This window comes from Primulina tabacum, chromosome 11 (assembly GCF_025594145.1).
Source record: "Primulina tabacum isolate GXHZ01 chromosome 11, ASM2559414v2, whole genome shotgun sequence".
Lineage (NCBI taxonomy): Eukaryota > Viridiplantae > Streptophyta > Magnoliopsida > Lamiales > Gesneriaceae > Primulina > Primulina tabacum.
The window spans coordinates 12,155,596-12,227,684 of NC_134560.1; the positions used below are offsets into that span (position 1 = coordinate 12,155,596).

General features: G+C 35.1%; 1 protein-coding gene and 1 pseudogene across 2 annotated transcripts; both read right to left on the reverse strand.

Annotated features, from left to right (window-relative positions):
• Positions 1-11,366: 11,366 nt before the first annotated feature.
• On the reverse strand, positions 11,367-15,455 carry LOC142518630 (subtilisin-like protease SBT4.3; annotated as a pseudogene).
• Positions 15,456-18,691: 3,236 nt separating this feature from the next.
• Positions 18,692-38,993, reverse strand: LOC142517955 (DNA-directed RNA polymerase IV subunit 1). 2 transcript variants are annotated; one of them, XM_075620491.1, is made up of 19 exons: positions 38,614-38,993; positions 34,004-34,110; positions 33,490-33,613; positions 33,245-33,366; positions 32,427-32,480; positions 32,144-32,356; positions 30,641-30,778; positions 30,437-30,532; positions 28,413-30,338; positions 24,115-24,284; positions 23,935-24,001; positions 23,744-23,862; positions 22,461-22,639; positions 21,668-21,918; positions 21,420-21,593; positions 21,175-21,312; positions 20,597-20,835; positions 19,755-19,866; positions 18,692-18,996 (listed from the first exon to the last, which is right to left on the reverse strand). In XM_075620491.1, exons 2-19 carry the CDS (start codon positions 34,088-34,090, stop codon positions 18,829-18,831), a joined length of 4,377 nt encoding a protein of 1,458 aa, XP_075476606.1. In that variant the 5' UTR covers positions 34,091-34,110; positions 38,614-38,993; the 3' UTR covers positions 18,692-18,828. The 2 variants fall into 2 exon arrangements, with proteins under 2 accessions (XP_075476606.1, XP_075476607.1); XM_075620492.1 differs by lacking the exons at positions 33,490-33,613; positions 34,004-34,110; positions 38,614-38,993 and having other exon boundaries at positions 33,240-33,324.
• Positions 38,994-72,089: the final 33,096 nt, after the last annotated feature.

The window sequence follows — 72,089 nt, forward strand, 5'->3', positions numbered from 1 at the left end:
CAGATCAGTTAAGTAATGACACAATGTCATTAATTGTGAAGAATTTTGAGAAATTCATGAGAAGAAACAAAGGTTCATTCCAGAGGCAATATCAGAGAAACCACTCCAAGGAAGAACCAAATTCCCGATACAATTGTCGCAAGCCAGGACACTTTATTGCTGACTGTCCTAAACCAAAAAAGGACAGTAAACATTCAGCTGAAAAAGGGAAGAAATCAGTTGAATACAAAAGAAGACACAAGAATGATAAGTGATCATTCAAGAAGAAACACGTAGTCCTGGTAGCTGAAGAGATCAAATCAAAATGGGCAGAGACTGATAGTGGAAAGTCCGAATCATAGAGCTCAAGCAGCTCCAGTGATGATGAAAAAGAGGTTAAGTGCTTAATGGCAAACGATGCAGAACTGGAGTCAACAAGTGAACAGGTATTTGACTTCAGCTCTACTGATTTTACATAAGAAGAACTCATTACCACTCTTCATGACATGGTGAATGAGTATCACAAACTTGCTCGCTCATTTGAAAAAGCCAAAGCTGAGAAAACTGATCCCAAGGACAGTAAAACAGAAAATGATAAGTCAGTTGAAATATTGAGTCTAAAAAAAGAGATTGCAAAGCAAAAAACTGAAATGATCGAGAACCAATCCTTGATTCATCAGTTGAAAAATGAGATTTCAAAACAAACTAACTTGATTCAGGGTTGGAATAAGTCATCAGTCACTCTGACTGAAATGCAGAGTTTGCAAAAATCAGTTACTGATAAAACTGGTTTAGGCTTCAATAACATAGAAGAAACCTATGCAAATGATACAATGCCCAAGTTGAATGAGCACAAAGGAGAGTACATTACTTTTGTGAAATCAACTGTGGTACATGAAATCTTTGAACCAAGTAAACTCATTGTTCAACCGATTGAACATAAGAACAAGAATAAGCGGTTTGGAATTGGATATAGCCTTGAGAGTCCAACTGATTCACGAAGCTGGTTATCTAAACGGTCCAGCTACAAAAGTCAGCACTTCTAGGATTGGCTATTACAATTATTACAACTGTAAGCCAGTTCAACAGAGATATCGGGTGAACAAGAAGTTGAAGAAGGTTAATAATCATATTGTTTCATCCACGCATCACACACCTAACACACACAAGCCGGGAAAAATAATTTGGAACACAACAACTGGTAAGTCAGTTAGATTGATCCAAGTCTGGGTTCCTAAAGGACTAATCAGTTTAGGACCCAAATAAATATGGGTACCAAGATTTTATATTGTGTGTGATTGCAAGTGACAGGTACAACAAAAGAATCAATTTGGTACTTGGATAGTGGTTGCTCGCGACATATGACAGGGAATACAAATTTGCTATCCCAACTGATCAAATACACTGGTCCAAACATCAGTTTTGGAGACAACTCTAAAGGTAGAACTGTGGGTAAGGATAAGCTTATCCATTGTAACTTTATTGTTAAAGATATTTTACTAGTTGAGAATTTGAAGTATAAATTGATTAGCATTAGTCAGTTATGCGATAATAATTTCTCAGTTCAGTTCAACAAACACACATGCACAGTTAAAGACTCAACTGATGAGATCATTTTAACTGGAAATCGTTGTGGGAATACTTACAAAGTCAGTTGGACTGATCAACCTAATGCACCAGTTTGTTTTATAGCTTCAAAATCTTCTAAAAACTAGTTGTAGCATAAAAGGTTGAACCACTTAAATTTTAAGTATATAGCTCATCTGTGTAACCATGATTCTTGTAACTAGTCTGCCTAAAATAGATTTTTCAAAAGATAAATTTGTTCAACATGTCAGTTTGGTAAGCAAGTAAGATCTTCATTTAAAAATAAGGATAGTAAATCTTCCTCCAGATGCTTAGAATTGCTGCATATAGATATTTTTTGTTCAAATACCAGTCATAATTTTAGAGAGAAGAAAATACACATTGGTAAATGTTGATGATTTTTCAAGATTTATTCGGGTTATATTTCTTAAATCAAAAGACCAATTTACTGCACAACTGATTAAACTTTTCAAAAGATTATTAATGAAAAATCAGTTGGTATTGACAGAATAAGGTCTGATCGAGGAATTGAATTCATCAATCAAAATCTTTCACAATTTTTAGAAAATACTGGGATCAAGCATGAGCTCTCGGCAACAAGAACTCTTCAGCAAAATGGTGTAGCTGAGAGAAGAAATCGAACTCTTAAAGAAGCTGCTAGAACAATGCTTGTTGATTCTGTTATTTCTCAAAGGTTTTGGGCAGAAGCATTAAACACTACATGTTACACTCAGAACATATCAATGATTAACAAAAATCATTTAAAAATGCCATATGAGATCTGGCTATGGACATAAAAGTGTGATTCTTACTTTAGAATATTCGACAGCAGATGTTTATTCACGATAATGGCAAAAACCATTTGAAAGCATTTGATGCAAAATCTACATAAGGAATCTTTATGGGTTATTCATCAATTAGTAAAGCTTATAGAGTATTTAACAAATGCACTTTGAATGTAGAAGAGTCAATTCATGTTGTATTTGATGAATCTGTACTAACTGATAAGCCAAATGATCTATTTGAGCTAGTTGATCGCTTTACAGATATAAGTTTGGAGGATGATAGTGAAGAAGAAGTTCATATCAATCGAAATCTCTTTCAAACACCTAAATCAGGGATACTAGATCAATCAGTTGAAGAAGAAATTGTTCTTGGTCATCATTTGGTGGAGCAAAATGATGAAATTCAAATACCAACTGAAACAGCAGTAACTGAAACTGAAGAAAACATTCAGTTACAAACTGAACCATTTGCTGAGATCGATCCAACCTATGCTGAATACAGATGGAAGAAATCACACCCACTAAAATTGGTGATAAGTAATCCATCTGATTCGGTAAGAACTCGGAATCAAATTATCAATCTATTTATTCATTCAGCTTTTGTTTCCCAACTGGAACCAAAGAAAACTGATGAAGCTTCTTGCTGACTCTAACTGGATAAATGATATGCAAGAAGAGTTAAATCAATTTACCCATAACAATGTCTGGAACTTAGTTCCAAGACCCAATATCTAAAACCGTTATAGGTACAAAGTGGGTCTACAAGAACAAACTGAATGAAGATGGTTCAGTTGTGCGCAACAAAGTGAGGCTTGTAGCACAAGGATGTAGGCAAGAAAAAGGGATAGATTAGGACGAGACATATGCATCAGTTGCACGACTAGAAGCAATCAGAATATTCCTTGCATATGTCTCATTCAAAAACTTTAAATTCTACCTAATGGATGTCAAGAGTGTATTTCTAAATGGTCAGTTGCATGAAGAAGTATATGTTGAACAACCACCAGGTTTTGTTAATCACTCTCTTACTGATCATGTTTATCATTTGAACAAAGTTTTATATGGTCTTAAACAAGCTCCAAGAGCTTGGTATGAAACTCTTTCAATATTTCTAACTGATCATGATTTTACTGTCGGATCAGTTGATAAGACTTTGTTCAAATTTTCAAAAAATGGTCATATTTTACTTTTGCAAATATATGTTGATGGTATTATTTTTGGGTCAACTAACCCCAAATTATGTGATAAATTTGCCAGGTTAATGCAGGAAAAATTTGAGATGAGTATGAGGGGTAAACTGACGTTCTTTCTCAGTCTGCAAGTGAAGCAACTTGAAACTGGTACTTTTATCAGTCAGACCAAATACACGAAGGAACTGCTTAAGAAATTTGGCGTAGAGACATGTTCAGCTGCAAGTACTCCCATGAGCTCATCGATTAAATTAGATAAAGATGAATGGGGAATATTAGTTGAGAAGGCACTCTACAGAGGTTTAATAGGTTCTTTGTTATACCTAAATGCTAGTCGTCCTAATATTATATTTGTTGTTTGCATGCGTGCTAGATTTCAGGAAAATCCTAAGCAATTGCATTTTTCAGCTGCCAAACGCATATTGAAATATATTAAAGGCACACAAAATGAGGGCTTATGGTATGCTAAGGACTCATCTTTCAATTTAGTTGGCTATTCAGATGTAGATTATGCAGGATGTAAGCTTGATCGTAAAAGCACCAGTGGATCATGTCAGTTTCTAGGAGACATACTGATTTCATGGTTCAGCAAGAAGCAAACATCCATAGCAACTTCCACAAATGAAGCAGAATATCTAGCTGCTGGAAGCTGTTGCGCTCAACTGCTCTGGATTCAGCAACAACTGGAGGATTGTGGAGCCATTGCAGAAGAATCACCAATCTTCTGTGACAATACATGCACAATTGCAATTACCTATAATCCAGTTTTTCACTCCAGAACCAAACACATTGACGTCAGACATCATTTCATCAGAGATCGTGCTCTAAAGAAGGCAATCAGGCTGGAGTATATTTCAACTGAACAACAAGCAGCTGACATTTTCACCAAGCCATTATCCGAGACTAAGTTTTCTTACTTTCGTAATATTCTTGGTTTAATTGATTTGTCTTAATATTATTTGCATTGTTATGTCAGCTTGAGGTGTCAGTTAGTAGTTGTTTAACTGTCATTAATTATCTTTTAAGTTAGTATCAGTCAGTATGCAGAAAGAAAATAGCAATGAATCGGAATAGCAATTTTATTGATAATATCTTTCTATTAATACACGATTCAGTTCTCTTTCAACAGCGTCTAGCCAAAGGGACATCCAACTAGACATCTCATTGCAGGCAATTCTGTCGTAGCCTTCTGATGAAGCAATTCTTTCCAGCACCATCTGCTCCTTCATAAGCGTCAAGTAGTAAAACCCTCATCAGTTACAAGGTTTGAAGTGTGAATGACGTTGAGACGCTTCTTATATTTGATCTCAGTTGTCTTTTGTTTTTCAGTAGCAACTAATCTACCTTGCTGGATGGTCTGGAAGTCATGTATCTTAGTCCATGTGGACATGACTCTTTCAAAGACATAATCTTCAATGTCTCTTTTCCAACTCTCCATGCGTGTAAGTCTTTCTGCAGGATTAGGATTGTTGGAACTGCTTGGTCTATCCATCTGTACTTAATTGTTATTATTTGTATCTAATGAAGTTGATCTTATTTATAGACAGACTCTAACTGAAGAAACAAAAGAAGACGAAAAGACATCAGTCAACAGAATGCAATTAATTTATCCAGACTGAGATTCTCTTACTCTCTCTTATTTACACGCATTTATTTAGGGGGAACATCAATTAGTTAACTGATAAGACATTTGTCAGTTGGTCTTCAACTGAACTGATGCAGTTCTCAACTGATCACTCAATTATTGACCTAACTGATCTTATCATATAAGTTAACTGATTAATCGATAAGTAATCTATATTAAATGATGGGACTGTTAAAATTATGTATTTGATTCTATTTTTCATTGAATAGTCCAATCACGTGGCCCCATGTAATCCAAACGTTTTTCATTCATGATTATACACGAAGCACACACGTTTTTTTAATCAATTCATTTTGGACTGACGCGTGTCCAAATATTCGAACATACCAACATAAGAAATGACCCCACTTCATTTCAGTTTTTTTACAAGCATTTCACTCTCAGAGCAGATCAAATATACCGAACTTTTCTTACTCGCAGATATTCAAACTTTCAGCAATAGCAAACCAAGTTCGTGCATACATTCTTAATGCAATGGCTATTGACTTTGACTCAGTCCTATCTATCAAGGACGAAGCTATCAAGGATGTCTTTCTCAAGCTTGAAGCAGCTGGACTGAAGAAATTTCTGGGATTATCAAATCAAGAAATTTATCCCAAAGATATTCAGGATCTTTATGCAAATAGATTCATCTCTGCTGATGGCAAAATCACAACAACCATCAAAAGTCAATTGCTGATCATTGAAGAAGACTCCTTCAGCAATCTCTTCCAACTCCCTTCGGATGGCTTGACTCACTTCTCTAAAGTGAAGACTTCTGATGTTGAGGAGATGCAGATTCTTTTATCTGCTGATCGACGGAAAATCAAAGTTTTCGATCCAAAAAAAGAACCGAAGCCAGAGATTCAGTTACTGACTGATATTGTGGACAAGGGTTTACTCGCCAAGACAGGCTCGTTTGCTGCCATAACCCTCGAAAAGTTTCAAGTAATGACTTCTATCGTGGCTGGATAGAGACTGAAGTAATCAGCTATCATTTTCAATATCATCAAGAACATGCTTCAGTCACCTCAAACAGTCCAAAAGTTTTGCTTTGCCACTCAACTACCTTTTGAAGAACAAAATTTTGGTGGGTGATTCTTCAGAGAAGTCATCCAAATTCAAAGTCTTTACTGCCAAGAGTGTTCAGCTCCCAAATACAAAACTGGACATCACCTCTGAGCAATTTTTGAAAATAAAGAAGGAGATTGGGACGCAGGCAGCTCCCAAATCTTTAAAGAAGACAAAATACTTGGCTAAGTCAAAGAAAACAATCAAAAGAAAATTGATTGTAGATGAAACTAAAACTGAATCGGAGAAAACCCCTTCTCCGAAAATTTTGTAAAAGCCAAGAACTCAAAAAACCAAACCAGCAGCTATTTTGGAAACTATCCAAACTGAAAGATTGAGGCAAACTGGAGCTGAACAGCCAATCAATACAACACTAATCAGGGCAGTTCCAATTGCATCATCAACTGAAAGTCAGTTACTGCCTCCAACTGCTCCATCAAAGAAGATTATCACCAAATCTGGTGATAAACAAAAACAAGCTAGAGTTAAAGTACCAATAGTCACTATCACCGGCCCAACTACACTACCTTTTGCAAGACCCAAGGGAGTGGTGATACGTGAAATGGTGGATGCAACAATGTCAGGGCTGAGTATTTCTCATGTCCTCACTAACCCTAAAGGTAAAGGCAAGATGATAGAAGAGCCCCGACCGACCGACCCGATTCAAACTCATATCGATATAATATGGGAAGAGGTAAATGAGTTTTCTGAATCCAAATTGAAAACTTATAATGAATGTGTCAGATTTAGGACCGAAGTGTTTGCCAAGTGATTACATAAGATATCAATTTTGAATAAATTCATCGAATTAGAAACTATAGTCCTAAGGATAGTCAAAGCTGTCGCTATTGCTCAAGCGTTGGAGAGGAGGACGTACTTTTTTTTTATCTGATGCATGCCAAGAAGCTAGCGCAAGTCATCACTCAGCTACGCAAGAACTATGATCCTACCAGACCAACTGCCTTCAATGACAAAGCAGTTTATGAGCAGTTGGACATAGATCTATTATCTTCGCAAATGAAGATCAAAGATTGGGAATTGAGCCAGAGCCATCCCAGGAAGGAGTTGCTGAACTAACTGAGCAAGTAACTGTTTTTTCTTCAAAGGATGATCAACAGTCATCTTCTGCTCTTCGATCTCCTCCCGCAGGTCGTCAACTCTACACCGATGCTAAGTTATCGCTGGAAAATATCGATGAAGTGTAATACAATCAATTGCCGCTGATATACAGTCGAATGTTTTATCTAGAGAATCAGTTGAAGACCCGAGCAAAATTGAACAACCAGTCTCAGAGGCTATTTTACAAGAAATTGAAGAACCAGATCAGTCGCCTGCCATGACTGAACATATAGTTCAAGCTGAAACTGAAGTGGCTCAGTTGCACTCAAAACCAACCGAAGAAGTGTCAAATGAAGAGCCGACTGAAGTATCAGCTGATAAACCAACTGAAGAGCCTACCAGCTCAACTGATGTTCAGACTTCCACTCATCCTCCAGAACTTCAACAGGAAGTAGTTGCAAAAATTGTTCCAGAAATGGTTACCGTTGTGACTGAATCAACTGATAAGGCCTTGGTAATCTTTAATGAAGAAGACAAGGAGCACGAACCAGAATTCTCTGAAGATCTGTCTCCTCAGATACCAATGGCTACTGATTCCATGATAGAACACATTCAGTTTAACCTTCTCCATTTGATTTCATCTATTTCTGATATCAAGTCAACCCAACTGCTGCATACATTGAAGATTGATTCTATGAAGGAGAATACAATGAAGAACCTACATCAAGTTACAAAGGATATACCTTCCTTATTTCTCCAACTAGATCAATTAAAGAAAGACCGAGTGACTGTTCAAGCACATTTTCAGACTCAAGACATGTTCAAAAATCGCATTGAATTTTTGGAAACAGTGGTGACAAAGAGAATGGATCTGATGCAAGAACAAATAATGAATGCAATATCTAATGTCATCTCGAAAGTCCGTGCGTTATCCAGCAGGGTTGGTGAGTTTGACAAAAAGGGGGAAGAGGTAGAAGAACACCAGAAGCTACAGAAGCTATCTAAGAAAAGACCTAGTCAACCGACTGATCAAGGACCAACGGATAAAAGAGCAAAGAAATAAAGAAATCCAGATCAGTTAGAAGACAGTCTTTATATTCAGTTGAGAAATTTGGCAGATTTTTAGACAGTAGAAGATTTTTTTATTCTTTTATTCTTTGTATGAATCTGTACATTGAAAGAGTTGTCAATGAAAGATTATTTTATCTGAGAAGAGTTCAGTTTGATCAGTTCGTATATTCTAAATTTTGTCAAACACCTCAAAGGGGAAAATTGTTGCAAACTTAATTTCGGAGTTTGACAAATTGGGCGTGTGACAAGAAGACTGAAAGTAACTGAACGAAAAATTTGTAAACCGATTAGTTTCCCGAACTGAATTAAAAGCTACAGTGTACGATTGTCATGAGAATGTTGACGTGGCTATACTATGGATATAAAGATTCAAAATTCATTCAATGTTACCATTAGAAGAAAAGCCTATAAATAGCCGAGAAGATCAGCTGAAGAAAGGTAATCAAGCTACGGAAGTGTTTAAGTTATCAAAGCAGAACTCTGTGCATATTCTTTCAAGTTTAAAAGCTCTCAAAAGCTCACGCTTAGTATACACATTCATAACTTTCAGGCTATACTTTGAGCTTAAAAGCACAAACACTCATTGTTGTAGTATTCGATCTTGTAGAGATCAGTTGTGCTAAGAACTTACACATCAGTTGAGTACTGATAAATTGTATTGAAACTAAGAGTTTCAGTTTTGGCATTGTTAAGTCCAAACAAAAGTGGGTTTGTACAAATCTTTGTATAGATCAAATTTTTTTAGTAAATATCATATCTTCGAGATAGAAGGGGTGACGTAAGAGTGTTTGAAATCTCCGAACATCCACAAATCTTGAGTGCCTTAATTTAATTTTTATTCTATCTGTCATTCAGTTTATTTCCGTACTTTCATTAGTTAACTGATTGACATCGATAACAAGATATCTGAACTCAATTTATCACTAAACTGATTCATTATTCGAAAAGTTGTGAAAACTATCAAGTGTTTATTCATCCTCCCTTCTAAATAGTTTTTCACTCCCAACCAATCCTAACAAATTTTTTAGTTATACTATTTAATAAAATAATCATGCCTCTAACATATACATTTGTTATAGGTAAATTTTTTTTCAAATTTTCATATATTTTTTGAATTTTTACTATATTTTAAAATCAAAATCAAATTATATATATCACATTATAAATTTTCTTATGGATAGTTATTATCTCACTTGAAAAAAAATGCAAATATATAATTTTTTTAAAATAAAGTAATTTTCATATAAATTAACTAATGAAGAATTATAAAAAAATTAATTTATATTTTTCATCAAGCTTTCAGATATGAATCGTTATTTTATTTTTTTACGTATTTGTGTGTTCTTAGTTCTTATTTACGTATATACATTGGACATTTCAAACTATTTGTTTTCGATGATTTATTTTTTAATATCAAATATGTCGTATTATTAAATATTTGATATTGTTTTCTTTTTAAGTTTTAGAGTTATAGCATTGTCAAATTATATGCAATATTTCTGTCATTTACTTGAATGTGAATTTTTTCCCTTATTACTAATTTTTTATTTTCTTAAAATTTCATAAATAATTTAAAAATATGTTTAAAAATCGAAAAATTATAAATTAAAAGATCTCATAATACCAAATTTTGTGCATTAAATTTATAAATTTTTCTGATATATAATTTTTTTTAAAAAAAAGTGCTACTATGATCCATTTTTTAATATCAAATAAAATAGCTATACGACATATGAGACAGTGAAGCTAATTGTTTAACAATTATGCCTTAAAATTTATGTGTTATGAGAGTTGATTGTGAAAGTGACACCAAGAAAATATTTTAGTTTTGATTTTGGTTCCGTTTTTCTTGAGAATCATGGTCAGGTTTATAATTTGACACTTAATATCTAAATCTTAAATACTCTTGGTAGATGTTTCAAATAATACCAAATTTTGTGTATTCAATTTATAAATTTGTCTAATATATAATTTTTTTAAAAAAATGTTACTAAAATATTTAAATTCCTTATTATAGTTAAACTCTCCGAATTCTTCTAAGAAATTCATGTTTTATGAGATTATTAATATTTTAATATTTATAATTGTTTATACAAATTCTCTTAAATAATTTATTAAACTTTTTATTTTCAATCTTATTAAAAAATTTATAAAATATGTTAATATTCATATTATCATATTTATTATATCATTATCATGTTATTCTACTATTACATATATATATTTAATTTTTACCATATATCTTATTGTGATACAATAATTTATTACTTAATTAAAATTTGCATTAAAAATATAATTATAAAATTACACTGAAACTCTAAAAAAAACATGTAGAGAGAAAATTAATATGATAAAACATTTAAATGTAGTATAAAGATAGATTATTTCATAAAAATTAATATATGACTTACATTTTATTCTTGAAGTGATATAAATTACTACAATCAATATATATTGTAATGATAATTCATTAAATATTAATTATATATTATGTGGAATAAATACAAAATTTTAATGTTTCATTTTTGTCCTCGCAACAATTAAAATTTTACATAAATATCTTTACTGAGTTTTTGGATTTGTATTGATAAAGATGTCATTTTTATCTTTTTACAATTGGAAAACAAAGTTCATAATCCACGCTTTCATAAATACATAGATTCCACACTTTTAGACCGTGGTTTTGACTTTGTTATAGAATCAAATATTTATCATTTTGGCTTGAAAAGATCACATAGCATGGACAAAGTTCTCTATATCAAGAATCTTTGTACTTGCACAAGTGTAGAAATATGACATGGTTAGCCACATTTACACACACAGTTAAATTCATTGGACAAAAAACATAGTGATCATGGAAAAAAACAATCAACGAGATATTTAGATTGCCTGATCTTATTTTCAACTGCATTCATTCTAAGCATTCAAGCAACTGATTCCTTGGAATGGTATGGCCAGGACGTATTTCGGATAAACATATAATTATTAGCCTCATAAGTAAGAAGTGGTAGCAAAATCTTGATGCTACACTCTGATATATCAGTTCTTTAACTAAAGAAACTGTGGATGTAGCTCGGTTATGCATGTCCCATACCACTTTTCTGATACACAGTGGAATGCCTGAAAGCAAGGCTTTCCCTAGTCATGGAGTGTGCTTGTTCCAAGTCGAGGTTGTAAGGTGCACCCGGTAAGTAGTTGTAGACAACTAGTGGTGTCCGGACCACGTGAGTTCCATCCATCCACTTGATCGAACCTGACGTGATTGGCCTCTGGGAAATCACGGGACCTGTTACATTAACGGTGAAAGTCTTTGACTCTCCGATATCTGAGAAAACGAGGACTGATGGTTCCACTGTGACACTGAATAGTGGTGGCATGTCCAGTGTAGCAGTGTAACTGGAGTTTGCTGCACCAACATTTGTCACTGTTCTCGTGAAGGTGGCACTGATCTTCTCGCCATCTTTTACATACAGGGAGAATGATGGATAGTTGAGATCCCAGCCTCGTCCAGGTGCTATGTTGTTACAGGTGCTATTATCCCCAGTTACAAGGCTTAGAGTGGAGGCGTTGTAGCCTTGTTTACACAGGAAGTTGACGTAATCTCTCTCATATGCATCAAATACTAGTCCAGGATCCCTCGCAGCAACAGGGTTGATTTGGCCAGAGCCATAAGAAAATTCAAGATCTTCATGTTTGCTAGGGTCCATCACATGTGCTAATCATTGATGACGAGTGGTAAAGAAGATTATCAATATGATGAACAAAGTTATCATCAAAGTAATGATCTTTAAGTTCTTTTAAGGAAGTCTGGAAGTAATAGTAAGATGAGAAATATAGGTTATGCATGTTCACAAAGGCGGAGTCTCTGATAAGACCGAAATATTGAGCATTTGTCAATTTTATACCAAAAATATAATTGGTCAAAATGCAATATAAATCTTTTATATATCACAAGATGGCTGAAACTTTATTTTGTGATTGCTATGCCATAGAGGTAATCACATATGACAGAAGGGAGAATCTCGGCATTTTGAAGATTGGCAATGATCGTTATAAAACTCTAACTATTTTCACGTAGAGTGTTTTCAGGGACATTGAAAATCTATAGTATTTATTTTGCGAAGATATTCAAAGGCTAAGGAAGAGGATGTCTGCACCTGTTGTCATGAGTGCAGATTTAATTGCAGCTGGAGACCAGTTGGGGTGAGCAGCTTTAACAAATGCTGCAGCACCACTTGCATGAGGGCAAGACATGGATGTGCCTGAAATGATATTGAAGAGTGTGCTTCTGGTATCGCCATAGTAGACGGTGGATGGTGCCAATGGTGACCAACCAGCAAGAATATCTACACCAGGTGCGGTTATATCAGGCTGATTATAGAATTGAGCAAGTGTTAGAACAAAACCAGTCCCCACGTCGAAAAACCATGGGCCAAATGTAGGAGCTTAATAAATATTTCTGGTATCTGTATTCGACCAAGATTCTTTGGCTAAAGTTCTCAAGCAAAATTAGTGTTCAAACATGGTCGGGTACATGTGGGCAGAAAACCATCCCACTTCGAAAAACCAAAAAAAAAAAAGGAATAATGACAAATCCTTAATATACATGTATTACCATAACTTGATTGGAGATATTGGTTAAGGAAATTTAATTTGTTGATCACCTTGAGAATGTCTGGACTGATGGCACTCGGTCCTCTGGAAGAGAATGAAACAACCTTTGGAGCCATCACATCTTTCCAGGCATCACTGAAGAATATGGTTGCTGTTGGGATCCTGTAAGAAGAGATGCTTCATGAAGTCATTAGCTTCATCGATAATATAAAGAAATCAAAAACTGTAAATAACAACATTTTTATGACTTATTTATTGAGAAATATCCCATTCCGGATCTTGTGAAGAATTAAGAATCACTCACTCGGTGCTTCTTATGTAATCCAATACGGTTTTGCCATCTTCGGGGCTTATCAATGTGGCTGGTAACGGCCAGCTGAATGCAACATCAGGATTGACTACAAGTACATCCGACATAATGGTGCCAATACCATTAGCTGCAAGAATTGCAGAGCCATCCGCCAGTGCCTCACAAAAGACAATTTTTCCGGCTACTTTGTCAGTGCTCATGGCACCATTGATGCAATACCTTGCAATATCAGGACTCGATCCAATGGTATAGTTTGCACCATCTCCACCCCATATCAAAGGATAGGAAGTTCCATTGAGATCAAAAGCATTGATGATGATACCCTTCATTTATTTGAGTTCAAATGCAAAATGAGAATAAAAAGATAATAGTTGATGAATGATCTCAGCACAAGTTATCTTTGCTTACCGTTAAGATTTGGCCGTTTCCAAGTTCCATTCTGGCTACAAACTTTCTGTCAATGGAACTTGCAGCCACAGTGAGTGACCATGGTGCAAAGTTAGAGACAGTTACAGGATCTGGACCTGAATTTCCGGCTGAATTTGAGGTTAAGATTCCGTTTGTCATGGCATGGAATGATCCAATGGCGACAGGATCATCAAAATAGTCAGATGGCCAAGGTGATCCTAAGGAGACTGATATGATATCAACTCCATCAGCAATTGCATCGTCGAATGCTTTAAGAATGTCTGCATAACTGCATCCAGATGCCCAGCAGACTTTATACACTGCTATTCTAGAATTCGGTACACCACCTCTTGCAATACCTTCTGCCAGACCAAAGTAGCTAGTTCCGGCCACCTCAACGCCTCCGGCAGTTGATGCAGTGTGGGTACCATGCCCTTCTGAATCTCTTGGAGATTGAATATCTGAGATGTCAGAAGAATTATCACTGTTGTAGTATCGTGCTCCGATTATCTTGCTGCAACGATTAAAGTAAGAATTTTTTCAATATCAGGATTCATTAGAAACACATAAAAATGTTTATCCTCTTTTTCAATTATTTCAGATATGAATGTTATACTCACTTGTTGCAGGTAAAATTTTGTCCTGTGCAGGTTCCCTTCCATTTGGCTGGTGGAGAGCCAAAACCAGTGTCATTGAAACTCGGATGCTCAGGCCAAATTCCTATAGAAGCGAAAAACATAAGATATTAAAAATACATTGCACCACATCCTTCTTATAACATATAATTTTAGTTTTGAGGACTAATATTTACCAGTGTCGAGGAGTCCAATGATAACATCTGATTCTTTAGGACTTCCTACGTTCTTTAAAGTGAGATTCATGAAGTCCCACTGACCTCGTAGTATGAAGTTTGTACACATGGTTTGGGTTCACCGAAACAACTCCTTCCATCTCTGCACTCATATATTTATGTTGTTTTATATCAGAACCATAGTCATAGAAACACTTGTTAACCTTTTGTTATTTACTAACCTGAAATCCTCTTGGCTTCCGCATCTGTCAACTTGGCTGCAAATCCATCGAAGCTTCGCCCATAACTGTATACCAATGAGTCTTTGGCTAATGAAGCTCTGCATTAATGAATCAATATCAGGTACCTGCTGACTGTAGTTAATATTACATTCGGATGAGATGAAAACTTAGGCTGTTTTCACTCAACCTTTCTTTTGTTATATACCAATAGGGAGACACAGATGGTGTTTGCTACTGTTGTAGTAAAAGAATCTAACTAAGCGACTTTTGAGAGAGTTTTAGCTGTTATCCTGTGAAGGATGAGCTCTGATTTATCTATGTTACCATCTTTAGACATGCAGAATGAAGCCTCGCTCGTGTTGTTTTAGCTCACCCAAATCTAAAACTGTGTTCATATTTTCACGAGTAACTTATTAAGAATGATCATACTCCTGAATTTTGTTTATTTAGTGTCAACAATATTGTCATTTATATATCGACCTTCCAATCACTTTATGCAGCATGGCATGATGCTTTGAAGCAATCGATACATCCCCGTGAGGCCGATCTCCCATGTAGACGACATGAAGCTGCATAAATGACGCCATGCTTCAGGATTTCGGGAAAAAATAACCGAAAAAACGGACTAGTTCTTCACATACCTTTCTCTCTTGGCAGTGGCAGTTCAGTACTAGATATGAAAACAGAAAAGGATATAGCAAAGAAAATATAGCTATTCTGGCCATTTTGATTCAATTTGATCACCTCAAACTGATGTCTCATGTTTTGAGGATTCAAGTTTATATAGGACAGCTTTGCAAATTGTTTTCTCCGATGATTATTTGGTTGGCAGCTGGCAGCTTTGTGTCTTTCAGAATGTTGTTGCCTTGGTTTTCATAGTACTAACTGAAAGAACATCTTAGGTGACATTGACAGGCCAAATTTTAAAAAATAGAACAATGGTTTTTGAAAATTACGGTTTGTTTTCGAACCATAAAAAGAAATATGTTAAATTTATATTCTTCTCCTTCTCTGTATGCACTCATATAAATTTCATTAGCATGATGCACGTGTGTTGCACGTAATATCAATTATATTATAAAAATTAAAGAAATTTGATTTTCTAAAAAATAATTTGAATCATTTTGTTATTTATCTGGGCTTAATTTCTTATCATATTAGACGATTTATAAGAACTTATATAACTTATTTTCAAAATTGTTTCCCAAATTAAAATTCAAGCAAATGATTTTATGTTATATAATATATTGTAATGAACATAATATATATACAAAATGAACTGAAACAAATTTTTTAAAAAATCATATATTTAAACACCACGTATAAAGCATAATAACCTAAAAATCAACCAAATTATGAATTTTATCAATGTATAAATCATAATCTACAAAAGCGAAGCATACTAAAAATAAATAAATATCAATTTAAAATCACTATGACTAACTCATAAGAATAATATTAAAAGAAATGAACTAGTAATATTGATAGTAAAATATAACTCATAATATTAAATTTAACTTCTTAAAGAATTTTTTTACTTTTTATTTTTAGAATTCTATATCATGAATAATAAATTATATATATCGCGACTAATATTGATGAATATTAATTTCTTGTTAAATAAGTTTTAAAATAATAAGATATGTAAAGAAATGCACACTCAAATAAGATTATATGGTAAATATCAAATAAACTCATATAATAATTATTAAATATAGATTTTAAACTATTGATATGATTTTCAACATTAAAATTTGAAATATGACAAAAGAAATAAACTTTCATATATCATTTTGTGATACTATAATTTATTACTTAATTAGAATTTGCACTAAAAATATAATTACAAAATTACAGTAAAATCATTGGAAAAAATGTAGAGAGAAAATTAAAACAATAAACATTTAAATATAGTGTAAAGATGAGTTATTTGATAAAATTAATATGGAATTACATTCTATTCTTGAAGTGTGTATAGAAGGTTAATTTTGCCATTGTACAATTGGAAAACAATGCTCTTTATCCACACTTTTATAGATATATAGATTAAACTCTCTTTTTTCACGACAATCGAACTTATAGCCCGCTATTTTGGATATAATTTAGTAACATGTGAAAATCACAGTAGCTTGACTGGTTCGCCTGAGAAGTCCTAGTAGAGAGAATCAAAACCATGATCTTGGTTAAGTTCTCACCTATTCAATCAACTCGACACCTTCTCATTAATTAAATACTCAATATTTGGTTTTTTTTGTCATTTAACAACATAAGAAATGAATAATTGTTTTTTTTTTTACTGTATTATATAGTATTTTCATTGTTATCTTATATTAAGAAAATATTAATATTTATCTAATGCTATAAAATTTTAATTTAAATGGAAAATTAAAATAGACAAAAAGGGAAAAAATTATCCAAAACCAAAGAGGAGTAAAAAAATTCCATTTCCAAACTAGGACTTTAACACGCTTAGCTGTAATTTCGAATGAATCAAGAAGTAATTATTTCATTAAGTGATCGACTCGAGTTTTAGAATAATTGAAGTTAAAATTAATTATGTTATTTTTATTTTTCAATTTATTAATACATCATCTCATCGAACGAGTCTAGTAAAGATTAAAACCCAGTTGATGATACATGTATCATTTGATTATTAAAGGGTGATTTAGAAAATGATTAATAATTGCACCAAGTAAGCAAAAACCTAGAAATTTGAAAATATAGGTGTGGGTATTGGGATTTTTTCAAAACAATAAATCTTTGGATAATAAGTTCAAAATAGAGCACCCCTACTTTGTATATTTCGTAAAGAGTACTTCATAACAAGTATTATACTCTGGGATATTAGCATAACTTTTAAATTTATTTCCATGCAAAATTTATCAGATTAGAAATTTTCGAAATCAAAATTTTAAACTAATTTTCTAGAAAATACTCGAGTTTAGAATTTTTTTTCCAGATTATATAAGCTGGGTTTTTTTTAATAAAAAAAATAATGTAATATTTAAGCTAAATTTTAGCAGACAAATATCGTAGTAGCTATCAACCATCATTGTGGTATAAACCTTTTTTTATACCAGATGTTCTTTAATTCTTGTTTGAACAAGAACAAATATTCTATCCAACCATAGATTATATCATAATCCAAGTACTAATTTTTTTTAAAATATATATAATATGGTACTTGAGGCTTTTTAAAATTTATTACACATTGCTAAAATACAACATAATAATAGCAAATTTTCGAGAACGGAAAATAAAAATCGTGTCAAAAGATGTGAAATATATTTTTCAAACATAAAATAACTATGATGTCTTTGGTTTTAAAATAAGAAATTATTTTTGAATAGAAAACTCACATAAGACAGTGTGTTTAATGACCTTTACAACAAAACAAACGAACTTCTTTACTATTGCATACCGATACGATATTTGATTTGGACAGAAGGATTGTTATTTGAGAAGTGAACTGACACGCATCTCAACTTGTTGATCTCATGTCATATTGGGTATATTTGAAATCTATTTTACTTAAATTAATCTAAACACCATTACGCCAAAAAGATCTGGAAACTACAGGGATTTTACAGTCTATTCAAGAAAAGTAAAGCAAGATATTTCAAACACAACATCAAACCAAAACCATTCCTTCTTACGCTTAGCACGATTATAAGATCACAATTTCACCCCAAAAGGTCTCAGAACCTATGTATTATTGCAACGAGTTTAACAGATACAGATCAATGATTTAAAAAAAATGATGCAACGAAGAACCAGACGATACAACCTGAAGATGGATAGCCCTTAAAAGCTTTCCCGTTGCTACTTCCACTAAATCTCATTAGCCCAGCTATGGCTAACAAGCTTCAGTGGAAGCAGCAAAAAGAAGCTTGGGCTATCCAAGTTACAAAGGATATAAATGTTTATATATTAAAAAAAAGAGGCCAAGGGAAAAATAAGTTAAGTTGCTAGTAATGTGGTTCAATGGGACGCTTTTTGATACCGGCCTCTTGCGAAAAGAAAAATAAGTTATGTAGCAAGTAATGTGGTTCAATGGGGCGCTTTCTGATCATGCCCTCTAGCAAAAACAATTGTTGCTTACGTTTTTCCATTTAGCCATTTCGAGCTATAGGCCTTGGCCTTCTGAGGAGCAATTAGTTTCAGAGCATGGTGCACGCATTTGTGATACGAAAAATCCTCCACCGTACCATCTGTGCGGACCAGTACAAAGCAGCGGGATTCTTCATGTTTTGGATGACGACCAACCTGGAATATGAAAGAGAAGATGAACCAAGAATGGGTTATTTACAACAACCCCCACAAGGGTTGGTCAGATTACGCATACCTACAGTGGAATAATTATAACCGCAAAGCCTCGTTATGGAACTATTCAAATCTTAGGACTTCAATTTAAATTACTAACAATCTCAAAAGACATTATCAGGTTTGCGCCTGAGAGAGCATTAGTTTCTAATTGTTGGCTACTGCAACATCAGAGCTACTGGAATTGTGAGTTTAATTAAAAAATAAAGAAAAGAATAGCATCAACATCTAAATTTCTTTAAACAGTACTGCCACTCTATAAATAAAAAAGCAACTAAAAAATGCTCTTTTGGTTCCTCCCATGTTTGATATCCAGCTAAAATAAAAAAATTAAATTAAATTGATGGAGTTAAGTTTATATTTCTAAACAAAATAGCACAAGGCCTCCTGCAGATTCAATTCCCAAATATTCCAAAAGAAATATGTCAAGCTCTTGAACCCTTATGCGCCAATTCTAGAAGGGTCAACAAGAATTGCCGTATAACCAACATCCGCGGTCTTCAAAAGATTAAATTAATACATTTACTGTCAAGAGAATGGTCTATGAATAATTCTTTTAGCATACAGGAAATAACTACAGATGTAATCTCTCTATACGACGATCACCACCAACCAAGCATGAACAAATAACTGGTCAATTCATCAGAAGATGCGTCAGAGTGTGTATTTGCTCTCCTAAGATAAGTATCCAAAGGACATACCTTTATCTCCATAGCACCCGCTCCAATCTTCTCTTTCCATCGTGGATGAAACTGTAGAGCCCTCAGAGCTGTAAACTTGTCCTCCCCACTCAACTGGCAGTCCATACCATACCTGAAACACGGGAAAGCTTATATAAAACTTGGTGGGGAAATTTTGCAAAAAATAACACATTGAGACGATCTTAATGATAATAGATTCGGGAATTTGAAATTTTGAAGCAGCCATAGTATTTGGATTTTTTTATAATTCATGAATAATCCTTGACAAATGCATATATCTCTCTCGACTCTCATTGCATTATTTAAGCGCTTCTAGTCTTCTACATTTGGTACAAAAGTTGTGATGATGTACAATTTATTTTTAATTACCTCCAGCTGAGGATAAATTAGCCAGAGCCACCAAACTAGAAAGTTGAGATTCAGGGACATGTACTTAATCAAGATGTCATCATTTATTTTGGCTGGCTAATCATGAAATACTATGTAGTCTGGTTGAACATAAATTTTTTTATCTAAAAATATAGATGCACATTGTGTATCTATAGCAAACATCACCATTTACATTTTTATTTTTTGTACAACATACCGTACATCACAAATTAGTTTCTTGAGTTACCTTTTCCAACTATGCTCATACGAATCTCAGTTTAAGTATTGAATAGGTGAGAGTATTGGTGGGTAGACCATTAATGAACAATGTAGAACCGAAAATGGACGATATAGAAAGAGTAAAACGCATAAAAACTAAAGTTGTATTTGCAACCTCAGTACCATGGCATGAAAGGCATAAAGAAGAGTCTCAATCGTAAGAAAAAGAAATGGCTAGTAAAAGCTTCACATACTCCTGCAGCATACGCTTCAATGATCGCGAAATTTTCTGTATTTCATGCACAGAGAAATGTGCTGATAACTTTCCATTAGGCAAACTCCTATGCAGTTTTGTGCTAAAATACTGGCGCTGAACATTAGATTCCTCAGACACGTGCTTGACTGGCAGCTTGATTTTCTCATTTTTGTCGATGCTTTCAAGATTGGCCCTCAATAGACCGTAGACATCAGCAGGTTCTGAAAGTTCGTGTCCCTGATGCATGAAAACATAGAAACAATTAAATAAAGGGAGAGTATAACTTTCTACTACCATGAAAATGTCATCTGATTTGCAATTAGAAAAATGAATATGCTTTCAGACTGATAAGCTTCCAGAACTCTCGAGTCTTTTTCAACACACAGAAAAAAGCAATGCAAGGACACTTGAAATAAATGCAACATTTTGTGTGACTGTAGTACGATGATCTTCTTCGATCCAAATTCCTACATAAGATGTTCTTCACGTCCATTTTCGAACAATGCTATTACAAATAAAGTGATGGCTTCCAAAAATACATCCAGTTCACTCATAGTATCAAAATGTATTATCTACCTTGCCATTATATACAATATCAAATTGACAACCAGTCCCAATCAATGGAGTTTGTCCCCATGACAATGCATCAATGCTTCCTTGTAGCCGATCCACTTGTCCCATCTTGGCTGCTTTAATAAAGCATTCACTAGGATTCTGTACTTGATTCGAACATGCAAAAACAACACCATGTTAATTTAGTTGAACAAGAGAAATGATGACGGTTAATCCAGGTGGGAAATTTCAATTTAACAACAACAAACCGAGAAGCAGGCTTGGGTGAATGGTGAATAAACATTAGCTTCCTTCCTTTGCTGGGCTAACCCTTTCGCGTTTATGGGCAAAAAATTTCCAGTCGATGACAGGCAATTGGCAGTGACAATCAGATGCTCAGGAAGGATGGACTTGTCGGTATCACTGATGGCAGAATTCAAACTCTACATTTGATAAAGAGTTACTAGACACTGTGATATGAACTGCTGCATGGTATGAAAGAAAATTAAATACATACATTGACAAAATACTGCCATGCGATGTCTATGCCATAGGCGTCACTGTAATCAAGGAAGTCGTCCGGATGACTCCGGTCCCAGTCAATTATATTTCTTATCCGAAGGGAATGGTTCGTTAGGACGCTCCAGAATTTAGTTTTGTCACACTTTTCAGACATGGAAACTCGCAAAAAAATTTCTCCTGAAGAGCCTTTGGGATGATTCGATTCATCTTTCCATAAAATATCAACCTTCCTGATGTCGAGAAAACCTGCCAAAATTTTCGATAATTAAGGTAAGCTAGAATAACGAAAGGGATGCATTGATTTATCTTGTTTGAAATGGGCTACACTATTCTCCTTATAGATATGAACTGATGGAATTGTTTATTGAAATTATAAAAACTTAAATTTCCCCAAAATTTCATATCCAGTTCTATGTGTAGCATGGGGCCTCAACATCGCATTATCAATTTCTTTCAGCTCCAATTTCTACCTGTCAATCAATTTCCAACCCTTACCAGTTAACAGGACTGAAAGGTCAGGAAATCCAAAGTTCTCCAAGCATACCCAAATTAACAATCATCATCTAACTACAATGCCATAATTCTCTATGATATGGGCCTAATAACAGAGAAATATAAACTATATATAACAGATAAGGACAAACAAGCCATCGCATATCAACCTACCATACTACTTTGAAATAAAAAATAAATAATCATGATAAGACAATGAATAATGAATAAATATCTAAATAAACGAGAATACCAAGTCTAGATTCCTAAAATGAAGGAATAATATTTGTCGAAACCTTTTACAACTGTTTGAAGAAGCATTGGAACCAACAATTCACGAAGAATTTCCAAGTCCGATTTTTTCTTTTTTTTTTCATCTATTGCATGTGACTTTTTTTTGTTTCTTTCACTCAATGCAACTGAGATGCAGATTCTGGAGTTACTTTTTGAGTGAGCAACAGCATCAGAACACTCCCTGACAATTAGAAAGTAAGATTAGAAGGATTGAAGACAGAAAGAAAATGGTGAGCAAATACAAAGTTGAGTCCTTTCAGTAAGCATAATTGTCAGCATTAAGAATAACCACTTCAAAAAATTAAACAGGTCATTCGGCTAGACATTTTAATCAGTGCTTCCCTACAAATTGTTAGTAATACTCCTTGTCATGTGGGATTCAATATGAGAGTCCAGCTACTTTTGGCACTGAGACTTCTACAGATACAGCGGATACAAAGAATCTTATATATTCCTTTCGTTATCATATGTTAATTTACAATTTATAAATTAGAAAAAAAAGATGCCGTCAAAGGAAGGACATCAGAACTGCAAGTACAGAGTAAATATGAATGAGTGGATATGTAAATAAAAGGACTAAAGAGTCATAGAAACCTCCCAATGGAGCATAAGTTTGTTTCTTTTTTAAAAACACAGAGTGTTCTGCAGAGGTCGAGAAATGACTCATAGCAATTATAATATATTAGAAGCTCCTACAGCCACCCCTAATCTAATCACAGTAGTTGGAGTTTGCTCCAAGTTTAATATAACAGGTCATTTCAATCTATTTCAAAGTGTTGTATTTGGTGTTGAGTATTTTTAGTCTCTATTTTTCTGTGATTGTGAATTTTAATCTTGCTCGTTCTATCACAATAAAATTTATTTATTAAAACGAAGTCCCAAGACGTAGGGATGCATGTGTTGTTGAACTTGAGTTGAAAAACGATTGATTTTCTACTAATATCAAAGTTAACATCAAGTACAAATGGAAGTGAACGTTTTTGCAACCAAATATAACATCAGTTAAAAAGAAGTCAACTTTTTTTCAACCAAAAATTGAAGAAATCTGGATTTGTGAAATAATCTTCTCTTCCTGCAGCTTTTATTGAAATGCTGCTTTTAACCTTAACTGTATAAACACGTTAGATGAAATATTGGGGAGGATTAAGCCGTTTCACAATTGGAAGAAACACATGTAAGAACTACACAAATGGTGTGGATATAGATTTTTTCTCCACTCCTTCACACAATTTCGTTATTCAGTAAGCAGGACACATGGACAGTCAAGGTATGTAGCGAAACTTACTTACAAACTATCCGCAAGTTGGGTAGATTTGCTTTTGGTTTTGCTTCAACAGCGTAACATTGCATATAAAGAGCATCCATAACAGAATGCAATCTTACCCGTCTCTTTTCGACAATTTCCTGGAAGGATAGCAAGAGTCATAAACTAGATTAACAGATGTCCGAGAAGAAATAAATAAGTTGATGTATTACCTTATTTATAAGAAAATGGCAAACCCATGGACTAGCATTAGTGCTGCCATTTGTCTGCAGGGAGAAACTGGTACAGGTGGTGGCCGTAATGAGGCATTAAATATCCAATCCTTACAAAACAATATCACCAACAGGAAAAAAGAAAAGAGAGACATGTAAAAAGGATAGTAGAAAACTCACCATATTCTAACTTCTGAAACTATGTCCGAGAAATAAAGTCTTTCCAAATGATTCTTGACTTCTAGAGCTCCATATTCAAAACCATTCACCCATCTTCCAAGTCTTCTCGACAAAAATAGTGATGCACTTTTATTGCCACGACTCTTCTTTACTCCACATTCAAAAACTTTCTGTGTTCAAATAATTGCAAGAAATTCTGTAAATTTTTTAAACAAAGTCTGCACAACCACTTTACATTCAACAAGTCCTGATGATTTATTTTATAAGAAACAATATTATATTAATTAATTAAAAGCATTTAATTACAGCTGACGGAAAAGTGATCCGCATCTTAACCAAAAAAAAAAAGACACAAGCCTGCTCAAATTAACTACAAATATAACTCCTATCCTTCAACAAATCTGAAATTGAGAAGTTCTTTAACTCTACGTGCTTCCGAATCCAGCTAGATGTCCGAATTTTAATCTTGTCCCAACACTCTTCAGTCGACTTTCTAAACTGTCAAAAATCCGTCTATTACAGTTCAACGAAACTGAACAGCGGATACAATGAACTATCATTGTCCAAAAAATTCTACACCTCCAGCCAAGTTCGTGTCGAAAATCTACAACAAATAGTTCGTACGGAGATCTTGGAAGTTGGAACTACCCAAACCAAACCCATCTTCTCCAAATCTCTGAACCAAATGCAACTCGTAAAAAAACAATGAATAAGCAACTGATCTTGATTCTACATCTCATTCCGACGCACACGAAGTCCATCTCTTTTACATCATCGCAAGTTGGCAGCTTACCCAGCACCACTATCCATGAGAAGACTTGAACCTTCGGTGGGATCGGAGCTTTCCAAATGACATGAAAGAGAGGGAATAAAGGAAAATCACAGATTGGAAAGAAAGACTCATAAAGATTTGACTGAGAATAAACCTGAAAGATCCCCGTACCAAACTCTGATATATCTGCCCTCTCAACCAATCCGGCCCTCTCTAAAGACTCTAACAAGGAGCTCAGCTCAAACACTTCATCATCCCTCAGATCCCTCTGAAGATACAAAACCCAAGATATAGAAGAAGAGGAGCTCTCCCACTGGACAAAATGATAAATGTGTTTACTATGCATCGATGATAACTAAAATAAAATGGGATAGAGGTCCTTAAAAGAAGAATCATCCCACCACCTATCCTCTGAAAACATGATCTTATTGCCCCCTCTCGCCACTGCCCTCACTAACTAGTGAAAATCCGGATAAATTCTTGAAATAAACTTCCAAGGGCTCTTAAAAGTACCATTTCTTACTAAACACGTGTCCCAACCATTATCATGTACCCCTATTTGCTCACAATAACCTTCTTCCACAACGGTTCCTCTTCAATAGAACATTTCCACCACCATTTCCCCAGAAAAGGCCCTATTCCTCATACGAATGTTTCCAACACCCAAACCCCCTCTTTATTTCGATTTATAGACTTGTTCCCACACAACCATATGATAGTGTGAATCTCCATCAACTTCATCCCAAATAAAATCCCTCATAGTCCTCTCCATAATCTCCACTATATCCCTTGGGACTCTAAAAAGAGACATGAAGTACAACGACATCGCATTCAACACCGCACAAATCAAAGTTAATCTTCCCCTCAAGACAAAATGTTTTCTTCCAACTTGTTAGCTTCTTAGACATTTTCGATTAAACAGGTTAAGAGAAAAACATTTTCGATAAAACAAGTTAACAGAACGACATTTTCATCACGTTTTCGCCTAGTAGAACACCCAGATATGTAATACTCCAACTTTGCCTCCCACACTCCATCTCTCGAGCTAATCTTTCCTCTCTTCTCCTACACAATTAAGGCCCAACAAGCACTCATATTGATCTTTAAACCTGACATATGACCAAATGAATTCAAGATCTCTATCAAAAACCACATATGGCTCTCATTGTTGACAAAAACAGAGTATCATCCGCAAATTGAATGTGTAACACCTCAACTCTCACTCTACCCACTTGGAGACCACGTATGAGGTTTCTTGCCTTCGGCCTTATCAATCAATATGCCCAGCACGTCTACTATTAAATTAATCAGGAAAGGTGAGAGCGGATCACCTTGCCTCAGGCCATTCTCACCCTTAAATTTACCCCTTGGTCTATCATTAATAAGAATTGAAAATGAAACAGTCGAAACACAGCCGAATCCACATTCTCCATCTCTCTCCGAACCTTTTTTCAGTAGAACATAATCCAAAAAGCCTCAATCCACATTATCGTAGACCTTCTCAGAGTCAACTTTAAACACCCTCTTTTCTTTTTTTTACAACTCAACTCCTCCACCACCTCATTCACTATAACACAATAGTCAAGAATTTGTCACCCTTCAATAAAAGCCCTTTTAAGTCTCTTCTATTGTAATCGGTAAAACCTTTTTCAATCTACTTGACAAAACCTTAGCAATATTATACAAGCTGGTTGTCAAACTAATAGGCGCCTAAAGTATATTACCTTGACTGAATCTTGTTTCTACTGTATCAAACAAATATATGTCTCATTGGGAATACCATATTACCATTTATAACACTCGCCTCAAAAAATTAATCAAACACCTTCATTAGTTCTCCTTCTACAATATCCCAACGCTCCTGATAAAACGTCAATGTAAAACCATTTGGGCCCAAAGCCTTTTCTCCATCACTCTCAAACACTGCGCTTTTAATCTCAACGTATGAGAAAGGTTTTTCCAACTCTACTCCGGACTCACCATCGATAGTGCACCATTCCACTCCTTGTAGCCCCAACCCCATTCACTAGATATGTTGTATAATTTTATGAAAAACTCTACAATGGTCGATTCAATCTGCTCACTATATGACGTATCAACCCATCCACCCGTTCCAACTTGTCAATAGATGAGCTACTCTTACGATGGTTTAATAGGGAATGAAAAGTTTTTGTGTTGATCCGCTTCTCCCAACTATTTGACTTTTGCCTTTTGTTATCTATCTGGTTCCTACGACACGCTAACTCTTCTAATGCACATTTGGTTTCTCTTCTTTCGATTGCTACCTCATCTGACCCTGATTTTCTTGATCATCCAACCGATGGATTTTATTTTCCAATTTTGCACATCTCATTCCCACGTTCCCGAAAACCTATGGATCACTTTTGATAGCTTTTAATTTCTTCATAAATTTGTACCTCTCCTAACCCCGAAGATCAGAATTGTTCCACCGAGATGAGTGTACTTTAAAACTAGTATGTTTCAACCACACATTCTCGAATATAAATGGTGACAGACACCCTTAGACTTAGTAGTATCTAGGATCACTGGAAAGTGATCTGACGTCAATATGGACAAGATTGTTTGCCTGTAGTAAGGAAAAATATCCACTCACCCCATAAAAACAAGAATTTGTCAAATCTACAACAAATAGGAGACGGCCTCAAATTCGACCAAGTATACTTTGCATTTCATTCTCTTATCAACGAATCAAAATACTTCATGTTCGTATTTAAGGATCCATTATTCATTTTTTCACTTAATGATCTACCGACATTGAAATCCCCCCTAAACACCAATTATCACCAGAAATTGCTCTCAATAGGCTTGCAAGGTCCATAGACTGCTAAAAACCGGCACATGATACCAACATTCTTTTTAATTTGAATTGAAACTGAAAATTCTCCAATCAGATCATCAGTAACCGAAACCAATCTAAGGTCCCATAATACCAAGATACCCTCTGATCTACCTATAGCAGGTATTAATATTCATTCAACAAACCTAGACTTCCACAAACTTAAAATAAATCTCCTATATACCGACTCTCTCTTAATTTGTTGATGTTAACGTCCGGCCTCTCCTTGCACAAAACTCTCTAACTAAACCCCACATCTACCTGACCCGTCACCCCTAATATTCCAAGAACAAATCTTCATTTAACCATTGCAGATCCCCTATGAGAAATAAGAAACTAACCAAATGAATTATTAACTAGGTGTTGAAGGATGTGAACCACGATTAATAGCTAAAATTGTAAAATGATGGTACTACATGCCATGATTACTTGAAGGATGGTGCATAGAAAGACTATATTTCAAGTAGGTGAGAAAAGTTGGCAGAATTCAATGACATTATTTACAGTTTCATTAGCTAGAAAAGAAAGATGTAGATTAGTCCATGAAGTTAATTTGTCCTTGCTGCGTATAAACTTCAAATTACCAATAAATATTCAGCCTACAAACAATCAAGCAATACAAAGCAAAGCAAGAATTTTTTAGGCCATACCACAAGAGACGAAGTGTACCTTTATTGCTAACAATGGTGATGGCCCTAATGCACTGACAGGCTGATCTAAAGCACTGTATGCAGCCTCTGAAATGGCGCAAGCAGCCAATGAACCAACAGGATGTCCACCTACCCCAACATTTGAGGTACCAAGGACATCATTGGGGGCCATAGTAGCATCTTCTGTGCAATAAGAAAACTGAACAATTTGACTCCCATAACAATTTCTGACAGTTCCATCATATGCAGAGACTACATCGCGCATGAAAAACATAAGCTTTCTGGTTAAAGTCCCAGAAACATCAGCATGACCACTGAAAGAGCTATCACGGGTTGTCAAAGAAAGTACAAAACATTCTAAGGGATTTAAGCCTGATAGAAAAGAATTAGCAACCACAGTAAATGGGAAGTACGAGTGCGACAATTCCTTGGCACCATGCAATTCAGTTACGTCAGCATGTCTCTTCTGGTTGTTCCATGAAGAACAAGACAGATGACAAGGTATTGGAAAAGACAATGGAACCAACGAATGTTGTAATCCCAGGCACATGCTATGCTGTACTAGTTTTTGCAGATTACCCTTGCTACCAGCCTTCAGCATACCTATGAATGAATTGTTATCATCTACATAGTGATAGACAAGATTCTGTATGTCTCTAAAGACTTTCTTGAAAGCAGAAATAGAAGCTTGGCTAAATGATTCAGATTTCTGCTGTGCAACATGCATGCGTTCCTTCTGAAGATCCAAAATCTTCCCACTGTCCTCGGAGCTCTCGATGAGAAACTTTTGGTTGCAATCCACCATTAACGAGCTGATGAATGACAGCTCTTCTGCTTCTTGCAGACCTGAAGAGATATCATCCATGATATTGTTCTGAGACTGTGGATCAGATGTAAGACAAAGGTCTAACAATGAAACGCTGAGTCCCCTCATAAACAGCCACTCACAAAGAACTTCCTGAGCAGCACCCAGAAAGTCAATAGTTTTTTCCCCAGAATGACGAAGAAGACGTTGGAAGAAGTTTTCCCTAGTATCTCGTAACCAAGATGATCCATGGGAGGATGTTACAAGCTCTCCTTGACTAACATATACACCATCAGATGCAAAATCAAACTCAAAATCTGTTGGCAAAAGCAGGCTAAACAGCTGTTTTCCAGTCCAAAAACTAGTGTCTGATGAAGACTTGACGATAGCTGGCAACTGTGGCAGACAAGAACAGGACATTTGTAGCTGCTGCATTTCATGCTTACTCAAGAGAACTCCATCTTCCAAGACCAAATAAGCAGCAGACAAACTATCATGACTTAGTGACAAGAGGTTCTGACCACTCTGTCCGTTCACCAGCTGTTTGTTCAAAGCCACAAGCTCGGTAAGCTCAACTCTAGACTCCACTGATTGCGGGGCATAACCATGAAGACAATCTCCATCAAAATCACCTCGAAGTGGAGAACATATAAGAGGGTTAATGGAGAGAACAGAGTTAATTGGAAGTACTTTGACAGATAATGCAATAAGAGAGTGCTGGTGGATTGATGGAGGCCTATTAATCAATATAATATCTCCATCCATTAAAGGCCTGCTAACAGTATCTCCGACCTGCAACAGTTCCTTAGATCTGATGCACTTTAGTGTATTATTTCTGATTACAGACAATTCTCCTTTTAGAAAAAACCTCAAGTCACAGCCAGGTTCTAGCTTGTCCCAGTTCCGCAGATTTATATGGTCCTTGATCAGCACATTTTCTGCAATTTGAATTGGTACACCGATTTCATCCACTTTAATCCTAGGATCACCTACAACCACCAATCGGAAAGAATGATCTGTTCTTTTTCCAAGTAATAATTCTTTTACATGTTTTAACCCAGAAAAATCGGCTGCAGAATCATTTCTGGATGATAATTCAGCATATATTTGTTGTCTTGTTGACAATTTTTCAGAGCGCAACTGCAACAAGGGAGGTATTAACACAAGTATTTTCTCCCGGATAAGGTCTATGAAGAAAAAGAAGGCAGAGAAGAAGAAAACTTTATTTGTTTGCTTGCCTTGGAAATTTTATAACGGTCCAGAACACGAGCACTTAATTCATTGGGTGTGCCTCTAAAATCTATAAGCTTTCTGTACATAGCTGTAGTTTCATCCTGGAATCAGTCGAGTAAAAAAGTAGTTAGATATAGAATTATTAAAATCCCATGCAATCTATCTATTGTGACACAAAAGACAAGAATAACAACAGCCACATCACTTACCTGAGTTATGTGCTGCCCAAATTCTCTCACACGATGACTATTTGGAGTGACAAGTAAGAAGTTGAGAAAGATTGAATTTTTCCTTTTCAGAAGTGCTTCAAGAATCCTTGGGCGAACATCTTTCAACATACTATAAATCTGAATGGTAAAAATAAACAAAAGCATCACTTGGCCATCACATAAAAAAAATGATACAAAAAAGAGGAAAAATCTCACAAATTTTGAAATTGAAGAACAGTGATAAAAAATCAGACTGGTTAGCAATTGATTGGTTGGAGTGTTTATCATCTGTTTTCTCAATTACTGAACAAGCTGTTAATCAATTTCTTGGCTCAATTCCAAAAGTAACTGAGATGCAATCGACCAAATCGTAAAATGTTCAAACAGCTTACATGACATGGGATTGCTATGCAAAACTTAAAATCATTGTCTACATAGATGGTGAGAAAGCTAGATCCTACTTGAAAATAAAGAGACGTTCTGCAAGCAGAGCAGAGCCATAGGGACACTACATGGAAATTCATTTTGAGTGAAGAACATCACAGGAATCAGTAGTTGTTTTGTCTCAACTCATGAATTGTGAAGTCATTATGGGGCAGTAATCCACACCACAAATTAATATCCACCAAAACAAAAATATTGAATAAGGCTAGGAGAAAACCACTTGCACATCAAATCCGAAATAAAGCAATTAACTTGATGACAGATTTATGAGGGAATTAAATGTGCATACAATTTAATGTTCGTAAAAGCTAGTAGGAGGTGATACATATTCTCCAGCCCCTGGGAGTGTTCAGTTAGTATATTTTAATAATTATTATGAGTGGATTGTATTTATAAACTATTTTATTTGAGTAATAAACACACATGGATTTCTCTCATTTGCAACAGACTCCAGGCATTTTATTAGCATAAAAACCACATTTGCAGAGGTATAAGTGAGTTCATCCTGCTAATGTTTGGACATAGCCACAAAAATTTTTGCCATCTATTTTCTCTTTACCACGTATTTGGCTAAGATTGGTCAACGTGAGCAAGGGCGGGCCGAAAATCTGATTCCCATAATCAATCGTGATAAATGCCCAATGAAACTGAAAGGATGTCCAAGTTTTGGTCATCAAAATCTCACTACTTATTACTTCAATGTTTAGACGTCAATTCCAAAAGTTTAAGCATTCATACATTTTCAAGACAAAGTGCTCGATATCTTAGTTACTTAGAATTCGAAAAATGAAAAATACTACAACACTTCCAAGAAATTATATTATAGCCCAAGAAATGATAAATGCATTGAGCCTCAAAAATTCCAGACATGATGTTCCTTGTTCAGTTGACATTAAAGAAAATGGATACAAGGGGGAAGCTCTTGCAGGTGAAAAAGATGATAAATCTCCAAGGCAATAAATAGACATAAAACACTAGGAGCTGGAGGGCAAAAAGGAAGATTAGTATCTATCACAGAAAAATTTCCTTTTAAACAATAAGGATGACAGGATATGTTACCTGGGCAGGTGATAGAATCCTTCTGTTCGGTTGCAAGACTTGTTCGTGGGTTGAATCTTTAGGGATGATATCCCAGTAATCGAAAGGCAGACCCTCGAAACAGCTTGTATTCCCCAGTTTTTCATTCACTTCGGCGATGATTGCAGTTTTTGCAAACACATCCTTGGAGGATACTTTAAATACCATTTTTGGATAAATTCCTTTTGAGCTTTTCTGTTATTAGACGGTAATAAGTTGGTAATGATCATGCGGGTAGGTAATAAAAACAGTCAAATGCACTTACAGCACAATATTTGCATTTGTCTGGTTGTTGATGACTCGTTGCAAAATCATTTTTCTATTGCATGCAAAGACAAGAATGAAAAAAACTCAGTATCATAAAAAGAATAAGGAAAAGAGCATTCACCAGATAGTACAACAAACAACAATTGCTGAAGGAGGACTGATATACAGGACTTTGGAGATCTCCGAAAACACAACTGAATGAATATTCAGGTTGTTAAATGGTTTGTTATTTACCACCAAAGAGCATATCAATAGTAGACTTTTTTCCCTCCATTCCTCAGAACATATCAGAGATGCACGGTTTGTCTTATACTGCACCGTAATGATTGTTTTTTAATCTCAAAAAGGTTTCAATGAGTTGAACAAGGATGGATATCAGAGAACAAAACCGAAATAGTATACCAGAAAATAGATTTAAAACATACCAAAAGAATGACTGAAGAAATCTCCAGTCAAGAACAATTAATATTAATCATGCAAATACCAAGATGCGGATTTTATTTTCTTTCCAAGTAGATTATCCTGAGCCGCAGAAGTTAAACAAAAAACGACAGAATGTCACAGGTACCAAATTTTCGTTGTTATTATAACAAAAATAATGTCCCATCAATACAAAGTAAAACATTGGGCAGTCCTTAGGATAACGAGCATTCTTCATGAATGTAAAATTAGCACCAATGATTTCACATGCTAGAGGCTGCAAGAAATGCAATCAAATGACTAATAAACCACAAGCAGTATAAATATATACATGAAAATCTAATTTCAATGTATGCTGGCAAATAAAAGTATCAACACATGAGAACAATACCTGACCTTGACCTTATCATGCCGAAAAAATTTACATCCCGGGCAAATTTTATTTAGAATTTGTGCAATTTCAGACATGAAATATGGGTTCAGGATTGTAAAAGGAAAGTTGATCAGACCAAAATGACCTGCAAAAGTATGTTAAGTCGTCATGAAGAAAAGACACGACAACCTTCAAATCAAGGTGTTTAGGATAAGAGAGAGAAAGATAAAAAGGTATTATTATTTTTTATTCTAATTCTCCAATCTACCTTCACATTCCTTGGCTAATTTAGAGCCACATGTAAAGCATTCACTATTCTGCCGATTGGGAACTCCCAATGCAGGATCTGACACTTCGTGAACAGTTCCAACAACCATGGTCGAAATTTTTCCCTAGAAATGAAAACGGCTGTAAAGATGAAGTACTTCAAGGAAAATTACTTCAACCAAAATTACTGACACATTTGGGTTTTGTATTAATAAACAAATTACTTTAACTTATCAGAGCTTATCATGATTCAGTATACACTAGAATTCCAAAAAACACAGTGTTATACACAAACGAGGATGAATCAATAGAAAGCCTACTAAGGATGGGAAGTGTGTGAAGTAAAAATTTGTTTTAATCAAGTGAAAATAAAGTAATATGATAACAAAACTAAAGATAACAGAGCAATCCTCGTCTGCAAACAAGAACAAGCAATAATATACTAGCTCCTAGATTGTTATGTGTCTGTCACAAGATCAGCATAGAGCTTCAAGAAAGAGAATATTAACACTTACGGCATCTTCCTCAGATAAAATATTGAAAACTATTCCTTTCAGGCAACCTGATGTAACTTGCTGATCCATATACGAGTCGCTATCCATTGAAGCTCCAACTAATACTTCTGGGATGAGAAAAAATGTTTGTTAGTCAAGCAAAATTATATTCAATACAACTAGTGAGAAAGAACCATAGTAACAGACAAGTTTCTTTGCAATGCCACATCTATTCACACTTGGCGTCATTTCAAAGCTGAATCAAGAAAAAGCATGCATGAAGGCTTAAATATCTCATGAGACAGTATCTTAAGACAAGCAGTTCAGTGATAGTTTATGACATGTAAAAGAAAAATCAGAAGATCTTAAAGCATAATTACCCTAAACTAATAGCAAAGAAAATTAAAGTTGGCACTAAACTTAATAAAAAACAAAACAATCAGCAAAAAAATTCCTTCCAAGAAAAGCATTGATATTTCTATTAAATGCACAACTAGTCATAGTATAAGAATGAGACAGAAATGGTAAACAATTCATTCTATTAATTAAATCTTCTAAATAGAAGAGTTTAAGAGAAAAAAAGATTCCAACAATTATACAACAACACCATAATGAAATTCAAATGTCCTATCAGAGATTAACAAAGCTTATCCGAATAACAGTACTGACACGCATATAAATTTCTAGGATTCTAGAAGACCAAGGATCTCAATTTTGATGAAATCGCTTCACAAGAAAAACTGGAGAATTTTATTGGCATTCTAGTCGCAATAGAGATTTCAAGAGTTGATAATTGGATCTACCCCGATGATAATGCACTCAGGATAGCAAGAACCCAACCTCCTTGTAATCGCTATAATAATTAACGTAATGATGTACAGTGTATAGGACTAATGTACCTTCAGAAGCCTTATAAGTTGTAACCATAAAACAATTTTTGTTCCATGAGACTTCTTCCACCCAAAATTACTTTTGGATCAACGGCAAACGTAAAGGTGAGCAACTTCATTGACATGGCCGAGGTAATTTAACAAGATTTTTTGTCCTGTAATTCTAGGCCAAAAATTTATTTTGTTATATTTTATGTTTGACGATTGGATTTGTTTCACCGGGAAAAAAATTGAGAAAATATTACTACCAGATGTCAGTGGATTGTTCATTCACTCAACGTGTCTCAGGCAGCAATAGTAGGAATACTTAGCCTTGGTATCCATGTATGCAGCAGCGACCACATTGTGTAAATCTTTCCTTGCGTGCAAATAAAATTTCCTTACACATAGTGATCGGATGGGAAAGAGTGCTCGGCTTTAATTAAGTGGTGCATAAGGAAGAAAGAACAAATTTGCAATGGGACAAATGGAAGGGTATTTTGGACGATACATATATAGCAGCCAATTTTTAAAGCTGTCAAAACGGGCTAGGCCCACCGAACAGGTCACTCCGTCTAATATAACCGTTAGAACTGTCAAAACCGGCTAGGCCTCGCCACATAAAACCGGTGGTGAGTTGGGTTGGCAATTTTCCGACCAGCCAAAATTTCAGGCGGGCCAGCCCCACTAACCTATTTTGACAATTCTACCAAATTTATCCTCAAACTTAAAATCATATCGAACTATATATATTTTATCACCCTCATTTATATCCACATATTCCATTTCATTTTATCTTCAAACTTAAAATCATATCGAACAATCTATATTTTATCACCCTCATTTATATCCACATCTTCCATTTCATCGTCACTTTAATTAAATATCTATAAGTTATTATGTCTCATTAACCACGCGGTACCTTAGAGGCTAGTTGCATACAATATTTCCAAGAAGTTATGCTAAGCTGAAGCAGGCCCAATGGCTTGTGTGTCCATATTCTCACACAAGGCACAATATGCCTAATGGCATGTGAGTTTTGGTTCCAGCAAACATTTATGAAATTGAGATGGACGATGACAACATGATAGCACTATTGGACCCCGTCCAACATAGCAACACCCATGTCATTGCAAACACTAAAATTTGGTGATCTAAAATCAAGGTTGACAATTTTGATGGTTAGCGGATCGCTGTGCATGAATCATGTTAAGAAAATTTAGATTTTGTTAGATGAGATGATGATTGTGCCATTTACAAAAATAACAATGATATATTATGTTTAAGTGCACAATTTATCTTTGAATTTTTTAGAGTGCAATATCTTATTTAATCAGGAAATTATGCTTAGGCTATAACTAAAAAATTCTCAGAGTTGGTGATTATGAAATTTTGTTGGCGGAGATGAATACAACTGCGGCAACAATGACTCAAAGAATATGTAAGATTTCTAGCCCCCAGAGATGGGATGGTTGATGAGCTGCACACTCACAAGCATGATAAAATTTAATCGTGCACCAGTTGAGGAGTTCTGCATAGGTTTATGAGACTCCTTATTCTACTGTTTTTCCAGCAAGGAAACAAAGAATTTGTCTGTTTTATGTGTTAGTGTTTGCTGTCGCTGAAGAAACAAAGAGTTTCAGCGCCCTAACCATTAAAATTTTGGGCTAATGAAGCAATAGATAACAAAATGGAGATGAATTTGGATTGATGGTAGGAAAGTTCAAAATGATAGCCACAACTTCGATAACAATGAGCAAAAGGATTGATGGAATAGAATTTATAATCAAGATGACAGTAAATTTGTAAACATAAATATGGAGAGGCAGAAAAGGAATGAAAACATTCTTAAAATGAAGAATACCATGGTGAAAGAGATAGAGGGTGTAGAAATCACAAATCAACGGCTACAGGAATAGACAAAAGGTTAGGGATACATGTAAGTGTCTCATATTTTCCTCATATAGAAGGAAATCATTTGAGCTCGTGAAAAAGAATTATCAATTTCAATTTCGGTGGACAGGCTTGCAAAATCTATGATTAACTATTGGATTGCTCAAGTTAAACGCATAACATTTTAATTTTCATTGTGAAAGTCTGCAAGTTTTACATGCTTCATGGTTGTGGCATCAATGTTATATCCCTTCAAAGTTGATGGTATAAAGCTTCTCTAGAATACAAACATGGCCCCATTTAGGTCAAGGACATCACACATGAAGGGTCGATAATGGAAGAACAAGCAAGATGCCAGTTCTGAAAGCATGATTATAAGAGCGAACAACAAAAAATTGTAACATCCACAGGCCAATTCGGAGATCTTCATGTATATACTGTCATTGGATGACAACTATGAAAACAGAAGGTACATTGGTCGTGCTCTCTGCTCTACAGAATTGGCAAGATATCACCTTTGCAAGCATCTCTTCAGAGTCAAAAGAAAAGATGGAGGAAGAAATTAATGTTCAGCAGTCAGAAAGAATTAGGGAAGGGATGGAAACGGGAGAAAAAAATAACACTGACATGATTCTATGTATGGACACGAGCTCTTAGAGCTTTACTATGACATTTAATATCAACAAAGGTTTTCAAAAGGGTAAAAGTGAGGCTAGCAGCCAAGCATGCAGAAGACTTGATTTTTACAGCGAATAACTTGAAAAATTATGCAATGGTTCAAGCAATACAAGATTCAATCAGCTATTTGATTGAAGTGATAACAATCCTTTCTTCATTTGGGAGAGGTCATGGATTTACTTGATCTTGTTGCACGAACTTCTGCAAAATGCTAATCAAATTCTCAGGCCTCAGCAGAGATAGCCATCAAACAAAGACATGAAACACCATCAAACAAACAGGCCAATAAAGATATGACAAAAAGAGCAACCCATGAGGAGTAAGAAAAAATGAAGAAATTTCACCAGTTTTCTCCCCTCACAAAGTTTGGTCATTACTCATACTAAGATAGTATTTGCGCAAAACTTTGTAAAAGAAAAGTCCATAATCACTTTTTTTAAGCATTTGCAAATACTACCTAGTATATAAACAAACTGAATTAATCAAACTATTATTAATTCATTTAAATTTGAGGTTGAGGATAAATTTTTTAATATTGATAAAAACTCGAAAAACAAGATATTTTGGTTTCTAGTTTTGCTCGAATTATTATTCAAATTCAAGCTCAAATTTTAATTTGAATTTAATGGTCAAACTGCATTAATCTATCACTCATTTAATTGAATAGAGTAAAAACTCCTCAAATTTTTATTTGAATTTAATGGTCAAGCTACATTAATCTTTCACTCTTTAATTGAATAAAGTAAAAACTCTTTCACAACTATGAACAAGTCGAAACTGGTTGTGCCATAAACAAATGGCATCGTCAATTTTGATCAAGAATTCAAAATCTATATTTTAACTAGATAACACATAACTGCTTGAAATTTCAAAGAAAAGCTAGCGTACCATTCCACTTCACAAAATAAATCAATGGCATGCGAGGTACAGCCATCAACACTGATCCTTTGTCACAGAAAAAGAAAAAAGGACTGCTTCTTTTTCTACTGAATGTCAAGAAGTATGTACATTAACCCAAAAACTGCAGATGATCAGGCGAACCAAGGAAAGCAAATGCAGATAGAAGGGAAAATTATCAATCCTCATAACATAACATCCATAAACCGTAAACCCATCTTCAATAAAGCACAATCAATCTATAAAAGAGGAAGCAAACAACAAAAATCACAGAAAAAAAACAACTCATCTTACCAATCTGCGAGAAAAAAAACTCCAAAAGATGACAGAGAACCGATTTTTCCCCTCGCCTCCTTCAATTCACCAAAAGAAATAACTTCCTTTTACCCTCCCCAACACTCAACAGATTCCCCGATCACACCCTGTATGAAACAGAGATGGAGATAAGCCCGTGGGTGTTCCTGGCGTCAATGGAAAGCTCTTGCATTAATGGCGTTGTGCTGCGCAGAGATTGCAGGGTAGTGTGTTATGAGGAGGGAATCTACATGGGTTTAAGGGGGGAGGGTTATAAAATAAACACGTGAAGACAAAAGTGTAAATATTGATGAAAATAGAGGGCAATAATTGCCCTCGTTTCCCGAGGAAGAGAGAAGCGCAGAAGTCGTGTAGAGCAATCAAGGAGAATTCCTACCGAGTCGTACCAAATATGCATTATTTGTTGTTTTTTCAGGAGACTTGTTATTAAATAAATCGTCTCAATATAATTAAATATGTATTTAATTTTTGTTTTTCTACATTTTTTAATTCACACAAAATATTTTTATACTACCTAGGGTTCATAATTATTGTCTCGAATAAAATTTAATATAAAATATTTAAAATTTAGATATATATACATATAAATTGTTTTGAACTTTGTACAAAAAAAATAAATTTTTGAGTATAAAATTGAAATAATTATATTTATACTTTCTATGTTGTTTGTGTGCTCAAATATCATATATTAGTATCTGGTCTGAAAGAGTATATATTGAAAAATCATATATTAATACCACATTTTTAATATTTTGTATCAACTTTCATCCGTAAAAACATGTTTCATTAATACCAAAATTTATTATACATGTTTGGATAGTAAAAAAAATCATATATTATTGTCAGATTCGAAAGATTTAATACCCAAATATCATATATAAATACAGATTTTCAATGTTTTGTACTGAATTTTCATCCGAAAAAAACATGTCATGATTAATATCAAAAATTGTTATATATGTTTAGGTACTCAGGAATCACATATTAAGGTCGGGTTTGAAACATTTAATATTCAAATACAATAAATTAATAGTTTCAAGATTTTTATCGAATTTTCATCGGATTAAAATATAATATATTAGTATCAGATATAAAATACTTAGTTCTGAAATATCATATATGTGTTTTATATTTTCAATATTCAGTATCAAATTTCATTTGAAAACACATTTAGGCACGGCGGGGGAGTGCATAAACATTTTTTATGTTAGTCAGATACTGCAGAAAAATAATCTGTCTGAGAAGGATTGACCACACATTTAACTATTGAGATAGATATTTATTGATCATTTGCTCTCTCTTTTTTTTATGTAAAATGTGGTGTTATAATTAAACCAAATATTTATACATATATTATTCAGATGACCAAATTATCATGTAAAAATAAAAAATAAATTACAACTAATTTTTCTAAGATCATTGTCTAGCAAAAAAAAAACACATTTCTTTCAAGTAAATATATGTGTTAAACATGCATGAATGAGATAAATACTAATATGAGTGACTTCTTGAGAAGTTATCGTGCGTCAAGCTAATGATGCTCCACCGCTTGATTTGATTGGCTAAGTGAGTCGTAAAAGAATGGTATCACATTTTAACGGATAATATTATCTCTATTGGAGATAGGGTCGGAGGTAGAGAACAGTAAGACTGATCTCTACGAGATATAATATGACACCAGATAGATACGCATCTCCCCAAACTCATGGACCTAACATCCTGATCCTTTAGCACCCAAATAGGTGAATTATGCGATGTTACGAGTATAAGAAAATAGAGTTGCTCATGTGCTAACAGCTATAGCTTTTGGCCTAGTGGTAAGTGTTTGATCCTAACAATTGATATCATAGCGAGATAATGAGTTCAAGTCTCCCAAAAAGCATATTTATATACTTCTTTGGAGGGAATATTTGGATAAGTGTACATGATTAAGAGTAGTAATGAGATATGTGACATCTTGGGAAGTTCTCGTTTGTCAAGCTGCGGACGTTACGCCGCTTGATCTAATTCACTAGTGGACCATAAAATTGTGATGTCAGATCATATTGGGTAAAACTGGTCTCTAAAGGATATGAGACAGCATCAATAGATAAACGTGCATCTCTCCGGAGTCATGAGTCTAATAGTCCAACCCATTATCATCAAAGTAAATGCACTATGTGCTACTACACGAGTATAATGACATAGAAATGTGCATTGACTAACAATTATAGATTTTGAATTAATAGTAAACGCTTGATCCTAACAAGATTTTTTACTACACTGTCATATTTGTATTTTCAACTTCAACAAACAAAAACAAAATTCGAACATTTTATAGAATTATTCCAAATCTCATTATTCAGTCGTGTATTTTTTATATCATGGTCAATTCATCTAAATTCTATAAGGCATAAATGATCATTCATATTTTAAGTGAAATATACTAATTGATACAAATGTTATACAAAAACTGAACTCATGCATCATTAAATATTACATCGATTTACTTTATCTTCTATTTTGTGAGCATAACACACACTGTAAGCAAATTAAAACTAATATTTATGAAATTTAACTTCTCTCTCAAAGGACTGAAAAATTGTTTTAGCCAAAATCACAAAATATATTGAATAAAATCTCACAATATAATTATTATATGTAAAGTTTATAAATAAATTTTCTATTTTATCTCTATTTATCAAGTTTTCAAATACTTAGTTAACAAGAATATATTAGTAAAAAAAGATGAAGTTCTACTAACATAAAATGGTTTATATACTTCTAACAATCGAAAAAAATTTTAGATAATTGGAATAGACGAAGATTGTTTAATTAAAATTTCCGTTTGATACCTCAGAGATGAGCACATCCAAATTGAGATGACACCGGATCATGGGCCCCGACCCATCCTTAGCCAAAATAGAAGACCCATTACAGACCCATGTATTCTCCTATAAATACCAGGTTTGAGTATCCAACTTGGGGATATTGACTATATTATTTTTCAGCAGTTATATCTTCAGTCTCTGGCTTGAGCGTCGGAGGGACTATGTCGGAACACCCTCCCGACCCCCTTCTAACGGTCTTCTTCGTGATTTCAGGTTCAAGGCAAATTCGAAGACTGCGTCTGGACTAATGTGACTTGATGAAATCACACTCTAAATTTTCTGTGATTAACATATTTTTAAGATTTGATTTTATAGATTGAATAATAATTATATTTCTTAATTAAAATTTTCCTTCAACAAGATTTGATTTCGTCATTAGAATAATAGTATTTGGAAAATTTGATGGATTTGATTTTATAATAGAATTATCAGTATTAAAAAGGATTTGACCATTTTCGTAATATAATTGAAAGTCTTTGAAAAATTGGTTGTGTATATCTGAAATTTGAATGATATATTTAAGAATATTAACCAAACATAGGGAAAGGACAGAAATTCGGATCCTTTAAATTTTTAAAATTGATATAAATCCAATTTTATTTAGTTTCCCTTCTGGCATACACTTGTGATTCTACCGTTCCGCAGTCAATGATGATTTAATATTAATATGCGTATAATTTATTATTAAATTAAAAGTAATTAGCCAAATTTGTCTGAGACGGTCTCACCGGTCATATTTTGTGCGATAGATCTCTTATTTGGTCATCCATGAAAAACTATTACTTTTTATGCTAAGAGTATTACTTTTTATTATGAATATCGTTATGATTGATATGTCTCACAGATAAAGATTCGTGAAATCGTCTCATAAAAAACCTGCTCTAATATAACTAATTTAAGTTAAAATCCTCGCACATCTTTTCAATTTAATAATCAATTCATTTATCAGAAATATTTATTAAGGGCTACCAGCCTTATTTTCCTTTTATATCAGTCTTTGTCAGATTTTTATATTAAGAGCTCTCTACTGTCAATATAATTTTTTTTTAACTCAACTCTCAATTGCAATTAAATTGTACATTAAAGCTTTGTTTTAAATTTTTTTTTTCTGTATTAAAATTTTAATTAAGTAAAACTCTTTCTCGTTTTTTCCATTCCTCGTTACCCTTAATGTTCTTCATCTCCCTCCATCGATTCTTCGTGCCATTAAAACCTGGAAGCATCGATGCCACCTAATTAAAAGTAGTGCTAATCCAACGAGACCATTCACAGATAAAGATTCGTGAGACCGTCTCACAAGAGATCTATTCAAAAAATTTTGTTATCGTACTAGATGAAAGAGCACAATAGATTCACACTAAGAATTTTGAGTATATCCCATGATTTAAGTTTTCTGATGTAGCCAAAGTGTTAGGCTGACTTTTTATTTGAATCAATCTCTTTCGTAAACTATGGAAGGTCCAAGTTCTCAATTAATTTGCGGCAAAAACTTGTACGAGATGGTCTTACGGGTCGTATTTTGTAAGGCTAAATCTCTTATTTGGGTCATCCATGAAAAAGTATTACTTTTTATGCTAAGAGTATTACTTTTTATTATGGATATCGGTAGAGTTGATCCGTCTCACAGATAAAGATTCGTGAGATCGTTTCACAAGAGACCTACTCTTAATTTGCGATATAACAAATCCGTTAAATGAGGAAGTGTTGTTGAACCACTTATTCCCCGAACGCTCTGAAAATGAGCTTGAATTTTATTGATCAAACAAACACGAAAAGATTTAGTACTCTTTCGTGAAATTTGTTTAATTGTTATCATGGATTTGGTGGAAGGTAAGGCATTGTTTGGTACACGGGATAAGGGTGGGATTGATAAATAATCTCCCTTATCCCACGTTTGGTACATTTTTAAACCCTTGATAAATAAATTTTGAGAAAGATAATACATCCTTTCAAAGAGGTGTGATAATTTTAATGTAATAATAAAATACATTGCAAATTACTTAATTACCCCCAATTTATAAAAATCCAAAACCCTATCTTCTCTCTCATTTCATTTGTTTGCATCGATCCTTCAGTGCGGCTGGAGAAAACTCATCTTTCGAAGAGGCGTTTGTGCGAAGATCTGCACGATTTGAGGTGAGATTTGTGACGCATATTGTTTAGATGGTGCGAAGATCTTCGTATTTTGTTTGGTATGTCTGTGCGTGTGCATCAGATTAGTTGGTTGTGATTTACGAAGTCAACTCAAGGGAATTTACTGCTCCCAATTTCTTCATATCTTGCTGGATGACTCAAGGGCAACTACTGCCCCATTTACGAAGTTAACTCAAGAGAATTATTTTAATTCTCAAGCTTTAATGATGTTATGTGATGCTCTCCACTGAAAAGCTTCACGGATTCTTCTATATCGAAAGATTTCTTCATAATTTTTACGACATTTAGCTATCTCACAGGTCTCACCATGTATTTTGTGCCATTATAGATAAAGAAAAGGGGGGAAAAAGCTTCACGTGTTCATTCAATGTTTTTTGTGCCAGAGTAAAATCCATCAATTCGGACACCTATAAAGAGCTCACACCATGTATATAACTCAAGGGTATAAATCATATTGCAAAACTTCTTCTGAAAATATCAGGGAAAGAGATGTAGCAATTGAAATGATTCTGGAATTTCTTATTTAACATGGTTTTTGGACTTGTTTGCAATATTTGTCTATATCTTTTGATTAGAGTTATATATACAGAAAAATTGAAACAATCCACTGGTCCTCATCTTTTTTTACTTTCACCTTCAATAATGATCATTTGTAGACTTTAGGACAGCGATATAGTGTATAGTTGAATGACTTTTTTCTGGTGAAGTTCTTTGCATTGCAGCTTGCTTTTTTTGTTTAATTCTCGTCTCTACAAGTTTCCCATGGCATTGGCTCGTTGAACAAACTACTGTTCTGTTTTCCAAATGAGAATATATCTTAATAATCATGTTAAGTACAGTTTAACTTAGTCTAAGCATATGATTAGACATTGATTGCATTATCAACACAGAGAAGTCTAAATTTAAAACATGAATATATTGTTATGTAAGAGAGGCTTATTGATTTGTTTGTATTTGTTGGTATATTATTTATGGATGAATTAATGTGGGATTATAAACTGAGGAATCTACGTAATTAATTATAGTTTGGTAACTTAGGTTAGGAAAGGAAAGTAACAGTTTGGTTTTATAATAAATTTAATTTGAAAAGTCGCAGTTCTACTAGCACATATCTCTGTCTTGATTCCAGAATTTTTTATTTGGAACTTGGGTTCTGGAATTTCTTTTGGCTCAGATTTTTATTCCGCTAATATGATGTAAAATTTTATTATGGTGTGGCAGAAGTTGTACTTCCATGGACAATCAAGATCGGGACATCCAAGTGTTGCTAGTGTTACACACAGTACTTATGCGGGCATTTGTGTTTTTTACTATTTTAGTACGAGTATATACAAAGTACATACTACATCGGAAACATAGGCTTCGTTCAGAAGATGTCTCGTACAATATTATAGGAAGGCTTCATTCCCAAATAAATCACTTGCATAGGATTACTGAATTAGGAGATACACAATGCATTGTCAACTTGAGGATGAATCGTAATGCATTTGGACGACTATGTTACTTGCTCACACATGTTGGAGGACTTGTAGAATCTAGGCATGTAATGGTTGAGGAGAAGGTGGCTATGTTCTCGTCCATACTAGCTCATCATAAAAAAAATAGAATCATAAGTCATGACTATATACGTAGTGGATACACTGTTAGCACTCACATAAGTATAAATACTTGTGCGTTGCCTCAGGACAAAAATTAATCACTATAAAAACCAATGAATTTACACAAAAACAATACCAATAGTGATTACTACTAAAATCAATTTTTTCAACACGTTGAGAAAATAAATGGCTTTCTAAAACAACCAAGAATACTAAAACATAAATATGAAAGCAAAAACGTGATGACAAAAAAACTTGGAGCAACAAAACCCGATCTTCAACCAACACTTGCATGCGTGCTGTCTGAAATGTCTTCACTAATTACGATAGCACATGCAACAGCACTCTTCAAAACAGCAACGTCCTTGAAAATGTTTTTCTCTGAAGACCATGATGTGCAGAGTGCGTAAATGATCAATCAAGAAGAGGCTCACGAAAACTCCCACAAAAAACTCTTCACGTAAAACTCCTCACCAAAAAACTCCTCCACGAAAAACTCTTCCACGAAAAACTTTCCCACGAGAAAAACTTTCTCGAAAAACTCTCTCTACTTTTTAAATCTCTATTCTCTTTTGCATGATATAAATCCTTTTATTTATTGCATTTGTCTCTCCTAGAGTTTATCTCCATAAGAAATCTATTATACAAGGAAAGTAAGAGTTTAAATTAGGAACAAACTCTTTTCAAACAAGGATACCATATCACAAAAATCTTAGCATAAATATCTTATTAATTATCACAATTTTTAGAAAGACAAAACTATATTTAAATATTCCAAAATCATATCAATAAGAAAATAAATTTAAGGAAGATATTATTTCCAGGAATAAATTATATCTTGAAATTCAAGATTATTTTCCTTTCAATTTCTCCCTTTTTGCCTTCCTGGACAAAATCAAATCAAACTCAATTTCTCAGTTAAACTCATTTAACTCCCCCTGAATAAAATCAAGTTAGTACTGGTATTGGTAGTTGTGTTGGCAACACATGAGACAACACCTGCAAAATATTATCATCATTTCATTATCACAGAGTAAACAAAACATATCAGGAAAGGGAAACTTTTATCAATCAGATTAGAGAGAAACTAAGACAAAAACATTAAAAAGAAAAAGAAAAACAATCAGCCATTTCATCATGAGTTTGTTTGAGTTTGATCGGCATTTTCTCCCCATTTTTGTCTAGAATGGACACCTACTTCAAATAGCAGCCTGTAGTTTGCAACAAGATTATCATAATAGGCTATATCACGAAATCTTGAAGAAGGATTATGTGAATAATGTGGAGATAAACCGCTGTAAATCAAGGGGATAAATATGCACACAACGGTAACAAAATCAAGATTTACTCAAAAACTCCCTAAGATCTTAACAGTAAAAAGTTTTAACGGGAAAGATTTTAGCCGTTATCACCTTCCAAAAATACCGAGATAATTGCGTCCAATATCTTTTCAAAATAATTTCAGAATTAAAAATCCACATCGAATTTAACACCACTAAAACATAAAAGATTACACATTCAATTTTTCGTAAAATCTGGATTTACATCGAATTTTCGTTGTTGAAATACTCATGTCCTCATTGATAAAGATAAAAAATTGTATATTAATTAAATGTTTTATAATATAAATATATAGTTTTTGTTTTATTAAATGTTTAAATATTATATGTTTTATAATAAATTGTATAAAATATAAGTTGTTGTGTAATTATAAGTTTTTAATATTTTTTTACAGGTTCGATAAAACAAGAATAACCTTGGCGTTGCAAATAGGATTAAGATGATTCTTGGACCTGTAGAAAGTTGATGTTAATATCTACAATATTGGTGGCAAGGATGAGATAAAAATCTTCTCACAAGTGGGATCAAATTAAGCAACAAATAAAGTTATCAAAGAAGTGGCAGTTTTACCATGCTCTAGCATTTTGACCATATCACTCAAATTACTTGGACAAATGGTTTAAAAAAAATACCACAATTCAAACAACTCAGATATCTACATGTTTTGTTTTATGTGGAGAAGAAAATTCGGATGGGAAGATTTTCAAAAGTGATGTGTATTAAAATATTAATTTCTTGGAACACCGATGAAGACTTATGTGTAAAAAATAATATTTTATTTGTGGTTGTCTCCCCAAATTTGCTATAAATAGGGGTGCATTGTAATGTATTGAGATATCCCTCATTTTATGAACAAACTTTTGAATTCATAATATTTCTCTCTTTGTTTTTTCTTTATTTCTTCATTTAAATATAATTAGCACGTTAAACTCATATTCAAAGTTTTAAACTTTGAATAATGAGTAGCTAACTTCCCAAAGTTGAGATGAAAATGTGAAACTCTTGGCATGATAATAAGGTTATTAAAAGGTAAGAATCTATGTTTTATATTATTTAATCATTATTTATTGTTTATGTTATTTTTATTTCTTTAATTTTTATTATACCCTACTTATAAGTGGGAGTTTTGGTTTATTGTTGCTATATGTTACACTAAATTCTTGGAACCATTTAAATGTTAGTTTGGTATTACCAACCATTTAAAGTGGATGCCTTGATTTATTATATATGATTATATCATAATATTAATTTCTTGGAACCATTTAAATGTTATTTTGGTATTACCAATAATTTAAAGTGGATGCCTTGATTTATTATATATGAATATATTATAATATTAATTTCTTGGTACCATTTAAATGTTTGTTTGGTTTTACCAACCATTTAAAGTGGATGCCTTGATTTATTATATATTAATATCATAATATTAATTTCTTGGTACCATTTAAATGTTTGTTTGGTTTTACCAACCATTTAAAGTGGGAACCTTGATTTATTGTTTACAAATATATATATAGCACACTAAATACTTGACAACATTTACAAGTTTTGGTATATATTATATACTTATAAGATAATAATATATAACATAATATAAATATGATTATTTAATATATATTAGAACCATTTTATTAAGTGGATTTCAATAATGTTCATTAATGATAACTTTATTAAAATACCACGAGTGGATCCTTTAATCTCAACTACTTAAATTAAAATTTGAACAACTAAAAATTACAATTAAAGATTCAAACCATTAAAAAAAAAACAAAAAGATATTGTAGTGGACTTGTAATTACCTTAGCTTCCCTGTGGATACGATATTCGGACTCACCGAGTTATACTACTTGTGGACAACCTGCTCTTGGGAGTGCAACAATCAAAGTCGCAACAAGTTTTTGGCGCCGTTGCCGGGGAAGTATAATTTAATTTCAAGTCTATTTAATTTTGTTTATAGTTTATTTTTCTTTATTTGAATTTTTTTTGCTTTTGTGTGTTTTTATTCTTTTGCATTTGCATTTGCATGAGCATTTGGTCACGTACACTTAATGGTCGACTCATTCGAAATAACCCTTTATTTTTACAAAACATGGCGGAAGAACCCATCCAAGAAAATGAAGATGAAATTCAATCTCAACATGATCATGATAGACGAAAAACACTTAGAGATCACATGAATCCTACACGTACTAGTGCACCTTCATGTCTAGTTTTTCCCCATGATGCATCTCATTTCAATTTTAAGTCTGTTATTATCCAACTTTTACACAATTTTCATGGCTTAGATTCTGAAAATCCATACATGCATTTACGAGAGTTTGAAGAAGTGTGTAACACATATAATGATCTAAATTGTAGCATGAACATCATTCGACTTAAGCTTTTTCCTTTTTCTTTAAAAGATAAAGCTAAAACTTGATTACAAAATCTTAGATCGGGATCCATTCGAACTTGGGATGAATTGCAACAACAATTTTTTTAAAAAAATTTTCCATCTCATAGAACAAATTCTTTCAAAAGGCAAATCATCACTTTCACTCAAAAACAAGGAGAAACTTTTTATCAGTGTTGAGATAGATACAAAGAATTGCTTAATCTTTGTCCACATCATGGTTTTGAAATTTGAAGAGTTGTTTCTCAATTTTATGAAGGCTTAACACCTAAAGATAGGCAAATGGTTGAATTTATGTGTAATGGAACATTTGAAGATAAAGATCCAAACGAGGGAATTGAGTATCTCGATTCATTAGCTGAAAATGCTCAAAATTGGGACACTATAGGTACAATCGAACCATCAAACAAGATTCAATCTCCCACATCTGGTGGAGGTATGTACACCCTCAAAGATGAACATGATCTCCAAGCTAGATTTACCTCTTTGGCAAGAAAAGTTGAGGCACTTGAATTGAAAAAGAATGGTCAGTTAAAATCTGTTCAAGAAATTGCGTGTCACATCTGTGATACAAGTGATCATTCTACAAAAGATTGTCCCACTTTGCCATCTTTTAAAGAATGTCTCCATGAACAAGCCAATGTTTTGAACAATTTCAAAAGGCCAAATTTTGAACCATTTTCTCAAAATTACAATCCATGTTGACGAAATCATCCAAATTTTAGTTGGAGGAATGATAATGCTGCACAATTTTCACAATCACATTTCCAAAATCAACAAAATTTTCAAAATTATGCACACTATGTTTGTGGGGATCCGGACGCTAATCATCTTATTAATCGTCATTGGGACTAATTTAATTAATTATAATAAACAGGGTCTAAATTTTTTTTTAAATGCGGAACGTAATGGCATACATCTTAACATACTCGTCAGTATTAAAAGTACAAATCTTGCACTATATACAATCAGTCTCAACTAAGGTTTAACAACTATATAACAAGTGTTTAAACCCTAACTCTAGTCCAAGTCCGTAGTCTCCACTCTAACTCGATCTTTCTTCACCTCTGTGACCCTGAACCTGTCCCACCTGTTGCCATGCACACATACAGACAAGACAACAGCCGGATAACTCCGATGAGATATAAATATCCCAGTATAAACAATGTATCAATGCAATCATATAAAACATATATAAAAGCATAAACAATCATTAAAACATGTATCTAATCTGACTACATGAATCAATACGAATCTGTATTTAAGTCAATGACTTATTATCTTATCTCCACTTATTTCTAACCTAGAGATCCCGATCTAATTTAGACTTTGGTATGCTGTATCGAATGTCTACAATAGACGTCGATCTACATCTAAGCTCATCGATACACCGTAAGTCTAGAGTCCCCGCGGTTTTGACAAAGACTCGGCGGTTCTGCCCTAGCTAGGCTGATCTGCCCTAGACTCAAACTCTGGCTCTGCTATAATTCAATAGACTAAACATATCAATCTGATAATCTGCAAATATCAATGCAATAAAATAAAGTATGTGATTTTGGGAAACTCAAGTCAAACCTAACTCGAGTTGTGCAATCCCGAATCAACATTTATTTATACCTTTTATTATGTCGCTCTGATACAATCGAAATCTCGACTCAAAGCCTGTCAATATTCAATCTGGCAATGACAATATCAATATACTGTATCAATATTCTATTCAAATCAAAACATCCCTGTCTTATTAAATTCTGACGGTACAACAGTACAATCTTGCGATACCGGTGATACCACACTAGTATATACTAATTCCAATAATTTATAATCAACCACCGTACAAATCTGACATCACATCTCAGTCAATTTAACTCTGAAATTCATAACAATTCCATAATCAATCTGTTTCTTAATCTGACTTCGATTCTATGATGTCTACTATGTCAAGAACACTATATATGAATCGTATCTGATTCTGGACATAGCATAATTTCAAATCTTAACAAAACGTAACAAAACTTACGTCCTCTTGTAGCTGTCGTTGCTAGGAACACGGTGCCGTACTCGGATTCAAATTTGGACGGACGGATTTCTCGCAAGATCTATTCTAAAATCAAAACCAAAAAGGTTGGCTTCGGTTTTCTTTTTATTTAATCTTCTGAATTACGTTTGTATATATATATATATATATATATGCACATTCATGCAATAAGCCAAGTGGCTTAAACTTTGTAGCACACGTTTCGCGCATATGCGCGACCCCAATCGGCGCATATGCGCGAGACACTCGGTCTCCGCGCGTATCCTGCACATCGCCTCGCGCATATGCGCGACTCATCTCCGCGCATATGCGCGAGACTCTCTGGAGTTCCTTGCATAGGCTTCGCGCATATGCGCGGTATCTTCCGCGTATATGCGCGAGGTCTTCTGCCTGTTTGACGCATGTGCGCGCATCCGGTCGCGCATGTGCGCCGATGCTACTGTCCTCGCACATAAATTTTCACACACGATCTCATTTCGTGTCTCGGTTAGCCCTTTCATAATTATCTCGATTAAAAATCAATAATCGTAATTTAACACGGTATAAAATCTCGGGCATTACAATGTTCTTCCACCTAAAAGGAACTTGGAAGATATATTGAATACTTTCATTGCAAAGCAAGAGTCTATCAATACTCAAACTGCTCAAACCATGATAGATTTGAAAGATACTCCTGCTAAATTTGCATCTGCACTTAATATTCATGAAAAAGGTAAATTTCCTTCACAACCACAGCCTAATCCCAAGGATCATCATTCACAAACTGGAACTTCTGAAACTCAACCGATGGATCAGGTAAAATCTGTTATTACCCTTCGAAGTGGTAAGGTTGTGGAAAAATCCATTCTTGAACCTTGTGAAGATGATGATAAATCAACTCCAAAGGGTATGGAAGTGGAACCCATAACTTGCGAAGAGGAGGTTCAACAGACATTGTCACTCCCATTCCCTCATGCATTGAAAAATACAAAAAAATCAAATTTGAATTCTGATATATATGATATTTTTAAACAAGTAAAAGTTAATATTCCTTTAATAGATGCAATAAAACAGGTACCATCATATGCCAAATTTTTGAAAAACTTGTGCACTGTGAAAAGAAAATTGAATGTTAAAAATAAAGCATTTTTAGCCGAACAAGTAAGTGCAATCATTCAAAATAATAACTTTGAAATACAAAGACCCTGATTGTCCTACTATTTCATGTATTATTGGAGAACTAAAGATTAAGAAAGCCTTGCTTGATCTTGGAGCTAGTGTGAATTTACTTCCATATTCAGTTTATCAAGAACTCAATCTAGGCGAGTTAAAATCTACTTCGGTAACACTTTTACTTGCCGATAGATCTGTTAAAGTGCCAAGAGGTATGGTAGAAGACGGGTTGGTCCAAGTTGGTAACTTTGTATATCCTGTCGATTTCATAGTTTTAGATACACAACCTATCGAAGCTTTTAATGCAATTCCTGTAATTCTGGGTCGTCCATTTTTAGCAACTTCTAATGCTCTTATAAATTGCAAGAATGGAATAATGAAGTTGTCATTTGGTAACATGACCTTGGAGCTTAATGTTTTTAATCTTTGTAAGCAACCACATGACAAAGGAGATGAAAGTGAAGATGAAAATCTTATTGAAACTCTTGTGGAAGAAAACATTCAAGAAGGGAGTACTCGTGATCAATTAGATATTTGTTCAATTGAAACTGTTAAAGAAAATATTGAAATTGATCTTGATGATTTTATTAGGTATCACTCGTTACCAGGATTCGAGAAAGAATTTGAGGCAAAATATGAGAACAAAGAAGAATAATCCATATTGGAGTTAAAACCCTTGCCAGAAGCATTGAAGTATGCATTTCTGGGAGAAGATGAAACATATCCGGTGATAATTTCTTCCAAACTAGCAAATGATCAAGAAGGTTAATTAGTTGATATGCTTAAAAGACATAAAAATGCAATTGGTTGGACACTAAAAGATCTCAAGGGCATTAATCCACTAATTTGCACTCACAAAATTCACTTAGAAGAAAATGCAAAAACATCTCAACAACCACAAAGGAGATTAAATCTACACATGAAAGATGTTGTGAAAACTGAAGTTCTCAAACTACTTGATGTTGGGATTATCTACCCTATTTCTGATAATAAGTGGGTAAGCCCAACACAAGTAGTTCCAAAAAAATCTGGCATCACAGTGATAAAAAAATGAAAAAAGGTGAATTGTTAACAAGTCGAGTCCCATCTAATTGGCGGATGTGTATTCATTATAGAAAATTAAATGACGCCACTAGAAAAGATTATTTTCCATTACAATTTTTGGATCAAATTTTAGAAAGAGTAGCAGGTCATCCATACTACTGTTTTCTTGATGGATATTCAGGTTATTATCAATTTCCTATTGCACTCAAAGATAAAGATAAAACTACATTCACATGTCCTTTTCGAACATTTGCATTTAGAAGGATGCCATTTGGATTATGCAATGCCCCAACAACATTTCAAAGATGTATGCTAAGCATTTTTAGCGACATGGTTGAAAATTGTTTGGATATTTTCATGGATGATTTAACTGTTTTTGGGAATACATTTGATAATTGTCTTGAAAATTTGGAAAAAATTTTAAAAAGCAGTAAGACATGCTAGCATTCAAAAGAAGGAAAGAAATACTCAATCTACCCCGCTCACTAGCCTCTTCTATCTCAATCTAAAGGATCTATCGCTCTGATACCACCTGTTGTGGGGACCCGGACGCTAATCATCTTATTAATCGTCATTGGGACTAATTTAATTAATTATAATAAACAGGGTCTAAATTTTTTTTTTTAAATGCGGAACGTAATGGCATACATCTTAACATACTCGTCAGTATTAAAAGTACAAATCTTGCACTATATACAATCAGTCTCAACTAAGGTTTAACAACTATATAACAAGTGTTTAAACCCTAACTCTAGTCCAAGTCCGTAGTCTCCACTCTAACTCGATCTTTCTTCACCTCTGTGACCCTGAACCTGTCCCACCTGTTGCCATGCACACATACAGACAAGACAACAGCCGGATAACTCCGGTGAGATATAAATATCCCAGTATAAACAATGTATCAATGCAATCATATAAAACATATATAAAAGCATAAACAATCATTAAAACATGTATCTAATCTGACTACATGAATCAATACGAATCTGTATTTAAGTCAATGACTTATTATCTTATCTCCACTTATTTCTAACCTAGGGATCCCGATCTAATTTAGACTTTGGTATGCTGTATCGAATGTCTACAATAGACGTCGATCTACATCTAAGCTCATCGATACACCGTAAGTCTAGAGTCCCCGCGGTTCTGACAAAGACTCGGCGGTTCTGCCCTAGCTAGGCTGATCTGCCCTAGACTCAAACTCTGGCTCTGCTATAATTCAATAGACTAAACATATCAATCTGATAATCTGCAAATATCAATGCAATAAAATAAAGTATGTGATTTTGGGAAACTCAAGTCAAACCTAACTCGAGTTGTGCAATCCCGAATCAACATTTATTTATACCTTTTATTCTGTCGCTCTGATACAATCGAAATCTCGACTCAAAGCCTGTCAATGTTCAATCTGGCAATGACAATATCAATATACTGTATCAATATTCTATTCAAATCAAAACATCCCCGTCTTATTAAATTCTGACGGTACAACAGTACAATCTTGCGATACCGGTGATACCACACCAGTATATACTAATTCCAATAATTTATAATCAACCACCGTACAAATCTGACATCACATCTCAGTCAATTTAACTCTGAAATTCATAACAATTCCATAATCAATCTGTTTCTTAATCTGACTTCGATTCTATGATGTCTACTATGTCAAGAACACTATATATGAATCGTATCTGATTCTGGACATAGCATAATTTCAAATCTTAACAAAACGTAACAAAACTTACATCCTCTTGTAGCTGTCGTTGCTAGGAACATGGTTCCGTACTCGGATTCAAATTTGGACGGACGGATTTCTCGCAAGATCTATTCTAAAATCAAAACCAAAAAGGTTGGCTTCGGTTTTCTTTTTATTTAATCTTCTGAATTACGTTTGTATATATATATATATATATGCACATTCATGCAATAAGCCAAGTGGCTTAAACTTTGTAGCACACGTCTCGCGCATATGCGCGACCCCAATCGGCGCATATGCGCGAGACACTCGGTCTCCGCGCGTATCCTGCACATCGCCTCGCGCATATGCGCGACTCATCTCCGCGCATATGCGCGAGACTCTCTGGAGTTCCTTGCATAGGCTTCGCGCATATGCGCGACATCTTCCGCGCATATGCGCGAGGTCTTCTGCCTGTTTGGCGCATGTGCGCGCATCCGGTCGCGCATGTGCGCCGATGCTACTGTCCTCGCACATAAATTTTCACACACGATCTCATTTCGTGTCTCGGTTAGCCCTTTCATAATTATCTCGATTAAAAATCAATAATCGTAATTTAACACGGTATAAAATCTCGGGCATTACAATGTTCTTCCACCTAAAAGGAACTTGGAAGATATATTGAATACTTTCATTGCAAAGCAAGAGTCTATCAATACTCAAACTGCTCAAACCATGATAGATTTGAAAGATACTCCTGCTAAATTTGCATCTGCACTTAATATTCATGAAAAAGGTAAATTTCCTTCACAACCACAGCCTAATCCCAAGGATCATCATTCACAAACTGGAACTTCTGAAACTCAACCGATGGATCAGGTAAAATCTGTTATTACCCTTCGAAGTGGTAAGGTTGTGGAAAAATCCATTCTTGAACCTTGTGAAGATGATGATAAATCAACTCCAAAGGGTAAGGAAGTGGAACCCATAACTTGCGAAGAGGAGGTTCAACAGACATTGTCACTCCCATTCCCTCATGCATTGAAAAATACAAAAAAAATCAAATTTGAATTCTGATATATATGATATTTTTAAACAAGTAAAAGTTAATATTCCTTTAATAGATGCAATAAAACAGGTACCATCATATGCCAAATTTTTGAAAAACTTGTGCAATGTGAAAAGAAAATTGAATGTTAAAAATAAAGCATTTTTAGCCGAACAAGTAAGTGCAATCATTCAAAATAATAACTTTGAAATACAAAGACCCTGATTGTCCTACTATTTCATGTATTATTGGAGAACTAAAGATTAAGAAAGCCTTGCTTGATCTTGGAGCTAGTGTGAATTTACTTCCATATTCAGTTTATCAAGAACTCAATCTAGGCGAGTTAAAATCTACTTCGGTAACACTTTTACTTGCCGATAGATCTGTTAAAGTGCCAAGAGGTATGGTAGAAGACGGGTTGGTCCAAGTTGGTAACTTTGTATATCCTGTCGATTTCATAGTTTTAGATACACAACCTATCGAAGCTTTTAATGCAATTCCTGTAATTCTGGGTCGTCCATTTTTAGCAACTTCTAATGCTCTTATAAATTGCAAGAATGGAATAATGAAGTTGTCATTTGGTAACATGACCTTGGAGCTTAATGTTTTTAATCTTTGTAAGCAACCACATGACAAAGGAGATGAAAGTGAAGATGAAAATCTTATTGAAACTCTTGTGGAAGAAAACATTCAAGAAGGGAGTACTCGTGATCAATTAGATATTTGTTCAATTGAAACTGTTAAAGAAAATATTGAAATTGATCTTGATGATTTTATTAGGTATCACTCGTTACCAGGATTCGAGAAAGAATTTGAGGCAAAATATGAGAACAAAGAAGAATAATCCATATTGGAGTTAAAACCCTTGCCAGAAGCATTGAAGTATGCATTTCTGGGAGAAGATGAAACATATCCGGTGGTAATTTCTTCCAAACTAGCAAATGATCAAGAAGGTTAATTAGTTGATATGCTTAAAAGACATAAAAATGCAATTGGTTGGACACTAAAAGATCTCAAGGGCATTAATCCACTAATTTGCACTCACAAAATTCACTTAGAAGAAAATGCAAAAACATCTCAACAACCACAAAGGAGATTAAATCTACACATGAAAGATGTTGTGAAAACTGAAGTTCTCAAACTACTTGATGTTGGGATTATCTACCCTATTTCTGATAGTAAGTGGGTAAGCCCAACACAAGTAGTTCCAAAAAAATCTGGCATCACAGTGATAAAAAATGAAAAAAGGTGAATTGTTAACAAGTCGAGTCCCATCTAATTGGCGGATGTGTATTCATTATAGAAAATTAAATGACGCCACTAGAAAAGATTATTTTCAATTACAATTTTTGGATCAAATTTTAGAAAGAGTAGCAGGTCATCCATACTACTGTTTTCTTGATGGATATTCAGGTTATTATCAATTTCCTATTGCACTCAAAGATAAAGATAAAACTACATTCACATGTCCTTTTCGAACATTTGCATTTAGAAGGATGCCATTTGGATTATGCAATGCCCCAACAACATTTCAAAGATGTATGCTAAGCATTTTTAGCGACATGGTTGAAAATTGTTTGGATATTTTCATGGATGATTTAACTGTTTTTGGGAATACATTTGATAATTGTCTTGAAAATTTGGAAAAAATTTTAAAAAGCAGTAAGACATGCTAGCATTCAAAAGAAGGAAAGAAATACTCAATCTACCCCGCTCACTAGCCTCTTCTATCTCAATCTAAAGGATCTATCGCTCTGATACCACCTGTTGTGGGGACCCGGACGCTAATCATCTTATTAATCGTCATTGGGACTAATTTAATTAATTATAATAAACAGGGTCTAATTTTTTTTTTAAATGCGGAACGTAATGGCATACATCTTAACATACTCGTCAGTATTAAAAGTACAAATCTTGCACTATATACAATCAGTCTCAACTAAGGTTTAACAACTATATAACAAGTGTTTAAACCCTAACTCTAGTCCAAGTCCGTAGTCTCCACTCTAACTCGATCTTTCTTCACCTCTGTGACCCTGAACCTGTCCCACCTGTTGCCATGCACACATACAGACAAGACAACAGCCGGATAACTCCGGTGAGATATAAATATCCCAGTATAAACAATGTATCAATGCAATCATATAAAACATATATAAAAGCATAAACAATCATTAAAACATGTATCTAATCTGACTACATGAATCAATACGAATCTGTATTTAAGTCAATGACTTATTATCTTATCTCCACTTATTTCTAACCTAGGGATCCCGATCTAATTTAGACTTTGGTATGCTGTATCGAATGTCTACAATAGACGTCGATCTACATCTAAGCTCATCGATACACCGTAAGTCTAGAGTCCCCGCGGTTCTGACAAAGACTCGGCGGTTCTGCCCTAGCTAGGCTGATCTGCCCTAGACTCAAACTCTGGCTCTGCTATAATTCAATAGACTAAACATATCAATCTGATAATCTGCAAATATCAATGCAATAAAATAAAGTATGTGATTTTGAGAAACTCAAGTCAAACCTAACTCGAGTTGTGCAATCCCGAATCAACATTTATTTATACCTTTTATTCTGTCGCTCTGATACAATCGAAATCTCGACTCAAAGCCTGTCAATGTTCAATCTGGCAATGACAATATCAATATACTGTATCAATATTCTATTCAAATCAAAACATCCCCGTCTTATCAAATTCTGACGGTACAACAGTACAATCTTGCGATACCGGTGATACCACACCAGTATATACTAATTCCAATAATTTATAATCAACCACCGTACAAATCTGACATTACATCTCAGTCAATTTAACTCTGAAATTCATAACAATTCCATAATCAATCTGTTTCTTAATCTGACTTCGATTCTATGATGTCTACTATGTCAAGAACACTATATATGAATCGTATCTTATTCTGGACATAGCATAATTTCAAATCTTAACAAAACGTAACAAAACTTACGTCCTCTTGTAGCTGTCGTTGCTAGGAACACGGTGCCGTACTCGGATTCAAATTTGGACGGACGGATTTCTCGCAAGATCTATTCTAAAATCAAAACCAAAAAGGTTGGCTTCGGTTTTCTTTTTCTTTAATCTTCTGAATTACGTTTGTATATATATATATATATGCACATTCATGCAATAAGCCAAGTGGCTTAAAATTTGTAGCACACGTCTCGCGCATATGCGCGACCCCAATCGGCGCATATGCGCGAGACACTCGGTCTCCGCGCGTATCCTGCACATCGCCTCGCGCATATGCGCGACTCATCTCCGGGCATATGCGCGAGACTCTCTGGAGTTCCTCGCATAGGCTTCGCGCATATGCGCGACATCTTCCACGCATATGCGCGAGGTCTTCTGCCTGTTTGGCGCATGTGCGCGCATCCGGTCGCGCATGTGCGCCGATGCTACTGTCCTCGCACATAAATTTTCACATGCGATCTCATTTCGTGTCTCGGTTAGCCCTTTCATAATTATCTCGATTAAAAATCAATAATCGTAATTTAACACGGTATAAAATCTCGGGCATTACATTTCTCCCCCCCTAAGATACAATTTCGTCCTCGAAATCACAGGCATTCAATTATATCAATAGGGAGTATATACAGAAATGGTCTAAAAAGTTTACATTATCGAAACAACTCAGGGAATTCTTGTCTCATATCTGATTCAGTTTCCCAGGTTGCTTCTTCAGTGCCATGACGAGTCCATTGAACTTTCACAAGTGGAATGGTCTTCGTTCTGAGCTGTTTTTCTTTACGATCAATAATCTGAATTGGTTTTTCAATATAGCTCAACGTCTCATCCATTTTGGTCTCGTCTGGCTGAATAGCATGTGAAGCATCAGGAAGGTATTTCCTTAATAACGATACATGAAAGACATCATGTATCCCGGATAATGAAGGCGGTAATGCGAGTCGATAGGCACGATCTCCTATCTTTTCGAGAATCTCATAAGGCCCAATATATCGTGGAGACAGTTTCCCTTTCTTGCCAAATCTGACAACTCCTCTGAAAGGTGAAATCTTTAAAAATACTCGGTCTCCTGCCTCAAATACCAACGGTCTACGTCGAACATTGGCATATTTGGCCTGTCTGTCTTGTGCTGCCTTCATTTTCTTTTGAATTAGCTTCACTTTTTCTGTCATATCTCTGATCATATCAGGTCCAATCTCAGGCACTTCAGAGATATCATCCCAATAGAGAGGGGATCGACACTTCTTTCCGTACAACGCTTCGAATGGTGCCATCTCAATACTCGTCTGATAGCTGTTGTTGTACGAAAACTCACAAAGTGGCAATGCATCTTGCCAATTAGTGCTAAAATCAAGCACCACTGCTCTCAGCATATCCTCCAGTGTCTGGATAGTCCGCTCTGACTGTCCGTCAGTCTGTGGATGATATGCGGTACTCAGATGTAACTTCGTACCGAGAGCCTGCTGCAAGCTTTGCCAGAAGTGCGAAGTAAATCGAGGATCACGGTTTGATACAATTGACTTCGGCACTCCGTGCAATCTGACCACTTCTCTGACATAGATCTCTGCCATCTGGTCAAATCTGTACGTCATCTTGTACGTAATAAAACATGCGGATTTGGTCAATCTGTCAATCACGACCCAAATCGCATCACAACCTCGGGAGGAACGCGGTAGCTGCGTCACAAAATCCATGGAAATGTGATCTCATTTCCATTCAGGAATGGACAAACTCTGTAATAAACCTCCTGGTTTCTTTCTTTTTGCTTTCACCTGCTGGCAATTCAGACATTTGGAAACAAATTCGGCAATGTCAGTCTTCATTTGTTTCCACCAGAACTGTCTTTTCAAATCATTATACATCTTTCTGCCACCAGGATGAATACTGAATCGACTGTTGTGCACTTCTGACAATATCTGTCGTTTCAAATCTGAAACATTCAGCACAACCAAACGATTATTTACATACAAGACGTTATCACGTACCTGATATTCCGATCGATGTCCTGTTCTGACCATCACTATTGATCTCTGTACATTCTGATCAACTTTCTGAGCCGCTTTAATCCTCATAATCAGCTCTGGTTCTACTTGCACCGTATAAAGTTTCAACGGTCTATAATCTGTTTCAAATGCTAATCCAGACAAACAGCAGTCTTCTATCAAATTTGAAACACCGATCGTCGACAAGGATAAAGAACATACCTTTCGACTTAGTGCATCAGCTACTGCATTAGACTTTCCTGGATAGTATTTGATTTCACAATCAAAATCCTTAAGCAAATCAAGCCATCTTCGTTGTCTCATATTCAATTCAGACTGTGAAACCAGATATTTTAAACTCTTATGATCAGAATATATCTCAAACTTCTCACCATAAAGATAGTGTCGCCATATCTTTAATGCAAAGACAATGGCTGCCAATTCCAGGTCATGAATTGGATAATGGGTCTCATGTGGTTTAAGCTGTCTTGAGGCATAAGCAATAACATGCCCTCGCTGCATCAGAACACATCCCAACCCTCTGTGAGAGGCGTCGCAATAAACCACAAAATCACCAGTACCGGATGGGATAGTCAACACCGGAGCACTGGTCAATCTCTTTTTCAACTCCAGAAAGCTGGTCTCGCAATCTTCAGACCAAACAAATGGAGCATTCTTCTGAGTCAGCTGAGTAATTAGTTTAGCAATACTCGAGAAATCTTTAATAAAACGACGGTAATATCCCGCTAAACCCATGAAACTGCGAATTTCGGGCACTGACGTCGGTCTTGGCCAAGAAATCACGGCTTCCACTTTACTGGGATCCACTGATATCCCATCTCCGGATATAATATGACCCAGAAATACTACATGTCTTAACCAAAACTCACATTTCGACAGTTTAGCATATAATTTCTCAGTCCTTAAAATTCGCAACACAGTTCGGTTCATCAATCCCATAAATACAGCTGGAGCATTCGTCAGACCAAACGGCATGACAATAAATTCATAGTGTCCATACCTGGTTCTGAATGCTGTCTTTGAGATATCAGAATCTCTGACTCTCAGCTGATGATATCCAGATCTCAAATCGATCTTGGAATATACTGAAGAACCCTGCAACTGGTCAAACAAATCATCAATACGAGGCAAAGGATATTTATTCTTTATCGTTGCCTTGTTCAGTTGCCGATAGTCGATGCAGAGTCTCATCGAACCGTCCTTCTTTCTTACAAATAATACTGGAGCACCCCAAGGAGATACACTCGGTCTGATATATCCCTTGGCCAGTAAATCCTCCAACTGTTCTTTCAATTCTTTTAATTCAATTGGTGCCATTCTGTACGGGGCTCTAGAAATCGAAACTGTACCTGGCATCAATTCAATGCTGAAGTCTATCTCTCTAACTGGAGGTAATCCCGGGATCTCATCTGGGAAAATGTCAGCAAACTCACGTACCACTGGCAGGTCTGTCAATGCTGGACTCGACTTCAGTAAATCTACTGAATATACAAGGAATCCCTCTGCTCCTTTCTGTAACAATCGAGTCATAGATAATACGGATACTAAAGGAATTCTCGATCTAGAACCCTTACCGTAGAATTTCCACTCTTCAGCCATATCTGGTCTGAATCTCACTATCTTGTGGAAACAATCAACTGTAGCTCTGTACTTGGTCAGCATATCAATACCGATAATACAATCAAAATTTGACAACCCAAGTACGATGCAATCTAATTCAATTTCATGCCCGTCATACTGTAGTACACAATGTTTTACAGAATTTACGGATATCAAACCTGTCCCTAAAGGAGAAGAGACAGACACTACAGTAGCTAAAGATTCTAAAGGCAATGCATGACTTAATGCAAATCGTTCAGAAATAAAAGTATGTGTAGCACCGGTATCAATCAATACATAAGCAGGGTATCCACATAAAGAACAGTTACTTGCCACGACGTCATCTGGTGCTTCCTGGGCCTGCTCCTCGCTCAAAGCGAATACTCTGGCCTGCTGTCTAGGAGGCTGGCTAACAATCTGGCTACCTCATGGCCTCTGCTGTGACTGAGCTGGTGCTGGCTGGAATGTATGAACGGCAGCTGATCGTCTCTCAGTCTGTGCTGCTGATCCCGATGACTCGGCTCCCTGAGATCTTTGGGACCCTCTCTGTGGACACACTTTAGCAAAGTGTCCCGGCTGTTTACAGATGTTGCAACTACCAGTCACTCCCTGGCATTGCTCAGTCGCATGTCTTCCTCCGCAAGTCTTACAATAAACTCCAGTGTAACTCTGGCTCTGTCTGGAACCACCGGAGCTGGAAGAACTGCTGCCAGATTTCTTAAATTGCTTTCCTCTGGCTTTCAAAAATTCTTTCTTCCCTCCACTGCTGCTGCCACCCTCGAATCTGGGAGGTGGTTGCTGTGGTCTCGGTGCTGGAGGCACAAATGAAGCCCATTTCTGTCTCATCAGACCGGCTTCTGCTCCCTTAGCTCTGTTCAGGGCGTCAGTAAAGTTATTCGGTCGCCCTGTGTTCACCAATGTGAAAATATCTGGGTTCAAGCCATTGATGAACTGATCAGCAGTAGCTTCCTCGCTGTCAGCCACATGTGGAGCAAATTTCAACAAGGTGGAGAACTTGGACACGTATGCTTCTATGTTCATCTGTCCCTGCCTTAGATTAGCAAACTCCCCCCCCCCCCCCCCCCCCCCCCCCCCTTGTCCTTTCGATACGACACTGGAAAGAATCGTTGGTAAAATTCAGTTCTAAATATATTCCAGGTAATAGTCGTACCTCTATGCTCCATGGTTCTTTTTCTAGTAATCCACCAGTCCTTAGCAACATCGTGTAACTGGTGTCCAATTAATCGAACTCGCCTCTCATCTGTATACTCCAATGAGTCAAAAAGCATTTCAATATCATCAAGCCAACTCTCGCATTCCACAGCGTTCTCTGTTCCTTTCAAAGTTGGCGGATGAAATGACTGAAATCGTTTCAGTAACGTTTCCATTGGAGTCGGTGTTACATCCATCGGAGGATTTGATGTACTTCCCTGTTCTGGTACTCGTCTCGGAGGCATATCTGATAATCAAATAGATTAGTAACAAATACTACAATTCTGTTTCAATCCTCCTCTGATCATCTTACTGCTGATCTAGAATCGGTGCTGATCCATTCTCAATAAAACATATTACTATATCAAATCAGATAAGCAAGTAACATGTATTAAAGCAGTAAGACATGCTAGCATTCAAAAGAAGGAAAGAAATACTCAATCTACCCCGCTCACTAGCCTCTTCTATCTCAATCTAAAGGATCTATCGCTTTGATACCACCTGTTGTGAGGACCCGGACGCTAATCATCTTATTAATCGTCATTGCGACTAATTTAATTAATTATAATAAACAGGGTCTAAATTTTTTTTTTAAATGCGGAACGTAATGGCATACATCTTAACATACTCGTCAGTATTAAAAGTACAAATCTTGCACTATATACAACCAGTCTCAACTAAGGTTTAACAACTATATAACAAGTGTTTAAACCCTAACTCTAGTCCAAGTCCGTAGTCTCCACTCTAACTCGATCTTTCTTCACCTCTGTGACCCTGAACCTGTCCCACCTGTTGCCATGCACACATACAGACAAGACAACAGCCGGATAACTCCGGTGAGATATAAATATCCCAGTATAAACAATGTATCAATGCAATCATATAAAACATATATAAAAGCATAAACAATCATTAAAACATGTATCTAATCTGACTACATGAATCAATACGAATCTGTATTTAAGTCAATGACTTATTATCTTATCTCCACTTATTTCTAACCTAGGGATCCCGATCTAATTTAGACTTTGGTATGCTGTATCGAATGTCTACAATAGACGTCGATCTACATCTAAGCTCATCGATACACCGTAAGTCTAGAGTTCCCGCGGTTCTGACAAAGACTCGGCGGTTCTGCCCTAGCTAGGCTGATCTGCCCTAGACTCAAACTCTGGCTCTGCTATAATTCAATAGACTAAACATATCAATCTGATAATCTGCAAATATCAATGCAATAAAATAAAGTATGTGATTTTGGGAAACTCAAGTCAAACCTAACTCGAGTTGTGCAATCCCGAATCAACATTTATTTATACCTTTTATTCTGTCGCTCTGATACAATCGAAATCTCGACTCAAAGCCTGTCAATGTTCAATCTGGCAATGACAATATCAATATACTGTATCAATATTCTATTCAAATCAAAACATCCCCGTCTTATTAAATTCTGACGGTACAACAGTACAATCTTGCGATACCGGTGATACCACACCAGTATATACTAATTCCAATAATTTATAATCAACCACCGTACAAATCTGACATCACATCTCAGTCAATTTAACTCTGAAATTCATAACAATTCCATAATCAATCTGTTTCTTAATCTGACTTCGATTCTATGATGTCTACTATGTCAAGAACACTATATATGAATCGTATCTGATTCTGGACATAGCATAATTTCAAATCTTAACAAAACGTAACAAAACTTACGTCCTGTTGTAGCTGTCGTTGCTAGGAACACGGTGCGTACTCGGATTCAAATTTGGACGGACGGATTTCTCGCAAGATCTATTCTAAAATCAAAACCAAAAAGGTTGGCTTCGGTTTTCTTTTTATTTAATCTTCTGAATTACGTTTGTATATATATATATATATGCACATTCATGCAATAAGCCAAGTGGCTTAAAATTTGTAGCACACGTCTCGCGCATATGCGCGACCCCAATCGGCGCATATGCGCGAGACACTCGGTCTCCGCGCGTATCCTGCACATCGCCTCGCGCATATGCGCGACTCATCTCCGCGCATATGCGCGAGACTCTCTGGAGTTCCTTGCATAGGCTTCGCGCATATGCGCGACATCTTCCGCGCATATGCGCGAGGTCTTCTGCCTGTTTGGCGCATGTGCGCGCATCCGGTCGCGCATGTGCGCCGATGCTACTGTCCTCGCACATAAATTTTCACACACGATCTCATTTCGTGTCTCGATTAGCCCTTTCATAATTATCTCGATTAAAAATCAATAATCGTAATTTAACACGGTATAAAATCTCGGGCATTACAATGTTCTTCCACCTAAAAGGAACTTGGAAGATATATTGAATACTTTCATTGCAAAGCAAGAGTCTATCAATACTCAAACTGCTCAAACCAGGATAGATTTGAAAGATACTCCTGCTGAATTTGCATCTGCACTTAATATTCATGAAAAAGGTAAATTTCCTTCACAACCACAGCCTAATCCCAAGGATCATCATTCACAAACTGGAACTTCTGAAACTCAACCGATGGATCAGGTAAAATCTGTTATTACCCTTCGAAGTGGTAAGGTTGTGGAAAAATCCATTCTTGAACCTTGTGAAGATGATGATAAATCAACTCCAAAGGGTAAGGAAGTGGATCCCATAACTTGCGAAGAGGAGGTTCAACAGACATTGTCACTCCCATTCCCTCATGCATTGAAAAATACAAAAAAATCAAATTTAAATTCTGATATATATGATATTTTTAAACAAGTAAAAGTTAATATTCCTTTAATAGATGCAATAAAACAGGTACCATCATATGCCAAATTTTTGAAAAACTTGTGCACTGTGAAAAGAAAATTGAATGTTACAAATAAAGCATTTTTAGCCGAACAAGTAAGTGCAATCATTCAAAATAATAACTTTGAAATACAAAGACCCTGGTTGTCCTACTATTTCATGTATTATCGGAGAACTAAAGATTAAGAAAGCCTTGCTTGATCTTGGAGCTAGTGTGAATTTACTTCCATATTCAGTTTATCAAGAACTCAATCTAGGCGAGTTAAAATCTACTTCGGTAACACTTTTACTTGCCGATAGATCTGTTAAAGTGCCAAGAGGTATGGTAGAAGACGGGTTGGTCCAAGTTGGTAACTTTGTATATCCTGTCGATTTCATAGTTTTAGATACACAACCTATCGAAGCTTTTAATGCAATTCCTGTAATTCTGGGTCGTCCATTTTTAGCAACTTCTAATGCTCTTATAAATTGCAAGAATGGAATAATGAAGTTGTCATTTGGTAACATGACCTTGGAGCTTAATGTTTTTAATCTTTGTAAGCAACCACATGACAAAGGAGATGAAAGTGAAGATGAAAATCTTATTGAAACTCTTGTGGAAGAAAACATTCAAGAAGTGTGTACTCGTGATCAATTAGATATTTGTTCAATTGAAACTGTTAAAGAAAATATTGAAATTGATCTTGATGATTTTATTAGGTATCACTCGTTACCAGGATTCGAGAAAGAATTTGAGGATAAATATGAGAACAAAGAAGAATAATCCATATTGGAGTTAAAACCCTTGCCAGAAGCATTGAAGTATGCATTTCTGGGAGAAGATGAAACATATCCGGTTGTAATTTCTTCCAAACTAGCAAATGATCAAGAAGGTAAATTAGTTGATATGCTTAAAAGACATAAAAATGCAATTGGTTGGACACTAAAAGATCTCAAGGGCATTAATCCACTAATTTGCACTCACAAAATTCACTTAGAAGAAAATGCAAAAACATCTCAACAACCACAAAGGAGATTAAATCTACACATGAAAGATGTTGTGAAAACTGAAGTTCTCAAACTACTTGATGTTGGGATTATCTACCCTATTTCTGATAGTAAGTGGGTAAGCCCAACACAAGTAGTTCCAAAAAAATCTGGCATCACAGTGATAAAAAATTAAAAAAGGTGAATTGTTAACAAGTCGAGTCCCATCTAGTTGGCGGATGTGTATTGATTATAGAAAATTAAATGACGCCACTAGAAAAGATTATTTTCCATTACAATTTTTGGATCAAATTTTAGAAAGAGTAGCAGGTCATCCATACTACTGTTTTCTTGATGGATATTCAGGTTATTATCAATTTCCTATTGCACTCGAAGATAAAGATAAAACTACATTCACATGTTCTTTTCGAACATTTGCATTTAGAAGGATGCCATTTGGATTATGCAATGCCCCAACAACATTTCAAAGATGTATGCTAAGCATTTTTAGCGACATGGTTGAAAATTGTTTGGATATTTTCATGGATGATTTAACTGTTTTTGGGAATACATTTGATAATTGTCTTGAAAATTTGGAAAAAATTTTAAAAAGATACGAGGAAAAATGGTCTTATTTTAAATTGGAAAAAATGTCATTACATGATTACTTCTGGGATTGTTTTGGGACATGTCGTGTCATCTCATGAAATTGAAGTTGATAAAGCCAAAGTTGATGTCATTGCCAATTTACCCCCTCCAAAAACCATTAAAGAAATTCGCTCATTTTTGGGACATGCTGGATTTTATAGGAGGTTTATAAAGGACTTTAGTTCAATCTCTAAACCCGTTTGTAACCTCTTAACAAAAGACACTGCATTTGAGTGGACTCAAGATTATCAAAATGCTATTGATAAAATCGTTCGACATTTAACATCAGCTCCTATCATGCAACCTCCTGATTGGTCTTTACCATTTGAAATCATTTGCGATGCGAGTGATTATGCAGTCGGTGCAGTACTGGGTAAAAGAAGAAACGGTAAGCCTTACGTGATATATTATGCAAATAGAACTTTAAACAATGCTCAAATGAATTACTCCACAACTGAAAAAGAACTACTTGCTGTAATATTTGCATTAGATAAATTTCGTTCTTATTTGATTGGATCAATGACTATTGTGTTTACTGATCATTCTGCTATTTGATATTTGTTGACCAAACAGGATGCAAAGCCACGACTGATACGATGGATTTTGTTGCTCCAAGAATTTGACATTGTGATCAAAGATAAAAAACGAACCGAGAATGTCGTAGCCGATCATTTATCGAGACTAGTAACAGGATCATCTTGTGAAATGATATCCAATTAACGATAATTTTCCTGATGAACATCTATTTTCAATTACTACTACACCTTGGTTTGCTCACATAGTAAATTTTTTTGTGACAGGAAAAATGCCACCGCAATGGAGTTCCCAATATAAAAGAAAATTTTTGAATGAGGTAAAAAACTTTTATTGGGATGATCCGTATCTGTTCAAGTATTGTCCAGATCAAATTTTTCGACGTTGCATACCCGACAATGAGGTAAGTAGTGTCATTAAATTTTGTCATTCAGAAGCATGCGGATGACATTTTTCTTCAAAGAAAACGGCTGCAAAAATCTTGCAGTGTGGATTTTATTGGCCCAATTTGTTTAAAGACACCCACGAAATCTGCAAGATCTGTGAAAATTGTCAAAAATTGGGTGCGATTTCAAAAAAAAACATGATGCCTTTGAATCCTATCATTGAAATTGAAATTTTTGACTGTTGTGGAATTGATTTTATGGGACCTTTTCCACCATCGTTTGGATACTTGTATATTTTAGTTGCAGTTGATAATGTTTTCAAATGGATTGAGGTAATTCCATGTCGAACAAATGATCATAAAATCGTCATTAAATTTTTGAAAGAAAATTTTTTTAGTATATTTGGAATTCTCGAGCCATAATAAGTGATGGGGGAATTCACTTTGTTAATAAACCATTTGCTTCATTAATGAAAAAATATGGTATTACTCACAAAGTAACTACTCCTTATCATCTTCAAACAAATGGACAAGTTGTGAAACGTCCTGCCCTTTTTATTGCTTTAAAAGTACTAGGAAATTATTTTTTTTTAAACCTCACATAGCATCGACCGAATTGCATACACAAGCATAAAATATTTTTGACATCATTTTAAAATAAATCAACCAACTAACATTTGAAAAGTATAGCCCATACTATAACCTCTCAAAAACCACTCGCAAATAAAACGTCGTAAAAATATCTTTAACATTACTTAAAATCATAAATCATAACTAGTGCGGAAAACTAGCGTCGGTCCTCGGGTCATGTGCACCTTCAGTCCAGCAAGTCACTCGTCAAGACCTCCAATATCATTGCTATTTATACCACCTGCATCAACACACCTAGTGAGTCTAAAGACTCAACACGTCATATTCTTAATAACGAGTAATACGTAATACAGTTAACATATAAAAGTGAAAAATACTTGTACTTAAAATATCATTTTCATGAAGATGCATAAACTTAAACTTAAACATTTTCGTAAACATTTTCATGATGCATAAAACATTTTCAAAAGACATAAACATATCACTTAAACATATTCATATTCATGTCCATATTCGTATTCATATTCATGTTCGTGTTCATGTTCGTGTTTGTTGAATTCAGATCGTTGATTGTGACTTTCATATACGTGTTAGGCGATGGATCCATCTACATGTAACCACAGTACTGGGCGGCGGGGGACACCAGCAACACTCTCACCGGTCAACTGGGCCCTGGTCTTACGTATTATCATATCATCATATACATATACATATACATATCCGTATCCAAGGAAATACGATCGTCGGGCTCCCACTGGGACCATAACCCTCACGATATCTCCAACATATCATCGTGTTAGTCACAATCCCTTCACTATCCTTCAACATATTATCATCACTTAATAAAAATCATGCATATAACATTTTTCATTTTAAACCAAGCATGCAACATGTCTTTTAATGTTATTGTTTCATCATGAAAATCCATAGGCATTTAAAATGAACATTTTAACATTTTAAATCATAAACATACAAAATAATCATTTTACCCTGTAAACATTCATAAACATTAAAAATAATCATATTAGCATATAAAACAGCAAATAGGGCACTGCCATGACGTTTACTAATTTCCCGATGTAAAAAGACCGTTTTACCCCTGGACGTGACGTTTTATGTTTTTGACGTTTTCTTGATTTTCTTGACTCTAACATGTCCCAAATAATTATTTAAGCTTAAATTAAAATTCCCATAATTTTATGTAGCTTAAAAACGAGACTTTTTAATTAATTCGTATTTGGACGTGTTTGAAGGCGTTTTAATTCCGAAAAATCCCAAAATTTAATATAAAATTCCTAAATTCTAAGTTTAGTCTTTTATATTATTTTAGTCCCCATGAACCACGAATCGACCCCCGTGAGCCGTTGTTCAAGTTTTAAAGCTTAGGAAACCCTAATATGACACATAAACTTCGACCCCGAGCCATCTCTTGATTTTATCGAGTCACCCCCGAGCCATGTTGGTCCAAACCATGACCAACACCCTAGAGCACCCTACTGGACCTAAGGAACACACAGAAACCAGCCCAAACAGAAAATCGAAGCCCTCACACAACTACCATAAGCTGGCCGAGAGTTACACCTTGACAAGGACTCTTGTTCTAACTTCCAGGAATCTAACCTACCGAGCCACCCCTGAACCATCGTGATGAGCACTCACTTAAGACCCCAAGGAGTCGACCTAACCCAGCCCAGGCCCCCTGGACCGCGCCCACAAGTCTGCCAACAAGCACAGAAGTTGCGCCCGTCCATGACTCTTCTCGGGTAGGAGTCCTTGCTGTCAAGTACTCCTCCCAGCCTCTTAGCTCGAGTCCTAGCATGGCTAGGACTCTTTCCTTGACTCCATCACGACCTTGGCTAGCCCCTGGAACCAGCCAACTGCCCAGCCTAGCCTGTGAAGAACAAAAACCGAGCCCCTTGCTTCCCATGACAGCGAGTTGCTACCCAGCATGCGTTTGAATCGTGTGTGGTGTTTAGGTGTCTGAAATTCATGTAAAACCATATCATAACCTTCCCTAGACACGACAGCCCCTTTATGCACACAAACAACACAATTTGGATAAAAAATCTCACTTGAAACTTACATGATACATACAAAAACGAAAATACATAATATGTTACTTGTTTTTCATGTTTTTCATGCATAAAAGGAATACTATGATGTGATGATGGTTTTGAAAGGAAGAATAGGCGTGCCTTTGCGTAATTAACGCACGATTTTACGTTGACGATTGCGAAGAACGGAGCAAGACCTTGGCTAGACTCTTCCTTGCAAAAATCTCGATTTTTCTCCTTCAAATTGGTGATGGTGTGTGCCGTGTGATTTGAGGTCTTTGGGAGAAAATATTTTCAGAAAAGAGGCGTGTACAAGTGTGGAGTTTTGGTAGGGTTTTATGTATATTAAATACTAATTGAACACTAACAAGGCTTTAGGCCTATT

Excerpts from the sequence above, each read along its gene's own strand:
- LOC142517955 (XM_075620491.1), bottom strand. The coding sequence starts at position 34,090 with ATGGATAGCGACTCGTATATGGATCAGCAAGTTACATCAGGTTGCCTG. Across the intron at positions 30,533-30,640 it reads TTGGGCAGCACATAACTCAG|GATGAAACTACAGCTATGTA; the intron begins GTAAGTGATGTG and ends GACTGATTCCAG. Across the intron at positions 20,836-21,174 it reads ATATTGTATATAATGGCAAG|GGACACGAACTTTCAGAACC; the intron begins GTAGATAATACA and ends TTCATGCATCAG.